The sequence below is a fragment of the Bidens hawaiensis genome, unplaced genomic scaffold, assembly GCF_021521415.1.
Source record: "Bidens hawaiensis isolate Kalapana, Puna unplaced genomic scaffold, B.hawaiensis_p1.1 tig00034593_1, whole genome shotgun sequence".
In the NCBI taxonomy this organism is placed as follows: domain Eukaryota; kingdom Viridiplantae; phylum Streptophyta; class Magnoliopsida; order Asterales; family Asteraceae; genus Bidens; species Bidens hawaiensis.
In genome coordinates, this window is record NW_027495973.1 from 129,281 (window position 1) to 201,369 (window position 72,089).

General features: G+C 37.1%; 4 protein-coding genes and 1 pseudogene across 4 annotated transcripts; 2 read left to right on the forward strand and 3 right to left on the reverse strand.

The window, feature by feature from the left end:
- Positions 1–14,982: 14,982 nt before the first annotated feature.
- On the forward strand, positions 14,983–20,238 carry LOC143586262 (beta-glucosidase 24-like). The gene is made up of 12 exons (XM_077067846.1): positions 14,983–15,432; positions 15,675–15,744; positions 15,806–15,868; positions 16,147–16,218; positions 17,092–17,257; positions 17,354–17,594; positions 17,826–17,947; positions 18,052–18,320; positions 18,428–18,462; positions 18,559–18,667; positions 18,837–18,945; positions 19,902–20,238. The coding sequence occupies exons 1-12, from the start codon at positions 15,334–15,336 to the stop codon at positions 20,221–20,223; spliced, it is 1,677 nt and encodes a 558-aa protein (XP_076923961.1). The 5' UTR covers positions 14,983–15,333; the 3' UTR covers positions 20,224–20,238.
- A 13,239-nt stretch (positions 20,239–33,477) lies between these two features.
- LOC143586260 (cell division protein FtsY homolog, chloroplastic-like) lies at positions 33,478–36,722 on the reverse strand. The gene is made up of 10 exons (XM_077067843.1): positions 36,255–36,722; positions 36,102–36,175; positions 35,961–36,019; positions 34,794–34,831; positions 34,517–34,637; positions 34,350–34,418; positions 34,188–34,270; positions 33,831–33,899; positions 33,704–33,766; positions 33,478–33,603 (listed from the first exon to the last, which is right to left on the reverse strand). Exons 1-10 carry the CDS (start codon positions 36,663–36,665, stop codon positions 33,490–33,492), a joined length of 1,101 nt encoding a protein of 366 aa, XP_076923958.1. The 5' UTR covers positions 36,666–36,722; the 3' UTR covers positions 33,478–33,489.
- Positions 36,723–46,544: 9,822 nt separating this feature from the next.
- LOC143586263 (BON1-associated protein 2-like) lies at positions 46,545–47,351 on the forward strand (annotated as a pseudogene).
- Positions 47,352–53,528: 6,177 nt separating this feature from the next.
- Positions 53,529–54,281, reverse strand: LOC143586258 (uncharacterized). Its single transcript, XM_077067841.1, has one exon. The coding sequence runs from the start codon at positions 54,279–54,281 to the stop codon at positions 53,529–53,531; it is 753 nt and encodes a 250-aa protein (XP_076923956.1).
- A 340-nt stretch (positions 54,282–54,621) lies between these two features.
- Positions 54,622–56,292, reverse strand: LOC143586259 (protein FAR1-RELATED SEQUENCE 5-like). Its single transcript, XM_077067842.1, has 3 exons — positions 56,137–56,292; positions 55,361–55,928; positions 54,622–55,274 (listed from the first exon to the last, which is right to left on the reverse strand). The coding sequence occupies exons 1-3, from the start codon at positions 56,290–56,292 to the stop codon at positions 54,622–54,624; spliced, it is 1,377 nt and encodes a 458-aa protein (XP_076923957.1).
- Between the last annotated feature and the right edge of the window lie 15,797 nt (positions 56,293–72,089).

Below are 72,089 nucleotides of genomic sequence, written 5' to 3' on the forward strand. Positions count from 1 at the left end.
AGAGAAAGAATGAGAAAGTTTAGATAACGAATGAGAGAATTCTTTCACAAAAGAACACCACGAATTAGATAACAAATGGTATTGTTCAAAAGTACAAGCAATAATGAATGAAAGAGTAACGAATGTGGTAATCAATTAACGAATAGGCTAACGAATGAGAAACAGTAAGTACTAATGTGTGAGATACGAATGTGAGAACGAATGTAGTTTATACGAATGAGTGAACAAAGGTAACGACTGAGTCTACAATACATGAATGGATTATTAGAAATAAATGGTTACAACAACCTGATAAACGTCTAACGAACTAGAGATCAAAAGAATGAATGAACTCGATAAAACAACGAATGAGCGTTCATCGTGTTCATCATTTTACAGATTCAAACCAATTCCAGACCAATTCAAACCTATCCAAACACGGCCAAATCACAACCAAGTCACACACTTCACCATTCAAACTACTTGTAATCCAATTTCGACCGCAACAAACCAATCCAAACACCACAAACACCTCAAATCTAGTCTAACTGACTTCAAACACAGTCAAATACTTGAATACTTTCCTGTGTAAATCAATTACACAAAATCAAGGTGGATTAATACAATTAAACGATGTCAGATGATCAAATCAACATCGTGAACAGTCCTAACGTCAATTCAGATCCAATTATCATGAATTAAGTCCTCAATTGATCAATTATATGTTACGAACAATCCATTTTTCAATTCCGTAGAAAACGATACAATTAGCCGTCAAAACTAAGATCAATTTAAACGAATATCGATCCTAAATGCATTCAATCAGACACTAGCTCTGATACCACTAGAGAAGCCATAATCTGATTGAATCAGGTTCATTACGTTAACGAGAACTAGTTGATTGATATGTACAATTAGGTTTACATTAGTGTGTGTAACGGTGTGTATTGAGAGGATATTTTGGCAGAGTAACAAGATGTAAATGGAATAATGAGAATTGTTAATTAGAATAACAGTTACAGGGGTATATATATACGATGAGCTTATTCGTTAGACATGCACCCGAATGAACCTCATTCGCTATCAATACATTACTATCATTCGTTAACTAAACGAATGAACACAGCGTTACTCATTCGTTAACATCCCCTAATGAATGAGCAAGTATAAACACGTAGAGCTCATTCGTTATTAGCTTAGCGAATGTAACTTTAATACAATTACCAAAAACCCGCTATACATTATTCTAATTACAAAATACATTAAACAAAGACCGATATGCAAAGTGATGTATCAACAGTAAAACCTGAGCTTTGTTGGTCCCTAGCATTAAATGTCACACCCCAACCTAAGGTGAAAATGCTGGGGCGTGAGTTGATTGCTCACAGCTCTAAAGGTACTATCATGGAATATTTAGAAGTGACAATATCTATTTAATTCGATTTAATGATTCAAATAATTCAAGTACAAAGTACAAAATCCATAATCATACAATAATACAACTTATATCACAAATGATCTTGATTAAAATTTTTTTAACTTAAATTCTTCACTAAGTTATCACCAAATCTTACAACTAGTTCAAACAATAACCTGCATATGCGTACAAAATAGAAAGGTTTGTCAACAACACATGTTGAGTGAGTAAAACACCAGTTCAAGACATAAAAGTAATAATATATAATAAATAAAGAAAGATGCAAACTGTGTCAAGTGAGATAAACAATTTAACCAATGAGCCAGTAAATAATGTTGTCTGTATGCTCGATGTCAAATGAAACTGAAAGATGGCTAACACGAATGGCGTATGATTATACTAGACTAAGAATATATTGAACCTCTCCGACATGTATTCAAGTAAAGCATATAAGCATATAAACACATTAGGTATAAATTGTTAAACACACAAGACAAGCAGTTGCAAGTTGAGTATTAAATAATAGGTAAATAGATAAAGTACGCATATGTCCCCAAAAGATTTTAAACAAGTAAAAAGGGGAGTGATTACTCACATTAGCAATTAAGCAAAGCGGGAAAGAATACAACAAGAAGCGATAAATCACGCTCTTCGGGAATTACCGACGATAAATCCTAAGTAGCAATAATTGCGAGAAATAAATACGAATTGAATAACACAGCTAAACTAGATAGAGATTTGGGAATTTTAAATACGAGTATGTTCTTTGTGAAATTTAAATATTACATATATTTATTATCAATTTTATTATCAAAGTTTTATCGTAAATAATATGATTTAATTATATAAGAATGCATAAAAATACTTAAATAAATATTTATAAGATTTTGGATATATTATATAAAGAGATTTGTTTGATAAAAAATACATACTTTTAAACTAATAATACGTTTGATAAATTAAAGTTAGGGTTATTGATGAGGATTGAACGGCTAATTTAACACATATAAATATTACCTCAAACAAAGATCATACGATGTTCAATTTGATCGCACTATACCGGCCAACAAACGATTAAGGACGAGCAACACTAGATGATTATAACTAAATTAACTATGGGGTAATATTGGCGCTGGTAAAAGGACACTATGTGTAAGTTTAATCGAATTTTTATGATTGTTTACATGTATATAGAAAACAGGTTAGTATCGGCTAATAAAACAGGAATTACGAATTTGTTTGATCAAGTTAACATAATTAAGAACGTCGGCGAGCCGCATTAGTGTAAGGCCCCAGTCTCGGTACCCTACTTTGACGTTGGATTTACTTATAAACACAGTTCTAAATATCACAGTTAATTAAAACTTTCGCAGAATAAATAAAAGTCAACCCTTCATTGCAAACATTTAAAACTTGCCTTTAAAACATAACATAAAGTAGCTTGTTAAAACATCATGACAAATCTTCATTGTATGCCAGTCCCTTCAAATCATGTCATGTGTCACTCTCTCAAGCCATCTACTTCAATCTATTTACATGCGTGCATACTAAAAGTTAGCTACGCTAAGTGAGTTCTAGTTAAAGCTGGTAACATATTATGCGTATCTGCATATACGTATCCGAAGATACATATTACTTAACCTGTTTATCCTCCTTTAATACATACATACACGCATTTTTTCATACCTTCTTTCTTTAACATACACATTACACTCATAGATATTCTTACCTTATAAAGAGCATTTCGCCCTACATACCTCGGATATTATTAGGGTCCAGTACCCTTCCTTCCTTGCAACCATACTTTCATTTAATACATCATTTATACATACTTTATACACAATTACATATTTTAACACTTACCTTCCTTGGCGATACCTGCAATATCCGAAGATTGTTCACGTACCGACAATCATTTATTCATAACCTTGATAACTATCACACACATCATATATGACATACACTTACCATTTAAGGTAAGGTATTAAATATTCACATCGAGTATGCACACAACCCCGAAAAAATAACAAGAAAATGGGGCTAGAAACTCACCTGTAGACGATTCTTCTTAGAGTTTACTGTTATGCCTTTCCTAAGTTGTGCACGACAAACTGTGTATTAATCGTAGTATCAATTAACAACTTCTAGTTATACCATACTTCTAGGTTATTGAAACCCCTAGTTACGGGGGTCCGGGGGCAGCGGGGTTATAGGGGAGGCATCCCCTAGCGGGGTCTAAGGGGCAGAGCCCCTGGCTGGGGTTAAGTTGCCAGGTCTGCTTGAAAAAATTTTATTTTCATTAATAATTCTTTACTAAAAACCTCATCAGAAAACTGAAATTTAATTATTTAATCAAATCAAATCTTCATTTTAAACGTCACCTTTCATTATTAAATAATTACTTATCTTTAGTTCATATATCATATAAGCCAATGATTGTCGTTCACGTACGTACACGCCGTTTATCTTTCGTTTATTTTACAAAATCATTAACAAGTCCATATAACCATTATGGGCGTATATGTCCTATAAGTGTGTAAGTTCCTCATAGGCGTATAAGTTCTTTTAGCGTATAAGTCTCCTTAGCGTATAAGGTGTTATGGACGTATAAGTCTAACTGGCGCATAAGTAAATCCTGCGTATAAGTTTCTTCAACGTATAAGTCATACATATACATCCACATGCATACATCTTACACGCATACATATACGCTGCATACTTATACGTGACTTATGCTTATACGGCTGAGCTCATACTTATCCGTTGCATACTTATGTGTTGCCCCAACATACACGCTACCTACTTATACGGTGCTATACTTATACGCCGTATACGTTCTGTTCAGCTCTTGTATACTTTCTTCGATTCCGGCGCCGTCAGCCGTCGTTAACCACCATGGCTGATCGGGGTTTGATCGTTTATAGTCTAGATAGCTTCGGGGTGTCCAGATCCGAGCTAAGGTGGTCCTTAAGCTCGTTTTTGGTTGATTAAACACCCGAATAAAGCTAGATCTAGATCCCAACAGCTCATACGGGATCACGAGGCTGTGGTGTCGTGTTCTACTATGTTGGTACAGCTGAGATAAATCATTTCTTACCTTTGGTTGGTCTCGGATCATTGAAAGGATTAGTGTAGAGAGTGTTTGGCTTAAGTGTGTGTTTTTGAAGGTGTAGGCTATGGTGTAGAGATGGATAGAAATGGAAAGAATTAAGGTTTAAAGGGTATTTATACTCCCTTAAGCCAATGGACTTAAGGCTCATATTTCCCCTTTAATACATATTTAATTCCATTTAATTAGCCTACTTAACCTTTCACTTTTATTATTTTATTATTTCTCTACTACTCAAATAAACTTTTCCATCATAAATAAATAATATATTAAATATTATTTTTAGAAATTTCGGGATGTTACAATTAGGTAAGAATAACATATACATGATTTGATTTCCATGTTTGTTACGAGAATTGAGGTTCAAGAAAGCTAAACGATTATACGGGTTGCGGGTATGGATCGCGAATATGGGTTGGGTAATTGGGTAAATGGGTTAAGAGTTTATATTATTCAGATTTTGCAGATTAGTCCCTGGTCTTTGGAGATGGATACAAAATGAGGTTCAATTATAGTTTAGGGTTAGATTTGAATAAGTTTGAAAGTTATTATATATATTAAATAAATAAAATAAACAAATGATAATAATAAAACAATAAGTTGATAAACGCGATATTTCATATAAAAGTTCATGAACATAAAAACGGGTCAGGTCATGATTAATAAATATTAATTTAGAAAAACCCGAGTTGTTACAGTCTCCCCTAATTTAGGGAATTTCGTCCTGAAATTAAAGGATATAATGACAAAAGCATTAAAGTTTGAGCAAAAGAAAATTTTAAAATAAAATATAAAAATTTATCATAGCACATAACTTTGAATAGTTAAAACAACGCTCCAAATGCAATTTGTTATGACAAATGGTCTCTTGTTAAGCATCATTCGCTATCTCATCGTTATGACTAATGGTTCCATTTGTTATAACGAATGGTTCGATATGAGATGAATGAATGGGTAACGTATGAATCAGGCCATTCGTAATTTCTTTGAGACAAATGAAAGGCTCATTCATTACCATAATATGCGAGCGTATCTTATAATGAATAACTTGATTCGCTGTCTCAACGTGAGGAATGGTGGATAACGAATGAGTAATATCATTCGTGATTTCAATAGGACGAATGGGAGGCTCATTCGTTGCTAAAAGCACGCGAATGTATCTTATTCATTATGACTATTTAACGAATGACCAACGATTTGCTTCACATAGCGAATGAACATTAGTAATTATCCATTCGTTGTCTCTAATGTCAAATTCAAAATTGATATGAACAAGAACAGTCAACAGACACCGGATCTGCAATAAACCTTCAAATCTCGATGAAACAACACAAAATTGGTATCAATAAGCTCAGAATCACATCGCCTACTAACCCTGATCCACCAAACATCAAAACATCACGCTTAAATGGTGCGTTTGATCTATATATATATATATATATACGGCTCTTTATACCATCGATTAACCTATCAAACGTTAACGAATTTCACTGTGAATCATTTCGTTTGTTTCATCTTTATCATTTGTATAGATATAGGAATACTAAACGGGCCAAACAAGTGTTTCGTTATGAAACGTACCTTTAAACGAATCGGTTTACAAACGCGATCTAGTCTTGATATAGGTTTTGGTCGTCACGATGCTCTAACGCCTACCAGCTCGGGTCTTTTCTCTCGGATCTTGGTTCGGGATATAGGAGGTGTTTGTGTGTGTTTTTTAGTGTGTTATGGAGGCTAGATGATAAGAATGAGAGTTTAGGCTTTTAGGATGGTTTAAGGGGTTTATATACCCTTAAGCCCATGGACCTAAGGCCCATCATCATCATCTCTTATTCCATCTTTTAAGGTCCAAGCCCACACTCTAATATTTTATTTAATCTTGACTATATATAAACATACCCGTAAGTAAACGGAATTTCTTTTATTTAATATTATCAAAAGAAAGATGTTACATCATGGGTATCACCAAATCCAAAAAGTATTTAAAACGGGTAATAACATCTCATTTATTTGTAAAACTCTTTCATCATCAAATCATAATTACATTATTAGTTAATAAAAATAAATAAAATTTAAATCTAAAAATTATATAAATATAGAAACGAATAATGTAAAACAACGACGTAATACGGGAGATAAAAGCTAGTGTGTATATATATATATAAGTAATATGTGATTAATTTATATAAAAATATAACAAATAAATATTAGAAAATCACCTATCTTACTATATTTACCTCAAATACTCTTAATCTATTTAGTACAATGACCAAATATATAATTCAGAAATGTTTCTAATATAAATCTATGGTCATTTACATATATTCCCCTTTGTTAAGATAATTTATTACATAATTACTCAATACTTAGAAACAATTACATATCTTTCCTTTCTAAGTCATATATATTTGTTATTTTATTGCATATTTACCCATTTCATTAAAATTACGTGTATTTAATTACTGCTTTATCAATCAATCAATCATGCCCAGTAAAATCCCACCGACAGCAAAGCTATAAGTAGGGTCTGGGGAGGGTGGGATGTAGGCACACCGTACCTCTATCCAAAGAAATAAAGAGGTGGCTTCCAGAGAGACCCTCGGCTCTAAGTACATGTGTATGAAGCAAAATAAAGGAAATCAAAGTTTAACAATTATATAAAAACTACTACTAATTATAATAATATTAATAATAAGATCACAGTTTAACAGCTATATAAAAGCTAATAATAATTATAATAATAATAATAATATATGTAAGGGAAATACCATTATGGTATGTGACCTAAATAAGTTAAGTCTAAGCCCTAAGGTATTCAATTATCTCTAAAAATCCTTAACTTTAATTCTACTTCTCCACGAATTCCTATCCTCAACCATGTCCTCGGAGAGGTTTAGGTCTATCAAATCATGCCTAATCCTCTCATCCCAAGTCAATTTCGGTCGTCCTCTACCCCTCCTCACCTCTATAGTAATGTTTTCTACGGATCTAACAGGATTCGTCGTCTGTCTTCTCTTTACATGTCCAAACCATCTCAATCTCCCCTCTATTATCTTGTCTGCTATGTTCGCCACCCCTAATCTCTCGCGAAACACAACGTTTCTTATTCGGTCTAGCCTTGTGTGCCCACACATCCAACGTAGCATTCTCATTTCTGCTACCTCCATCTTCCGCACTTGTGCCTTCTTGATGGCCCAACAATCTGTTCCATATAGCATTGCAGGTCTAACTGCCACCCTATAGAATTTTCCCTTTAGTTTAGTCGGGAAAGTCTTGTCGCACAATATACCTGTGGCTGCTTTCCATCTACACCATCCTACCTGAACTCGGTGGGTCACATCACTGTCTAATTCCCCATCGCTCTGTACAAATGATCCTAAATACTTGAACTTCGTTACCTGCGGGACCACCTGCTCTTCAATTGTGATCTGTGCGTCTTCATTGTCGTTTATCCCACCAAAATCACAGTGGAGGTACTCCGTCTTAGATCGGCTAATCTTTAAACCTTTTGTCTCTAAGGTTGTTCGCCACTCCTCAAGCCTCATGTTTAGATCTTGTTTTTTCTCAGCAAGTAACACAATATCGTCTGCGAACATCATGCACCACGGGAGAGTCCCCTGAATCGACTTTGACAACTCATCCAAGACTACTGCAAAAAGAAACGGGCTCAACGCTGACCCCTGGTGAAGACCTACCTCTACAGGAAAGAAATCAGTATCCCCCACTGGCGCACGGACACTTGTTTCACTCCTGGTATACATATCCATAATTATCTCTATGTATTTCCTGGGCACTCTTCTACCCTCCAAGCACTCCCAGAGCACTTGTCGTGGCACACTGTCGTAGGCCTTTTCTAGGTCAATAAACACCATATGTAGATCACGCTTCTTCTCCCTGTACTTTTCCATTAATCTTCTTATAAGGTGTATTGCCTCTGTGGTGGAACGCCCCAGCATGAAGCCAAATTGGTTGACCGTAACCTGAGTTTCTCGTCTAAGTCTACCCTCAATCACTCTTTCCCATAGCTTCATAGTATGACTTAGTAGTTTGATTCCTCGGTAGTTACCACAACATTGGGCGTCTCCTTTGTTCTTATAGATAGGAACTACAACGCTGCTCCTCCACTGGTCTGGCATCTTACCTGATTTGAGAATACTATTGAACAGAGTAGTTAACCACATGACTCCTTCCTCCCCCAGACACTTCCACACCTCGATGGGTATGTTGTCTGGGCCAACCGCCTTAGACCTTCCCATCCTCCTAAGTGCATCCTTCACCTCTTCTCGTGTGATCCGTCGGCAGTAACAGTTATTCGATTGTTGTCGTTGAAAGTTTGTGTTGTCATGTTCTTCTTGGTAAGCTCTCCCATTGTTAAAAAGATTGTGGAAGTAGGTTTGCCATCTTAGCTTGATGTCCTGCTCCTTGACTGCCCATCTGTATCCTTTATGAACTTCACCGGTCCTAGATCTTGCCTTCTACGCTCCCTGGCTTTGGCAATCTTAAACATAGCATGTTCCCCCTCTTTTGTTTCTAGACTTTCATACATCCGTTTAAAGGCCGCCTTCTTTGCTTCTGCCACTGCCTTCTTCGCCTCTATCTTGGCCGTTTTGTATTTGTCCCTCAATTCCACTCGCTCCTCCTCATTCGTGCACCTCATTAGCTCCCTAAAACATCCTTGTTTGTCCCTTATCTTGTCTTGCACTGCGTCATTCCACCACCAAGACTCCTTATGCCCACTTGTCTTTCCTGTTGTGACCCCGAGAGTCTCCTTTGCTACTTGGATGATCTTTGTCTCCATAGCTTCCCATATATGAGTTGAGTCCCCATTTAGTCGAGCCCGCGTATGCAGTATGAGTTTATCCTTAAACAGTAGGAGATTTTCGTCCTTCAAGTTTCCCCATTGAATTCTCGGTGTACCTTTCTTCTCTCGAACAGTCAGCTTATTTCTGAAGGCTATATCTGTCACTAGTAGTCGATGTTGAGTCACAACTGCCTCCCCAGGTATGACTTTGCAGTCCTTCCACCAACGTCGGTCTCCTTGCCTCATCAAAAGGTAGTCAATTTGCGTGTCGCGTCCGCCACTGCTAAAAGTGATTAAATGAGAATCTTGTTTCCTAAAATAAGAATTTATAATACCTAGGTCATGTGCCACCGCAAACTCTAGAAGATCTGTTCCGGTCTCATTCCTATCACCAAAACCGAAACCCCCATGTACGGCTTGAAAACCATCGTTAGCCTTACCAATGTGTCCATTAAAATCACCTCCTATGCAAATCCTCTCCCCCTTAGGTATGCCCCCTACCACTGCGTCTAGGCAATCCCAAAATTCTCTCTTTTCCTGATCCCCTAGGCCTACATGAGGCGCGTAGGCGGAGACTACTGCCACTACTTCCTCTCCTAGTACTAATTTCAACACCATAATCCTGTCATTATGTCTTATCACCTCCACCACACTAGTGTGTATTTCCTTAGCCACTAGAAACCCCACTCCAATCCTAGCTCCATCAGACCCCGAGTACCACAACTTATACCCATTACACTCAGCCCCTCTATGTCCTTTCCACTTAGTCTCCTGGAGGCATGCTATCTGAACCCTACGTCTTTTAAGCACATCTACCAATTCTAGCAACTTACCATTTAATGTTCCTACATTCCAGGAAGCCAAACGCAATATACGCTCCCTATCTTTACTCTTTCCTACACCCCTCGTTTCAGGACATGGTCTCAAGTAATAGTCATGGTTCCTACGCTCTATGGTTGCAACTAATCACACAAACACAAGCAATAGAACACCAAATCAATAGTAATAATAATAATAGTAACAAAAACTAATAATAATAATAATAATAGTGTGTAGCAATAACACAAGCAATTGAAGTTAGATCATGAAACCCAATACCCAGCTCTATTCAAACAAATCGGGCAGCTAAACCCAACTCAAATTGTGAAATTGACAAGTGCAAAAGTGCTCAGAAAGAAACAAGATTAGTGAGGATGGTGAAGATTAAAGGGGTAGAAATACCTGTGTACCGCAAAAACTATAAATAAGACGTAAAAAAAATTCGCCGGCCGACTTACGATCTCGTTGTCTCGCTCCTTCGGTTTCGAGCGGTGGCTTGCGGGTGGTTTGTGGTGGAGACGAGGGGCGAGTGGAGAAGAGAGACTTACCTGTTGTCGGAAGCTTTCCAGTTGATACCGCCGGAAAAACTGCCGGGGGACTTGTACGGAGATGTGAATGTTGGGGGTAATTGGTAATTGTACGGAGAGAACGTTATTATAATACTAATAATAATATAAAATGATAATAGTAATAATAATAATACGGGTAGATAATAATAATAATAATAATAATAATAATAATCACTTCATTTCCGATGATGATGGTGAATGCGAGGAGCGAATTAACCGGCCAATAGTTGTTGGAATTCAGGGTGGCGGCGGTGGCTGCCGGAGTAGAATTAACCGGCTGTGCGTCGGAGTACTTCCGATGATGATGGTGACGGTAAACGGGAAGAGCAGATCTTCTCAACACCAACAAGGTGGTGATGTGTGGTGGCGTGTAGATGGGTGGGTGGGAGGTATGTGGATTTCGTTTGTGTGGCTGCCGACGATGATGGTTGTGTATCGGAGTTACGGTGAGGCAGGTTAGAGAGGGGGGGAGATATTTGTAGTATATTTACTGTTATTCGGGTTGGTCGGTGAGGTACCGTTAATATTTTCCGGCCGTCTACGTTATGACCGTTGTAATTCCGACGAGGTGTAGCTAAGTGGACTGTACGGAGAGAAAAGTAGGTGTCGATCTCAAAAAAAGGTAATTATATACGCATATAACGGTTACTTTTTTGTTTTTTATTTTTGAAATCAAATACATACGCATATAACCATATACACAATCGCAAACTCAAAACCAATTTACAGGCACCCTCAAATTTTTTATCTCATACCTTTACTTTCAGCACACCCCAAACCGACCAAATCCATAAATCGGAAAAAAATAGCCAGAAAAAAGAAAGGGTAGGGGTGGCTATTGGTTCAGTTGGCTTCAGGTGGGTATCCACATGTGGCAAAAATGGGTGGTGGTTGGTGGTCGAAAGCAACAACAAGTTCGTCTAGATGTTCTTACCAACCTTTGAACATAATAGATTTGTGCATCCTTTTCTAGAGTGTTATGAAGCTATTTGGTCTGTATTGGGTTATTCAAGATAGTTGCATGTTATCCCGAAGGGTTCTAGGTTGTGCTAGATTCTTCTACAGTGCTCTAAGTCATAATGAATTCTTCTACATTGTTCTAAGTCGCTCTATAGTATTTTGGATGCTTCTACAACATTCCGGAAATATCCGGATCTTGAGAAAAATATCTTGGTTTTAGGCGGCTCGTGGCATTCTCTCCCACCTAAATTCATGAACGCCTTCATTGCATAACGCGAAGATATTCTGGCATGGTCATTTGCGTAGCGCAAAGGACAAAATAGTCGTGCTCACTTTCAGCTTCTTCAGGTAGCGTGAAGAAGCTCTTCTCCATTCCTTTGTGTACCGCGAATGGCTTCCTTGATAGGAAAATATGGCATTTTCTTGTTTATGAATTAGGACGCGTGCAGGTCAATTCTGCTCTTCTAAATCATCTTTCCAAGCCCGTATATAGCATCAATAAGAATCCATAATGTCCAAAGACCTGAAACACATAAACATGCTTGAAATACAAAGCTCAAACGAATTTGAAATTAAAACAGACTAAATAATCTAATATAATACATGAATATACTCAAACACAACCTAGGTGCTACTTGTGCACGAACCCCGCTTGATGTGCATGTAAAGACTTTTCTACCACAACGCATGTAAGAGTATCCTTCAAGAACATCATGGTTGTCTTTGTTTTGGTGGCATCATTCACAATGTATAATGTGTTATGGTAGTGGTCTATTTACCAAATAAATTCATCAACTGCCCTTGTTTTTCGTTTGCCAAAAGACGGTGATGATTTGGGAACGTTAAACATTATGAGTGTGATGATCATAGGGCCACTACCCACCGCCTTCTTCAACAGGCTCCCATCTACCTCTTAGTCTTTGAAGCATTTGTGATTAGAGAATACCTACAACTTTACTTCAAGGCGTATCTTAGCAATCTTGGTCATGACTAATTTTAGCGACTACCACCTACTACGTTAATAACACTTCTAAAATCGTCAGTTAATTCCATTACATGGAACTCTAAGTTTTCCACCATGGGCTTTGTCAACTTATGTTTTCAATTCAGTTACGTACTATGCATAACTCTTTCATTCAAAGAGACAGAATGTCTTTGGGCTCACCTCAACCTTTCTTTGCTCCTTTCGCACTACTTGCTAAAGCAATACCCTTGCAACTTTTAGATCCCACTTGCTATAGAGCTGTCTTTTAGACTTATGTGTTGCCTAGCCTTATTTATACGAGTTCTACATTTCTAGCATGTTCTAAATCTAGAAGATCTTTAAAATTAATCCATGGATAGTCTCTAGATTCTTCTATCCAACTATCAAACATTTAATGTTGTTTTGTAGCTTATAAATGATGATCTAGAACCATTTAAGTAGCCCATGAACCTTCTTGATTTGAGTAGCCTTTTCTTGTGTGTTCCAAAGTTGTTCCGAACTGTTCTAGGTTGTACCAGCAATTCAGCGGGTACCGAATTGTAATGGTTATACTAGAGTGTTTTGGTTTGTCTCATAGGATTCTAGGATGCTCTGGATTATTCCTGGGTGTTCTAGGTCGTTCCGAAGTGTTCCGGGGTAGCAATAGATTCTTTTATATTTTTTCTAAAACTTCTACATCTTAAGAAAAATGTCATTGTTTTTGGCGGGCCATGACACCATGCTACAGCAGAAGAACATAGATGATTGTTTGAATCTAAATTGTTGGTCAGGCGATTAACAAAATTGGATGCCAGAGATATATGGCTTTGGGACGGGCAAATTACCAAGATTGTTTATCGTCAAGTTGGTGAAGAGACTAATTCAACAAAACACATATATATGTTGGAATAAATGACTACCTTTGAAGGTAAACAATTTCTGTTTGCGAGCGAAGTTGAATTAGATTTCGACAAATTGGTATCAATAAACAAAAGAAAGATAACCACACTTTCAATTGTTTGTAGTTTGCGCAGAGTTACTAAGGGAACTATGGAACATATCTTCACTACGTGATATGTAATTGTGGTAGTTTGGCAACATGTAACTATATGGTGTCGTGTTCATTCAATCTTTGCTTTTACACCTATAGGTTTTATGGTGATTCACATTAACACAACTATAACATTCTAGGAAAATCCCACATCGGTCGTGGACAAGAGAGATCCTTGATTTATAAGTAAATGTCCCGCCTCTTAAATCACAACGCGTTTTGGGCATAACGATAGTGGACGAGAGGAGAGCTTCACAGTTAAGCGTACTCAGCTGGAAGTACGTAGTAGCAGGAAGGGTGATCTCCTGGGAAGTCTCCACCTAGGCAACCAAAAACAAATCTGTGAGCTCTTCGTGGGCAAAACGTACAATATTGGTGGTGTGAGGGGCCGGATATTACAACTTACAGTGAACCAAAAACAAAGTTTGTTCGGTTGATGGTTCTAATCTCGTGTTGTATTGGGAAAGCTGAAAGTGATTCAATTTTCTCCTTTAAGAAAACCACTATGGTGTGGCTATTTGAAGAAATTAAGAAAACGGATTAACTTTGGGTGGAAAATAGAGCAAAATTGAACTACTTGAATTGGATAGTTTGGTGCAATTTCAATTTTGATACCCACTATTTTAAAGATTGTATTTGATGTTATTCCTCTGTACCATCTTCCTAGATGTTGTGCACTTCTTTCTTTTTAATACAAGCAGCCGTTCAAAATAAAAGGATAATGCATGTATGCAATTTTTTACTCCTTGCGTCCCATTAAAGTGTCCATGTTTTCTCTGTGTCCCATTATAAATGTCCTTTTTAAAAAAATTTTAGCCAATTTTCATGTTTATCCTTAAATACACACAACTAAAATTAATAAACAATATTGATGGACCTAATTTTCAAGGGTATTATTGTCATTTGGTAAACCAAAAAGATAATCATTCAATCTATCTTGAACTTTGTGTTTTTCAAAACATGACGCTTTTAATGGGACGGAGGGAGTAATTGCTTGCAAAAGTCCCAACACTATAAAGTCAAAACATATTATTTGATATAAACTATATTTTGATGAACCATTAATATGATACTTATATATACGCTCTTTAAATCACTAAGTACAATAATTATCATTGATGTTTATATCCGCTTTTAATACGTCCATAATTGTGGTTATGTGTATTGATTATCGACAGAAAGCTTGTCAGATTTTTGTTACCAAGATGTTACAAGCGATGACCGACGACTCACTTTCATGACGGGTTACCGATAACATTTTGTAAAGTGTTCCCATGTGTTTCTTCCGACGGTTCTGTTGGTAGTAATCTATTGATAATTGCCTACGAAATTCCAACGGTAACATTTTATTTACACTTTTAGTTCCATTTTTTTGCAAGATTCTTTTGGTAACGCCCGAAATATCAACTGTATACGTACAATGCCCCGAAGAAAACTATAATCTCAAACACATGGGTTGCCATAAATATGGTTGAATGCCCTGAAGAAAAATTTACTCTCAAAGATGGGTGGCTATAAATATGGGACCATCTGATGCAAATAATTAAACATGGCCCGGCGGGTGGCTATAAATATGAGACCATATGATGCACATTATTCACACCACTCTTCACCATTGCGATTTGAAACTCAGTCTACACTGTTAGTTGTTCGCTTCATTGGTGATGACTGAAGTAAAGAATGATTACAGCCATGATCCTAATATCACACGTAACGATTTTCCACATGATTTTATGTTTGGAGTAGGAACATCAGCTTATCAAGTACGTATATATGTCTAAGTGACATTAATGCATGATGGTTCTGATTACATTAAATTATGTTCAACTAAATCTAACAATGTTATTCAAATTTAACATATATAAAATCTTTGTGAGAAAAAATAGAAAGTATATTGGTTCTGATTACATTAAATTATGTCCAACAAAAACTAACAATTTTGTTCAAAGTATGTTGGTCTTCTATTGTATATGCCCTAGAAATATAGTTAGTTTCTTTTTTCTAGGTTGAAGGTGCATGGAATGCAGACGGTAAAGGCTTACATATTTGGGATTGTTTTACCCTAAAACACCCTGGTACGTGTGTGTGTGTTTGTTTGTGTGTGTGTGTATATATCATTAAGGACGTTGATTGCAGAAAACATTGCCGACGGTTCAAATGCATGTGTCACGATTGATAGCTACCATAAAATGAAGGCAAGTACTATGCTTATATATTAAAGCTAGGTATAACGTAGAAACAGAACATCAAAAAGACTTTTAGATCATGCTAACTCTATAGGGAGTCCTTCCACATTTGTCTTATTCTTCATGCTTTATCTCGCATGCCATATTAGCGTTACATCAAGTTTTCCCTGTATTATTTTTTAGTTTTTCACATTTATCAAAACACAAAGGATAACTAGCAAGGAGCTAGTACCCTAAGAGGCTCATTAATTAATGACATCTATTTTGCTTTGTAAACTTGTCTACAGGAAGATGTTCAGTTGCTAAAGAAAATGGGTGTAAAGTATTTCAGATTCTCCCTTTCCTGGTCCAGGATATTACCAGGTGAAAAAAGAATACATAATTTAATATATAGCTAACACTGTAGTGTTCGGAAATAACAACTGATGTATTATGGGACATGACATATTGTTTACATACGTAGTGAAAGGGAGGGAGGTGGCTAGCGTAACCTCAAAATTAGCTGGCACACACATTGTATACACTCAAACCCCCTTAACTTCATGCCACCCGCTACACTCCATTTCGCTCAACCTGATCCTAAGAATTTGATTACCCCCCCCCCCCCCTCCCCAAAACACGCACACCCAAAAAAAATATAATTCTTAGTTATTGTGTGAGTGTAGAGGATTGTAAAGACCATTAACATTTTTTACCATGTTGCCTTTAACAGCCATTAACCCATGAATTGAGTAGTGTTTAACTTGTTAACCCCTTGCTAAATCAGCTTTAACACCCTAGTTGTTAGGTATACCCGAAGGCCTAACATCGTAGCAACTCAATACTATGACATGTTCTTATTGTACAAACTAGTAAAATTCTCCCACGCATCGCGACAAGAATTTGGTCTATATATCAGTATGGATAATTATGATATCGATATGATACTAACAATTAGTATAACAACCGATAAAGAAACTTAATAAACATCATGATATGATCAAAAGAATATCAACATATGTTTTATATTGATTAACAACTATAACAAACGACAATTATTATTAATGGTTTCAATGGTAATTAATAACTTAAAGTTGAAAAGAATATATATATTAAAATCATTAAAATAAATTAAAAAATTAAAACAAAGTGGCCACATGCTTCGTTTATAACTTGTATCTTGCTTGTGCTTCAAAAATTATATATATATACGCGTGTGTAAATTTTATAAATATAGTTTATGACACTTAAAAACAGGTGGCAAAGTAAGTATGGGAAAAAATTTGGAAGGAATCGACTACTACAACAGGTTGATAGATGAGTTAAAAGCAAATGACATTGAGCCATTTGTCACTATTTTTCATTGGGATCTTCCAAATGCTTTGGAAGAAGAATACATGGGCTTCCTAAGTTCCAAAATTATGTAAGTTTTTATATCTAGTCTATTCGTGTGTCTAACTAATCGATATAGACATAGTATTAATAACTTACATGCATGTTCGAAAATTTAATCTATCAGCGACGACTTCCTAAATTATGCGGAAATTTGCTTCTGGGAGTTTGGAGACCGGGTGAAGAATTGGGTGACATTAAACGAGCCTTACAGATTCACCTATGGTGGTTACGTAAAAGGGATATATGCACCAGGTAGGGGTGGAAAGAACCCAGATGGTGACCCCGCAACTGAGCCGTATATTGTGGCACACAATCTACTTAATTGTCATGCAGCTGCTTATAGAAAGTATCAAGAAGATTTCAAGGTATATGCACATATATAACATTTTAACAACACATGATCAGGTTATGCTAAAAATGATATTTTTCATGGAAAAATAGAATGTTGTTAGCATAGAGTACTATATATTTGACATGGTTCAGAAATAACTTTTTTTGTGATTATGGCATCATAAGTTTAAAATTAAAGGTATGAACACCATCAATAAAAAACTTATTGTAGGAGATTAATTACATGAAATATCTTTTTTTTTAAGGATGTTCAAAAAGGTAAAGTGGGAATCACTCTTGACGTCAACTTCTTTAAGCCATTTCGCGGTAAGGATAACAAGAAAGATCTTAAAGCTGTCGAGTATGCATATGATTTTATGTTTGGATTGTAAGCATTCTTTACTTTTCCCACCATGATTCTAAATTTTAATGATTTTTGTTCTAAAGTTAACTAACAATAAAGATTGCATGTTATTATACCTCGTATTTCAGGTTTATGGAGCCATTAACAAGCGGTAACTGGCCGAAAAACGTGCTAAATTTTGCTACAGCTCCATCTCGTAACTACCCAGAGGGTCGTAACTTGAAATTATTCGATGACGACCAGAAGAAAAGGTTAATAAAATCGTATGATTTTCTGGGAATAAACTACTACACTGCAAATTATGCTGCGTCAATAGAAGATGACAATGGTCAAATAATATATGATCAAGATTTTCCTGCGGACGGATTTGAACTTGACAGTCATTACAAACCATCAGGTGATTAAAAAAAACCCTAAATTAAAGATCCATAAAACATATTTTGTTTTCCCAAATATTCTTCTTCTCTAATCAAGAAGTTGTAATAACTCTTTCTCATGTTATAGAAAAGGATCCCCAAGGTGACAATATAGGAGTCCCGGTAAAATCCACAACCTTACTTGAAGTTAAATAAAGAAGCATTAATTCGAATTTGGATTACTTGATTAAGCGAATACTAATACGACTTAATTTGCAGGCTTTTGAAGGATCGTGGGTTTTTCTCTGTGCCTACGAGCTTGCTGATCTCTTAGATCACATTAAGAGAACCTACAAAGTAGAAAAGTACATCGTAATAACTGAGAATGGTAAAAAGTTCCCTTTAAAATAAAAATTGTCATCTTGACTATTATGTTTAAAATATAGGTTTATTTGTTTCCTTTGAGAAAAAAATATCATTTAGCTTCAATTTTTTTATTATTTTCCCTTTAACTAATACTCAACATTTCAAAATTCATAATTTTATTTTTGATACAGGATCTCCAGATAAGAACGATGATCAAAAGACTTATGAACAAGTTCGAAATGATGCATTTCGACTTAAATACATCAAATGGCATCTTGAAGCTATTAGAAGAGTGAATTCGTTAGTACTATCTATTATTACCGAATATGCCACGACATGAGATGGATACAACCCCCCCCCCCCCCCCCCCCTCGCAAAAAAAAAAATCAAATGTCATTATCACCCAACCTTTTTACTTTCTCACTTACTTTTAATTCTTTTATAAAAACATTCAAGAAGTAAATTGATGAGTTTCATAAAAAAATATGGAGAGTTTTATAATATTATATAACAACTTTAAAATATCAAAGTTTTTTTTTATGGAAGTTTCTACTTATATTCGTCGAGAGTATAAATGTGAAGGGATTTTTTATTTATAAAACAAAAATTGATGGCGATGAGACCTTCCACGTATACTCAACTTTTGAGCTAACTACATGTCATTTTTGGTCACTCCAAAGTTCTCATGACTCTTTTAACTCAAGAGTATGCAAGTCATTTGGTTCCCAATTTAATTATGATAAGTTGTGCTAATTTATTAAATGATAAACTTCATAGAACTATAAGTTACACCATTATTCTAATTATGTTACTTATTATTTCTCTATACTGATTAGGTCACTCAAATTTCACTTAGTAGTTTAATTCTATGTTATGTACTTGTCTAATAGGTCACTATAAGTACATAGCATTTCATATATAAAGATGAGGTCCTTGGTTTATCTTTATGTAAATAGTCTTATTAGTGAAACATAGTAAAATGGTAAAAGTCAATTAAAACTAAAAATAAATACCAATTACACATTAGCATATTTAAAAAAAAGAAAAAAAAATGTCAAGGACCTATTTAACATATGGGTACGATAACCTATTTAACATGTAAAAAACTTATGATTAGAACATAAGTTGAAACTTGAGTAGCATAACTTCGGGGGGGGGGGGGGGGTCGCAGATGAGTGACCTAATTATAATAGTGGCGAAACTTTGTTAGTTTTCTATAAAGTTTTATCTTAATTAAACTAGACATTTTTGTACAGTGTTAAGGGATTAACCTCTGAAGGAGGGAAGCCCTTGATCATGGGGTACTTCTTGTGGTCATTCACGGACAGCTTTGAGTGGAATTCGGGGTATACTCTTCGATTTGGTATGAACTATGTTGATTACAAGAACAATCTCCTCAGGTATCCAAAAAATTCAGCAATATGGTTTAAAAAGTTTCTTTCTGAGAAAAAATTATTGGAACCTCGTAAAAGAATTCTAACAGACGTCGAGCAAGAAGATGAAGTCGTGAATGGTACACCAATCAAAGTAGAACAAGCAATTGAAGTGGTTCAAAAATTGAAGAAGGCAAAAAAATGAAAAGAAATAAGCTAGCTCATCTTGGTCAATCTCTTTGGATTATTTTATCTACATTTATAATTTGTGTGTTATAAATATTGGGTTCATAGTTAGGGGGAATACAACTTTAAGTTTAAATAAATCCCCATGTTAATTATGCCCGTTAAGTTTGTATTTTCTTTCGTTTATTTTTATTTTGTTTTGTTTTGAATAAGTTCACTAATATACACGTGAATGTAATAATTGATAGTTTGATATCAGAAAAAGTTCCACCAATTCTATATTTTCCATATTATAGGATTACTATAGGATTATGTAATATGACGGATAAGGTTAAAATACAAATTAGGGCCATAAAATAAGTGTGAAAAGCAAAGTAATTTATTAATTAATGAAAAAAAAGCATAAAAGTAATAACTTATATTTGCTGACTTTCTTCCTACACATTCAAAACACATGTTAATTTACATATCATTTTTAGAGATTCATAACTTTTTTCATATGACAATTTTTAAAAGAAAAACTATTCACCATAATAACAAACGTTTTTTAATATTTAATATGAATATCATATTGTTATATAAAAAATAATAAAAAAAATTAGTGGATTTTTATACATTGTGTTATTGATTGGTCATTGTGTTTTTTAATTGGATTTTTTATGCATTGTGTTATAGGTTTCGATTATTGTTGTTAAGGGTTATATTATCCCTAGCATGATCCTGATAGCTTGGATTCCCAGCTAGAAGCAAGATCCTGAACTAATCGACTACGCTTGTTATGTTTATGTTATACTTGCAGGTTACGCGAAAGTATAATATCTACAATGGCTAGCTGACTTATTCTACTTTAAAAATAGATGACCAAGTTAAAATACACATGGGATTGGAGAACACGTCTTCAAATGGTTATGGCGGCAAAGGTTCCCGGATTTGTAGGACTTGTTATTATCATTTTCTATATCAATGAGGCTATTGAGAACGCTATAGGACACACTCTGCACTCGCAATATTCACACGTGTACTTAGCTTTCGTTCTCAACTAGTTCTCGAGATGTACCCACCATTTTTACAGTAATAAATTGAGGCAGTGTATAGTTTTCCCCTCCCGAGATTTTTTTCCAAAGATCCTCACCAGGATTTAAGGTGACTCGTTGGTTTTTTGAGGGTTAGTATAAAAAACCAGCCTCATAGTATAAACAAATAACTATAGAAGTAATAACCAACTCATCAGTTCGAATTATCTGGATCCAAAGAACCAGTCAAGATATGATATATTGGTCATATTGTTGTAGCAACTGAAATCTTTTTTATTAAAAAAATTTCTAAGTTGTCAATCGAAATCAAAAATAAAGGGTATGGATAAATGGAAGGATGAGAGAAAGAAAGAAAAAGAATAAAGAATATTGATGATATAGATATAGAATTCCAATATGTAAGGTCTATGAGTCATCTCAGAAAAAATCTGCGTAATAAAGCATCAATACGGATTCATCATTAAATGGATCTGCTCATCGAACAAAAAATAAAGATCTTCGAGCTAATAAAGACTAAGAATATTGACTCAAAAACTAATAGCTCCATTGTAGAATTCAGACTTTCCTCGCTACATCGTTGTGTTCGCATTTACTTTTACCGCATTTTTCTACTATATCACTCATCTCACTATTGAAAAGCACACTACCTCACTTAGCGAGTTTGCTCAATTATTTCTTCGGTATTTTTTGACCAAAACAGTTTGGCGCCCACCGTTGGGCAAGTGGTGTTTTTCATACTCAAGTTCATATTCGCTTTCATCCTAAACCGTTACCTTGTGAAACTATACTAAAAAATGGCCTCTCATCAAAAGCTACATCTTCATGTCGTCCGCAATTTCCGAAGTTGCTCAACCACTTCCTCCTCTATCCGTTATCCAGAGGAAGGCAACCATTGCCGGTGTTAACAACTTAGGAGCCGGAGGATCAAGCAGCATGCTTCCTCCCACAACAAAGCCTTCTATTAGCTTGCCTATCCAAAGATTATCTCCTAACACGAGGCCGGTCCTTATGTCTAATGATGATATTTTTGATGTGACATTCGTCGATTTCGGGTCGTATTTGTATTCGTTTGTGTATTCGTTTATCATGTAAACCGACCCGATCTATATCCCGAACATTTCAAATATATAAAATATTGGATTTTATGTTACTAAATCATTCCCATTTATTCAGTTTAAAAAACCCTTTTACGGATTCGAAAACGGCTTTAAAACGATTAAAATACATCAAAAACGAACTTCCAGACGCATAACGAACCACACAAGACGAGCTGGGCCAACCCCACCCCCCGGTGGGCGCCGCGCCGCGCAGCCATGAGGGCTAGGGTTGGTCGCGCGGCGCCTAGTGACCTCTGCAGCATATTTCGGATTTCTTTGTTGTTTTGTGCTTTGCTTGTTTGTTTAACCAATCTATTTTCATGCAAACATGAAAAAGAACCTTGCAAAGAAGCCTTGACCCTTACCCTATATATACACACCCATCTCCTTCATTTTTACACTTGCTCTCACTCCAAATTCTATCTCAATTCTTCATAGGTTCAAGGTTGTTATTTATGTGTTCTTGAAGGTTTGACTTCCAAAAGTCAAACTGAGTTTAGTCTTTCATTCTATTTAGTTCATATGATCTTATTAATACTTGAATATGGTGGAACAACATATATATAATATACACCCCTTGTTACCTTTGGTAGTTACTTCTCCGATCCCGGTCGGTGAGGTTTTGGACCTTGTAAGGCAAGGCTTCATGGAGGACTTCGTGTCCTTGATATATAAATATATATATATATATATATATATATATATATATATATGCACCTACATATATACACACACATATATGCACCTACATATATATATTTATATATATATACACACACACATACATATGCACCTACACAACACATCTACACATAAGAAAGGGAGTGAAATTAGGGATTAATGGAGTTACACATTCACTTCTCGCTATAAAAACTTCTGAAATAATCCAATCTATCTATATAACTTGTTTATACATATTAATCTTGCTTAAATTCTTCTTATTTTAGTTTGTTTGTTATATTTACAAGTTCTATGGTTATGGGTTTTAAGAGTCTATGCTTCAGTTTAACCGTAAATAGCTCAAGACCGTAATACAAACTTTTGTTTAAAAGACTTTGTTGTTAACTTTTTGTTTGTAAAACTTAAGTATTTTCATTTGTAAATTATTATACAAGTTCTTGATTATTTGGGCATGTGGAAACCATCTATGAACTTGTTGTGAGATGGAAACCGAACCAATCTGATTTTTACTCGCTTAAGGTACACAAGTGTGTTTTTTAGCTATCAAGACTTGAATATTTCTTTAAAAACTTTAAAAATAGTTTACAAACTGATTTTAATTATTTTTTTAAGTACTTGGAAATGTTGGATCCAACTTGATCTCATAACATAGTTTGGACCGACAAAACCGAACACTCGCTTAACGTGCGTTGTTAGTTCTAAAACAATAGAACTACATACTTGGTTAAGTCTTATTAAGTTTTATTGAGTTATCTCATAACATTCATTATATTGGGAAGTTGACTTTGGGTTTGACCAATTATAAAGACCCGAACCAACAACCCGAACACTCGTTAAAGACCCGTTTTAGTATCTTTATCCCAAAGGAACTTGCACTTTTGCATTTTTCCCACCTTATTACTTAACATAGGTTAAGTAAATATTAAGGTTAGATACTTTAACCCAGTATCGAGCAAACTTTCTTTTTTAAAGGGTTACTGTTATAAATTCTTAAATAGTTACATTTTAAACCTTGAACTTTAATTGTTTACTTTTTGCAACAATTATTTTATTTAAGGAGCTTCAAGACAACTTTTCTAAATCCAAAACTTTCTTTTATTTAGGCTTCATACGTTAAACTCGTCGTTCCGGAAAATCTTCAAATTACCAGCTTTTCAAGTTTATTACTTGAACGTGAGTACATTCATCCCTCGTTTTCTATCTTTTGTTTTGGGGGGTGACATTTCATCTTATCTAAACTAAATGTTTTGTACTTGGTTCTTAAACCACAAACGTTATTTGTATACCTTACTTAAATAAATACTCGATTTGGTGTTCTATGATTATATGCCTATGTGTTTATTGCTTTCGGTTGGTGGAACTATAAATCCTAGACTATTTGGAATCCCCTTATAGCAAGGTGTCATTAACGTAATGCAATTAACGATAACTATGAAATCCTAGACTATTTGGCATCCCCTTACAGCAAAGTGTCGCTAACGTAATTCTATTAGCGATTATATCTATCTATCCAAGTTATTGCTCTTATTTATTGTTTTGTATACAAGTTTTATGGCTTTTCTTATTATATACTTATATGTTCAAACTTATGAATTGCTCACCAACCTTTGTGTTGACAAACTTTATTTTATGAAATGTTGCAGGTTTGCATCTAGGTTGATTATGGAGTTTGGAGAAGAAAATGTCACAAATACCTCTAGGATATTAGCAAAAATGAACAATATTTGATTTGCTATATTTTGTTATATGTTGTTGTATTTGACTTATGAATATATGGTTATGTGACATTTTCGATGTTGTGAAATGAAATGAGCTTGTTAAATATTGTCGCTTTAAATAGTGTCATGCGCTTATGGGCAATCGTTGCACCCCGGCATGTTCCGCCGCCTTTGGTCGAGGTGTGATAGAAACGAATGCACTCTTTAGGTTGCTCGGTCGCGTAAAAACGAAGGTACATCTCGAGGCACTTATTGAGTGCCTCGGTTTGACCATCCGTTTGCGGGTAGTAGGACATACTAAACGACAGAGTGGTACCTTGTAAGTGGTGTAATTCATTCCAGAAATCTGATAGAAAACGAACATCACGGTCCGAGACGATATCCACCGGAACCCGTGAAGTCGAATGATTTCACTGACAAAAACTAAAGCAACAGTATCAGTGTTGAAATTAGTGGGCAGAGCGAAAAAATGATCGTATTTTGACAACCGATCAACTACCACCATAATGACCGTCTTGCCTTGTGAAGATGGTAACCCAGTAATGAAATCCATTTCAATACTTTCAAAAACCAGGTTTGGAATAGGGAGAGGTTGTAGGAGACAGCCTGGTGGCTGGAAGGAGGCCTTAGTCTGTTGACAAACATGACAGTGAGCCACAAAGGCTTTAACATCAGCCCGCATAGTCTTCCAATAAAAATTGGAAGAAAGACAATGAAAAAAACGTGTCACCCCGGAGTGACCGCCCGTGACAGAGGAGTGAAACTCGGTGAGTAATTGAGTACAGAAAGGAGAACCAGAAGGTAACATTAGGCGACCCCGATAAATTACTAACCCGTCTTTAGCTGAAAAACTTGGTAGTGACGCCGGATTAGAGGCTAGTTTGGTCAATAGTTGCTGAAGTTATGGGCTATTGGTTGTGGTGTGGCGAAGATTGTCGATAAATAATGGTTCCTAAGATTAGTAAACTATAATCTGAGCTTGTGGAAGCCTGGATTGGGCATCGGCAGCATCATTTAATTTACTCGGTCAGTACAAAATGTCAAAATCAAAACCCAATAACTTACCAAGCCACTTGTGTTGATCAGATGTCTGAATAACCTGATCCTTGAGATTTCTAAGCGATTCTTGATATGTGATTATTACAAACTTCTGACCGAGGAGATATTGGCGCCACTTGGCGACCGCTTGAGTAATGGCAAACATCTCTCGTTGGTAAGCCGAAGCCAATTGCATTCGACACAATTTTTGAATAAAAGAAGCAATGGGATGTTTCTATTGAGATAAAATAGCCCCAAAACCAATCCCTGAGGCGTCCGTCTCCACTGTAGAAGGAAGGGAAAAATCTGTAAGGTAGAGCACCGGAGTGGAACTCAAAAGATATTTAAGTTCAGTAAAGGCGGAAGTACATTTGGGCATCCACAAAAAAACATCTTTCTTTAAAAGATCCGTAAGAGGCCCCGCAATGGTGGCATAACCTTTAATAAACCCACGATAGTAGCAAGAAAGCCTGAGGAACCCTCTGATTTCTTTTACATTGGTGGGGCGAGGCCACTGCTGGATGGCGGTTATTTTCATGAGATTCACCGCTAACCCGTCCCCCGAAATTAAATGACCTAAGTACCCGATTACTGTCTGACCAAAGTGACATTTAGACAACTTAGCCACCAATTGGTGAGTCAACAACACTTGTAAAACAGTATGAACAAGATTTAAATGGCCGGTCCATGTGGCGCTATAAATGAGAATATCATCGAAAAAAATGAGGGCAAATTTTCGAAGATAAGGTCGAAAAACGTCATTCATAAGACGTTGAAACGTGGACGGGGCATTGGTAAGACCGAAAGGCATTACCAAAAACTCATAGTGCCCGTCATGAGTTCGAAAGGCCTTTTTTATTCATCTCCCTGTTTGATACGTATTTGGTGATATCCTACTAAAAGATCCAATTTTGAGAAATACTTAGCACCATGCAATTCTTCGAATAGTTCATCAATTGAAGGAATGGGAAAGCGGTCACGAATCGTTAGACCATTTAGGAGCCTGTAGTCAACACAGAATCGCCATGTGCCATCCTTCTTTCGGACCAATAAAATAGGGAATGAAAAGGGACTGTTGCTAGGTCGAATAATAGCCTGGTTCAACATTTTAGTAACCTGCCTCTCGATCTCCTGTTTCTGAAAATGAGGGTACTGAAACCCTCGAACCCTAACTTGTGGTCGATTGGGAAGGAGTTCAATGCCATGGTCGTGTGACCGTTTAGAAGGTAGACCCGTGGGGGGTTGAAAAACAGCCTCAAACTCGTGTAACAGTGGTTTGAAATCATCTGGATAAGGCATAAGTGGATCCGCATCAGGTGCCAATAATGTCAATTGAAAGCAAGAAACAATGGAATCATGAGAAACCAGTTTTCGTAACTCGTTAAATTGAATTGGTAAGGGAGGGGTAGGCGCGTTGCCATTCCATTTGACTTGTTAACCTTTTAAATTGAACTCAAATGTTGCCTAATCATAGTCGGTGATTACCGGTGTCACACCCCAACCTACGGCGGAAATTCCGGGGCGGACTGATTGTCACAGCTCTCAAGGTTACTATCATGCATTATTAAAAGTGTCGATATCTATTAATTAAATTTCCAAATAACAATTATCCATACAAAATTCAAATGCACAAGTACATATATCAATCAATTACAATATGTCTCATTAAGTTTTTCTCCTAGCATAAATCCTTAAGTGATCTTGTACTTCACATCAAACGAATACCTGCATATGCGTTGAAAATAATATAGTTTTGTCAACACAAGGTTGAGTGAGCAACACACCAGTTCAAAGTATAAATAAAAATATGTATTTGTAACAAGTCATATGCGAATAACAAAATAACCAAATGAACAAGTATAACTAAGATGTCGAGAAGCACAAAGCTATAACGACTGGCGTATGATCATACTAGACTGAGATTATGTTGGACCTCTCCGAATGCGAAAGCATACAAAGCAAATAAGCACATAAACAAGTAAGGTATAAGTTTTTAACACATAAGACAGAGTTGCAGTTTTAAGTATAAGTATATAATGAGAAATATATTTACGCATATGTCCCCAAAACGTGGAAAAACGAGTAAAAGGGGGAATGTGGTACTCACCTCGATAGACGAACAAAGTGAATGAGAATATTAAGAATGATGATATGCGGAAATCACACGTTGACAATAAATCCTAATAAGGAAAAGAGAAATATGGATACGCTAAGTAAAGTATAAGATTGATTACGACGACTAGATAAACAATATTAAGTTAATATTATAATAATATAATACCATATATAAGATCCATTATATAAAATAATTAGTTTGTTTAATATATCTTTGAAAATATTACTTTTGATTATATAAATATATATCATATATAAGATTTTATATATATATATGCTTGTATACGTATATACGCGAACGAAAACGTGAAAAAAACAAGTATTATAAAGTCGGTTTTTAATAAAAGTGTTTTATTTAATTGTTATTAGTAATATTATACTTAATAAATGATTTAAAAGGAAAACATATCAAAAAATTGCTAAAATATCGGGGTGGCAGGGGGTTGAACCCGCGACCTGCACCCCATAACAAGTGCATGTTAACCAGCTGGGCTAACCAGCAGATACGTTTAAGACCCGTTTCTATTAATTATAAACATAAACAGTTTAATCAGTTTTGCTTAAAAACCCTAACAATTGCAATTGATCAAATTCGTTGATGTTAAGAAAAATGGCCTTAGGGCTTTTGTTCAATACTGAATCGCGATCAAAACCATATACATATATTACCTTAACTCGATCTAATCTATGGTGAATGAGATCAAACAGTTGTCGGCCAGAAAACGATGACGAACGGCAAGTAAATGGCAAAGATAATACTATTGATGATAGGGTTTCTGTTGGCGACGGCTGAGGGAAAGTGCGTGTGAGTTTGATTAACTTATAACATCCGTTTATATAAGGATTGAAATTAGGGTTCGAATGGTTTAGTAAAAATGGAAATCGGATCATGATTGATACAATTAACTTGTATAAAACGTCGGTGAAGCCGCGTTTGATATATGTGAATGATTTCCTAGATCAAAACTTGATTACAAACGGATTTACTAGCCTAATTTGATGATTATTGGAGTCGGGTACAAGAAAACCCACATAAACAAGGACATGGGTAAACGGATAATCCAGCTTGAAAATGGGTTATATCATAAAGTTATAATTTGATCCTTGGAGTTTGAGGTTGGATATATAAGAGGTAAGAATATATATTTTGGGCTAAGAGTGTACAAACTTTAAAGATTTAATTATAGATAAAAATTTAATAAAAAAAATTAATCAATTTAAACTCCATAAACGAAATGAAAATAACCCGAACGTTGAACCGAGTCGGGTAAATGTGTAAGTTTGAAAACCCGAGTTGTTACAACCGGGCCCAAAGTATATAACCAAGAAACGCCCAATACAAGATCCCACCCTTGAAGTGGTAAAACATTCAAATCAACTGTGACCATGTGATTTTGTATTGTCAAGGATACTTGGCGGGCGATACCCGTACACTGAAGTCTTTCCCCACTTCTAACTAGCACCGAGAATGGTGTAATGTTTTCAATAGGTAAGCCGAGTGAGCTTGTACTTCTTCAACTTGGAGTTGCTCGGCTACTGTGGCATCAGAAGTCAGTTGACCATGGGTGGAATTAAGGGCATCAGAAAACTGTTTTCTGGTTTATCATCAAAAAAACAATAATTGAGGTGCCCCTTTGCATTTGTGATCCCATGAATATTTCTCATCACATCTAAAGCACAGGATCTGTGCTCATTTGTGAGTGGTTTCTGCCGTCGACAGACGACGAAACCCTAACGTCCCATCTTATGTTTGCGCATTTCCTATTTTGGGAACAATAGTATAGGGCGAGGTCGCACTCAGGGGGTATGTAAAATGGGTTTACCCGTCCCTAATTGAACCCGACCCTTGTTCTTTTCAAACAAGATCCGATCCTCATGAACTTGGGCTAAACGCATAGCTTCGTCTAACAAGTTAGGCTTATGAACCATGACTGAGGCTTTAATATCGCTTCGAAGGCCCGAGATGAAACAACTTACCAAAAACGCCGCCGCTAATAGAATCGTCAGATTAGAAGTTTCCTCAAATCGAGGACGGTCGTGGTCTGACCCTCTGTTGATATCATCCTAGAACGAGTATCTTTGCAGTTGGTCAGTGAAAGCATCAATGAAGTAAAGTAATCTTATAATATAAAGTAGGAAAAGTAATCAAATTGCCACCACAAGAATTGTTTATTAATCAAATGGAAGTAAGTAAGAGTATGAGGTGAGATAAGAATACAGAATAACAATATCCATAAACCCTCCCTCTACCTCACACAACATCAATTCCTTGTGATCTCATTATCAAGCTGACGTGGCATTTTGTACGAAATGCCCACGAGGTTTCTTGGGCCTGAAGCTTCTTCTAATACCTTGTTGGGCCGTGGTTTGCTGATCTGAGCTCCGTTGGTTAATTGGTTCCAAGGTAGTCACAACACAACACCAGTTGTCTAATTTTTAACTCTTTTTATGTATTTAATGTATTAGGGAATGGTTAGAAATATAATGGTATCCGAATAATAAGATAATTGAATAATTAGAGGGTATTTTTAGTGTTTGAGTTCTCTTCAAGTGGCTTTTATTGTGGTCATTTTGGGTTATGGTTTATCACCTTATCTCAACTGATCTAATGAGTCCTGTTAAAATATCTAGGTCGAAGGAGAACGAGTCAAAAGGGATTAAAAGACGTGGGTGGTGGGCGTAGTGCGGGGAGAAACGACTGGAGTTGAAGGTCAAATACGGTTGTTATATACCATATTATTTGTCTTGCAAGTAACTTGCCGGATTATTTATATATTGCTTCTGAATATAAAGAATTATGTTTTTTTTTTTCAATATATTTACCACATGCTTGGTTTCCCCTCATGGGCTTTTGAAGCATATGTAAAAGTAAGAGTAATCTGTTTCAAGCATTATCAAACTGAAGATATCATGTGATATTAATCATTTGCTACAAAAGGGATCTGGTGCCCATAATAAATTTTGTTAAACTAAGCTTTATAGTTGTCTAAGATTACGCATTGAGTTTGTGGTTCAGTTTATGTTTTGTTGGTTTTAGGTTTTCAGTTTTTGCAATGGCTTCATTTTGGTTGCGGTTGTTTTGGTTTTAGGTTTTCGGTTTTCACAACGGGTTCGGTTTGGTTTTTCTTTTTACAATGGGTTCAACTTGGTTTTAGGTTTTCACGATGGGTTCAGTACAATTTTGGTTCTAGGCTTGAAATCTTTTGGATAAAAAATGGCGCAAAATAATGGTGGGCTTGAAAGTTTTAGTTTAAAATATTCTTTAATTAATGATAAATTGATTATCACATATTTAGACCTAAATAATTTTGGCTACACTACTTATTACATACCTGGTTCAGTTTTTTTTTATAAAGATGGAGTACATGCAAACCGAAAATGAACTAGAAATTTGGTTTTTGAGAAAACAAAAACGAAACTCATGCTTTTGAGTTGGGGGCTTGGTTAGGTCAGTTCAATTATGTCGGTTATGTCAGTTTAGATGTTAGTTTTTTAAAAAAATATAAAACTTTGTCAGGCGAGTTGCATAAAATGTATGGTTTTATCGTATTTTTTACTTATACTTTTAGTTGATGATAGTCATGAAAGCAACACAAATTCCTAACCTAGCTGGCATCAAGCCTTCCTTTGAACATAAACAGGTGATGGTGTATCCCATTTAAGGCGAATATTCACTAGAGAACTTCAAGAATCAAGTCTTACATTGTATGAAAACAAAGCATTATCTCAACTAATTTCGTAAGAACACAGTGAGTTAGGATTGTTCAGGCCTGCTAGATCTTTGCTTTGTATTGTGCTTTGCATCTGCTCCGGGTAATCGGAACATGTAAGGTTGCTTTGCTTCTTTTGTTAATCATGATTAACTAACTTTTGACCCGTCTTAACGGTTTCCATTTTAGCTAATTTTTAGTTATACAAATGTAACACGTGAGCTTTGTTAGTCTTGAATAGTGGAATTGTGTTGTGATGGTTTTATGTGTTATTGCAATACCCTAGCTATTGGTAGCGTCTAGTGATGGTGGAACGGGAATAAACTTTCTCTAATCCAGAGCGCATATAAGTTTAAAAGCATGTACACCCATTTGCTAACGATCTAATTAGTATCCGTTTAGTTGAATCATAAAGGAGATCACAAGTATCTTCAGTCCGATCAAAATCCGACCAATTAACAGGTCTATAACACAACATATAAATGTCAAATATACCAACAATGATTAAAAGCTCTATATCAATAATCAAAGAAGAAAAGTCTCAAGATGATGAGAATACTGCAAGTAAATGGCAAAACTTTTGTGCATCTCAAGCGAATAATGTTCCTAAATTATCTTTACATAAACAACTTTATTGTAGACAAACTCGAGCATCGTGTCCCATAACTCCTAAGCCAATTCTAATCACAGCCACCTTATCTTGCACAATCATCGTCGTGTTTCTAGCGCCTTATCTCAAGCCCAAGTTTGACTTCTTGTGTCATCTTGTTGATTTCCAAGTCAAAATGGACTAGAAACTATCCTAATATTGTTTTGAGTTAATAGCCATTTTCGTCCCTGTGGTTTGCTACTTTCGCCACTTCAGTCCAAAATTTGTATTTTTGTCAATTTAGTCCTCATAGTTTTAAATATTAGCCAATTACGTCCTATCCGTCTAACGGCATCCAGCTATGCCGTTAGTTCAAGGGTATTTTTGTCTTTCTCCTTTTTATTTTGAGTTATTGGTCATTTTCGTCCCTGTGGTTATTCAGTCCAAAGTTTGAAATTTTGTCAATTTAAGTCAGTTTTTTTTCTATAACCCTAGAGAGCATTATCCAAGCCCAAAACAAGTCTGCATTTACTCTGTCGACAACAGTAATCATACCCCCTCCTCTCGTATTTAGTTTCTAGACGGTTCCTAAACTCTCCCCCATGGTGGAATTCAATGGTAAAGTGGTCAAAGCAATTCTGTGAAACCGAATTGTACGGAAAAAACTAAAAATCGTTTCTTTGATGAATGCATAATATTTAGGGTTTAGAGATTAACATATCATAACGAAAATCTGGGTCGTAATCAACTATTATACATTAATCAACAAAACAATTTTTAGTTTTTTCTGTATAATTCGGTTTCAGGGAATTACCTTGACCACTTTACCATTGAATTCCACCATGGAGAAGATTTTAGGAAATGTCTAGAAACTAAATATAAGAGGGGGGGGGGGGTATGATTACTGTTGTCAACAGAGTAAATGCATACCATTATTTGAGGTTGCTCGATGGTTTTGGGCTTGAATTATGCTCTTCAGGGTTATAAACAAAAAACATAAAAAATAAAATAAAAAACTGAATTAAACTGAACATTAAATTAACAAATTTTTAAACTTTGGACTGAATTGGCAAAGATATCAAACCACAGGGACTAAAATGACCATTAACTCAAAATTAAAAGGAGAAAGACAAAAATACCCTTAAACTAACGGCATAGCTGGATGCCGTTAGACGGATGGGACGTAATTGGCTAATATTTAAAACTATGAGGACTAAATTGACAAAATTAAAAATTTTGGACTGAAGTGGCGAAAGTAGTAAACCACATGGACGAAAATGGCCATTAACTCTATTGTTTTTGCTCATGAGAAAATAGCATTAACAAAAGCTTCCGCCTCAAACGGTTGGAGATCCTCCACCCCTTCCCCGACACCTATAAACTTCACTGGAATCCCAAGCTCATCAACTACACTAACCTGCAAACAGTACTCGTATCAAAACAGGATTAAAGCTAATAAAATTTATATATATGAAATAATAGATGAATCCTAAATAGGAAAGAAAGCATTCACATACCACACAACCGCCTCTCGCAGAGCCATCGAGCTTTGTCAAAATAAAACCAGTTATTCCCACGACCTGCCATATATTAATAAATTTTCTTATTAAATGTACCGTAGGAACATAAATTTAAAAGCCTTACCTCATTGAATTCCCTAGCTTGTGGGAGCATATTCAAACCCGTTGTTCCATCCAGAACGAGTAAAATTTCCTGTAAGATTGTGTGAAGTAACTGTTAAATATAAAACCTTGTGTAATATTATAGCATAAAATAGAGTCTTTATTGTAAATATTTTGTATCCCTATACTGTTTATCTAGATTGGTGAATACTACAGAGAAAACCGAATTTGGGATTCAAAAACTTTTAACAAGTATGTTCAAATCATATCATATTCTTTCCGTGTGTGCTAATTAAATGAAGGGCATTTTAGACATTTACTAGTCAGGTTATGTGATCAAATGTTGCGATTTCTATATAAAAGAACCATAGTACCATACATTAGGGGCGCCATTAACAATTTTCGCAATGGCCTTTTTGCATGCAATCAATTCTTCCATCAAGCTATAATTAGTATGTAAACCTATAAGACATAAAATAACCAAATAAATGGTCAATGAAGTGACAATTTAAGTAATTTTGTTGATTCGTTCGTATCTTACGTCCAGAGGTGTCACATAACACGATATCAAAACCCTGTTCTTTCCCTTTCTTAACCGCTTGTGATAGAACTAATCAAAAAGAACTTCAAGGTCACATGTTAGTAATAGTAACTGCCATAAAGTTAACCATATTTGTTGAAGCTATTACTTTTTGTTTAATTGTCTACCTGCTGATGCTTTTGCCTTCTCTTTTTCAGCTGAAACGATCTCACAGCCTGTTCTTTCAGCCCAAATTTCCAGTTGGTCACTTGCAGCTGCCCTAAACGTATCACCAGCCGCCAATAATATCTACACATAACTCATTCATTTGAAAAAATAGTTTCATTAGTAGAGCAACCAAAAAGTACTTCACTTTATAGTACATTGATCACACAAATAATGTTTTCAAGATTTAACGATTCAAGTATTAAAAGACATAAAAGTATTAACAAATCATGAACTCACTTTAGCACCTTCACTCTTCAACCGATAAGCTAATTTCCCTGCGAATAAAACACAAGCTACTCAGGGGTGTGCATGGGTCGGTTTTGTGCTCAAACCGAAAATAAAGTTTTTGAAAACATTTCAGTTTTGTTTTTTCAGCTTTCAAATAACTGGCCCAAATTCATGGGACGTTAAAAAAATAACGATTAATTGACTATTATAAATTTGGACTAAAATATTTGGGTTACACTAATTACCAAATTCTTATAAATTACTTAACATTCAAAGTTAAAAATGATGATCCATATAATTTGATTTGGTTTGGTTTTAGTTACATCTAAAAGAAAAGGCAAACCAAAACCCAAACCAAACTGAAAATTCGGTTTTTACGAACACGTAAAACTAAACTATCCATTTTTGTTCGAGTTCGGTTTTTTGGTTGCGGGTCGGTTTTTTCGATTTCCTGTTAAATAACCAAAAATCAGTGGGTTTCAAACCGAACTGACATCATAACTTTTAATTATAAAAATAAAAATATATTCGAAAATGCCATTCACTCTCGTAAAGGAACTCACATTATGTGGAAATATATTTCTTTCGATTGAATTTCTAAACAGGCATCAGGTTCAGGTGTTGGGTTTGAATTTAGGTATTCGAACCATCATCATCATATCATCATCATCGTACTCAGTATATCCCACAAATAGCAAAGCTATGGTAGGGTCTGAGAAGGGTAAGATGTATACAGCCTTACCTCTACCCCATAGGGATAGAGAGGCTGCTTCCTGTGAGACCTCCAGCTCGATAGTAGTTTTGCATCAAGCCTTGGACATAAGACACATAACACTCAACCATCGGGACACCGACCGATTGGTGCATGTACCCTTGTCTTTCGGCTATCAACGCCACCACATGATGCCTGATTAACCTTCCGCCACTTTTAATGTTATTTTCACGATATTAGTAAAATAACGTCAAAATTAGTGCAATTTCGCTTTTGCCCACCCGAAGGTTCACACGTATATACATTATATGCGTGCACCGCAAAACTAACAAAATTCAAAATCTAGTTTATTCGAAATGAAACTTAATCACAAATATGATTTGGTTTCCAGCTGCAGGAAAAATATACAAAATCTATCTATTAACATAAAATATAAATGCAGAATTCATTATCATCTAGCATACCAAGAGATGTAGTTTTTCCGCCTCCATTAACACCAACTATCATGATCACCGCCGGCTTCCTATAAAAACAGCATCATTAATAATAGTATTCATTAGCAAACTAAAAACATATAAACAGAAAGACAAGTAAGATTTTTAAACCTGAATCCAAGTTTAAGCTCGGTTTTAGCACCTTTGTTTGTCAAAATATCCAATACACTCTTCTTCAAAGCATCCTACAAAATATACATACCAATATGACAATTAATTCATGTATGTAAACTGCATATGTATATATACAATCACAACACTTGCCTTTATTTCAGTTCCTGATTTGAGCTTTCCAGCATATATATCATCCCGCAAGCTCTCCACAATCTTTATTGTGATCTTTGGGCCAAAATCCGACACTAATAACGCCTCTTCGATATCATCAAGAACCCGATCGGTGTCAGACAGATTCCAGTAAAGCAGGAGCTCATCAATAACGGCCAGGTTATCTCTGGTTTTGGAAAACCCACCTGAGAATATCTTCTCCACGTCTTTCTTTGCCTTTTCTTTGATTAATCTTCCAAGTTTCGTGAAGAACCCCGTTTCGGAACCCGCAGCAGAGCATCTGAATCTGAAGGTTAAGGTTGGTGGTGGTGGTGGATACAGGCTGTTGAAGACGGTGGTTGAATTGAAGTTAGAACGTGATGCGGTTGTTAACAGTTTATGACCTGCCATTTGGTTGGGTGAAAGGAAATGGAGTGATAGCTAGACAAGATGATGAAGTTTAAAACATTATCTTTTAATTTAAATTATATATCTATCTTGATATTGTTTAGAGGCAGGAGGTAACGACCCAAGTTCAAATCCTTACTAGTGTCACTTTTCGTGAATTACGGCAATGAATGATTAATTTGGGCATTGTGAGGTTGTTAATTCGAATCCCAGACCCACCCGAGGTTCTTCTCATTGTGTGTTACGTCAGAGAGTTCTGCTCTTGTGGTGGCATAACGAATGCAGACGGGGGTATGGTGTGAAATTCGTGTCTTGATTTGTTTTCGTCTTGTAAACTTTTATTATGTAAACCCGACTCAACATTTTTTTATAACCTTATTTAATTATTATATAATATTATTATTATAGACCTCGATCGTAAATAAATCGATATTTGTCATATTATAGTGTCGTTAAGAAAAACATAAGGGGTTCAAAATGATTTTCGTAAAGTCGTTATAAGTTTTAAAAACCTTTAGACTCGTATTTAAACTTGATTGAAACTTAAGGGATGGTTTTTGAGAATATATAATACATATATATCCAACCCAAAACTCTAACCCTACCCACATGAACATCCCAGCCCCCATTTGATTTATGATTTATGAAATAAAATGAGTTGAATAAATATTGTCACTTTAAATAGTGTCTTGTGTTTTTTGGGCAATCGGTTGCACCCCGACATGTTCCACCGCCTTTGGTCGGGGTGTGACATATGGTTTCCACGGGGAACGTCTAAGCCAAACTCTAGAACATCTCCAAATTTAAAGGGTGCGATGACCTGACACGTAAGAAAGTCATCGTTTAAAAAAAGTGACTTATGTTTAAAAAAAATATTTTCTTCTTTAAATTATTGGATACATCACTATCACATATGTTAATATCGGTAAAATTATATTAGTTGTATAGAGCTACACGTTTTGACAACTTTGCGATTTGTAAAGTTGTAAAGCGGCTTGTATAAGAACTTTTTTTTCTTTTTTCTTTTTTTACTTTTATACGGGCTAGTTTAGTTTTTTATAAAATGATGTGTCGTTCATTACAAAATACCTGTTATATAATCAAAATGATAAAACAAAAATATGGATAAAAAAAATCTGTTAACGCAATAATCAAGGAGTGAAACATGGAAGCCAATATGTGAGGAAAGATATGTGGCAAGAATCATGTCTGATCTCGCCAATCACGTCCATCACTCCCTCTCAAGTTGGTGCGTGGAGTTCTACAACGCCCAACTTGTTATGTAAACCATGAAGGTTTTGTGTGTCCAACAGTTTAGTGAGGACGTCTGCAATTTGTTCTTACGTGTTGATCTGCATAGGCTGTATATCTTTTGATTCCACCCGTTCTCGGGCAAAACAACAATCTATTTCGGCATGTTTGGTTCTCTCATGAAAGACGGGGTTGTTAGCAATATGTCTAGCGGCTTGATTATCACGGAATAGTTGAGTAGGATTATCACAAGGCATATCGAGTTATTTTAATTACCATCTCATTCACAAGATTTCGCTTACAATAGACGTCATAGCCTAGTATTTAGCTTCAGCGGACGAGCGGGAAACGACCAATTGTTTCTTTGACTTCCATGAGACTGAAGACCCCATAGTAATAATAAATACCCGATTGGTGAGCGTTGTGTCATGGGGTAACCAAGCCATTCTAAATCACAGTGGGCTGTGAGGTTAGTCCCTCCGTCTTTTGTGAGAAGAATCTCTTGTCCAGGGTGTAACCTTAAGGTGGCTTTCTCTTAGGTGATTAACGAATTGGCTCAAAACATTTACAGAATATGTGATGTCAAGCCTTGTTGCTTGTAAGTAAGAAGTGTAAGGCCCGGTCCCAGCGCCCTACATTGTACGTTAGATTTACTCATAAACATTGTTCTAAATATCAGAATGAATTAAAACTTTTCGCGGAATAATTAAAAACCAACCATTCACATAACTTAAATGTAATCCAATATTAAAACATGTCTTTAAGTTCAAACATAACTAAATATCATAACTTCAAATCTTCCGCTGCCAGCTTCTTTATTCATCTGTCATGTGTCCCTCTCAAACCAGCTGTCTCATCATATTTGTCTGTGTGCATACTAAAAGTCAGCTACGCTGAGTGAGTTCTAATTAAAAAAAAACAACATACATTTCATTCACATGAATACTTATATGCATCCAGCAACACATCTTAGTTACTTAACCTGCATATTCTTCATTCATACATACATACATACATTCATACATGCATTTATACTTTATACTCCATACTTACCTTCTTTCGTGCTTTCATATTTCTATTCTTTCATATTTCATACATATTATCTCTACGTTTTAAAGAACATTTCGCACTTCTTCCTCGAATACTATTAGGGTCCGGTTCTTTCTTCCTCGGATATTATTAGGGTTTGGTCCCTTTTTGCTCGGATATTATTAGGGTATTAGTCAAATTAATTAGGAACAGATAGCAAAGATCTATTTTTCTGAAAAATGGGATCCATTTCTTGATCACCATCCTCCATATCATATATTCATATTTAATTGTTAGGATTGGTGAATGTCTTTGGGCCGGGTTCGTTGGTTGACAATTAGAAGGCAAAAGGGGGCGGCCCGTTTAATTATGGAGGATGGCCCATTTGACGTTTTCTTGGTCCCTAAGTCATTTAACCTAATTGTTCGCTATATATATCATGGTCATGTATTGTAATCTTTTGTACTGTGCTTAATAAAATAACCCTAGTTGCAGCCCGTGGACGTAGGTCGCGTTGACCGAACCACGTAAAATCCCGTGTCTCTTATTTATTGCTTTCGTTTGTGCGTGTGTGTTTGTGTTTCCGCTGCGTACCGACTCTGTTTAATACCTAGCAAGTGGTATCAGAGCTGAAGGTTTGTTAAACACACGGGGCGCACTGAGACGATTAGCAAGGTCTTTTTTGGTTCTTCGGCTCTGGTTCAAATTATGGTTTCGAGTTGTTTGTTTCCGATCGTGATGTTTTAAGAAAGGATTTTATTTCCTTTCTTGGGAGCTTGATAAAGTCAAAACAAATAATAAATGGTAGGAATTGCTTTTTTGGAAGTTCGTGTGTAAAGAAAGAAATCACACTTTGATTTTGTTTCTAAGTTTCACCGACTTCATCATAACATAATAGAAAAGGTTAATTCCTTTTGATTGCCATTAATTGCTTTCTTGTAGCCACGGTTTAGAGAAGTCCACCAATAGATTGGGTTTATTTAATATTTTTGTTTCTTGGGAGCTACACAAACAAACTAGAGGGAAATAAAGGTGTTTTGCCTTTTATTAGTTTGTTGCGTGAAGTCAAGGAATACTTATTATCAAGTATTACTGTGTTGGTGTCTTGGCGGAGGATTACAAGGTTTAGGTACGGTAATTTCTTTTATTGGGTTTTGATTTACGGGGCACGGGACAAGGTGATCGAGGTGGTACCGGGTTAAAACTCTTTGAAGCCGTTGATTAGAGTTTGGTTAAAACTCTTGGATTCGCCGAGTTAAGGTTAGAGTTTTTGTTTATTGGTTTTTTTTCTCTGTTTTCTCGTTTGCAATGTCTGAAAACGGGAAGGTTCGAATCGACAAGTTTGACGAGACTGATTTTGCATGGTGGAAAATGCAAATAGAGGCGTTATTTGGTGAACATGATTTGGATATGGTATTGGAGGAAAAGCCGGATAAAATGGATAAAGCCGTAGAAGCAATTTGGAACTCAAAGGAAAAGAAGGCTAGAGGTAAAATTACATTGGCTTTGACGAGGAGCGTTACATTTAATATTATGAAAGAAACCACAGCTCGTGGTATGATGACGGCTCTGTCAAATATGTATGAAAAACCGTCTGCAGCCAATAAGATGTTCTTGATGAGGGAATTGTTTATGACAAAGATGCACGAGGGAAGTTCAGTTGCTGGTCACATTAATGATTTCATCTCAATTATGTCCAGGTTAGCTTCTGTGGGCATGAAGTTGGATAATGAGACTCAAGCTATTATATTGTTATCTTCTTTGCCTGAGAGTTGGTCTGGAACTGTAACGGCCATTACTAGTTCTGCGGGGGCCGATGGTTTGACATTTGAGGGGGTCCGAGACATTGTGTTGGGTGAAGACGTTCGCCGGAAAAGCACGAGTGGAGGATCATCTTCTGGTATGTTTTATGCTGGCAGGGGAAGGGAAAATAACAGGAGCAGTGGGAGTCGGGGGAGGAGTTCGTCTAGAACTCGGAAGAATGTGAAGTGTTGGAGGTGTAATGAAGTTGGACATGTTAAGAGTGATTGTCCAAACAAATTATAGGGAAAGGCTGCTGAGGTGAACACTGCTGAACAGGTTAATGAAGGAGCCAGTGATGACGAGGCATTATTTTGCAGTGTGGATAGCATGGTGGACTCTTGGGTCATGGATTCCGGTTCTTCGTTTCACGCTACGCACAGCGGGGAGACGATGGTGAATCTAAAGGTCGGTAACTTTGGGAAGGTACGTATTGCTAATGGTGATGTTCTTAATGTTACGGGCATAGGGGATGTTAATTTGGTAACTCCATTGGGAACCGTTTGGAACTTGAAGAATGTTAGGGTTATTCCATCGTTGAAGAGAATGCTTATCTCTGTTAGTCAACTGGATGAACTAGGCATGGAAGTAAAGTTTGGTGGAGGTAAATGGAAGGTAACTAAAGGTAGTCTGGTTCTTGCTCGTGAAAACAGGTATGGTTCATTATACATGGTACAAGTGCCTACTGAGGGAAGTATGACCGTCCCTCAAAACAAAGTCAGGTTCGCTGAGTCGAAGGGGCAAAATAAGGTTCAATTTGCAAGATTGAAGCCTGGTGCCAAGGTGATTCAAGCTGAGCGGGGTCGGAGGTCTAAAACAAGTCAGGGGTTTGGTGACAGTGGGAGCGCAGGTTGTGTTCCGGGAACAGTTACAAAACAACGTTGGGTTTTGAAGACCGTTATTCCGATTGATAAAATCTCTCCTGGGGAACTCTTGCTAAAAGAGGAGAGTAGTAGTGGTTCTCGGGTTATCTCTGGAACTGGTGGATCGTGCGTATCAGTTGAGATAGAGGACGGGTCAGTTTTTACTGACGAGTTGGAGCTCGGCGGAGCTACAACTGGCCCTTCTGGTACTTGATGTTGAAGGAGGTTGCTGCAACTAGGTGGTAAGTCTTAGCTTGTTTATGGGAACTGGAAGCTTTGAAGACTTGTTAATAAAGATTACTGATATTACTGATGACTGGGTTCCTTTGTACTTGAATGGCGGGCTATAGTTTATCGCAAGGCCTTCAAGTGGGAGATTGTTAGGATTGGTGAATGCCTTTGGGCCGGGTTCATTGGTTGACAATTAGAAGACAAAAGGGGGCGGCCCGTTTAATTATGGAGGATGGCCCATTTGACATTTTCTTGGTCGTTAAGTCATTTAACCTAATTGTTCGCTATATATATCATGGTCATGTATTGTAATCTTTTGTACTGTGCTTAATAAAATACCCTAGTTGCAGCCCGTGGACGTAGGTCTCGTTGACCGAACCACGTAAAATCTCGTGTCTCTTATTTATTGCTTTCGTTTGTGCGTGTGTGTTTGTGTTTTCGCTGCGTACCGACTCTGTTTAATACCTAACATTAATAACATGTCAAATATGACTAAAAAGTCAAACTTGACAAAAGGCTCATCATTTACTAAAAAGTCCAAGATGGCCAATTCCGTTATCAAATAACAGATGTAAACCTTGCCCAATTCCAAGTTGAATTAAATTCTTTTGCAATGACATTATTTGTTGCTTAGGTGATTTTTGTAATCAAACAGATTGTCGAACACCGCATATAAACAAACAGGTTTCTTCCCAAAGTTTGGTCAACAAATGAATTTATTTGACCTGAACTGAACAAATTTTTTTGAAATGACTAAAATGGCCCTGCTAGGATTAGTGTTTTTTTTTTCAATTAGCATATAATCACTTTATACATTGTAGATTATGTAGAAAAATTAATTTTGATTATAAGATATCAAATAACCTAACTCATTTATAGAATATGAAGCTTAACTTACTTCTCTAAACTTGAGTTACGCATTTACACACAGTTCAGACGTAAACTTGAGTTACGCATTTATGCTTCGTTAAACTTCATTGACCAAGATGCTTCGTTAAAAAGGTATATTATTTATTAATTAATTTATATACCTTTTTAAATACTATATAAATAAATAAATTATAATTATTATTTATAACTTAACACATTATTTAGTTACTTTTATCATAATTATATATACAATAATGATTATTATTACTATTAAAACATAAAAAACTTATTTATGCTCGCGAGCTAGCTCGGGCTCGTTTATTAAACAAGCTTACTTTTAGAGTCGAGCTCCGACTTGATTCGGCTTGCTAGAATCTCGAATCAAGAAAAGTGTAAACGAGTGGCTTGAGCCAGAGTGTAAGCCGAAAAAAAAGATTGTTTACTAAAGAGGCCCGAGCCTGAGCTTAATTTATCAAATGGGAGCTGGCTCACAAGCAATCCTATTTCATAGATATCAACCCATCCTGTTTCGTTTAACACTAAACTTTTGCATGTTTTAGCCCATATTTGGCCCCGTAAAAAGTATCATGAAATCCTTAATAAACCCTTATAATGATTGTATTATTTACGTCTACATATAATAACCATTGCAAAGTCAAAACCACTAAAGTTTTTAACTAACAAACCATTATAAAGTCTATAAAGAGCAATATATTAAAGTTACTACCTTTGTTAGAGGCCATTATGAACTACTAAATGTTTCTTGGCCTCTCATAATCTGCGACAAACAAACGAATAAATGAATAACCACAAAGCACGTAAAGATAAAATTGATAAAAACATTAACAAAAAAAATTAAAACAGAAACAAAAAGCAAAAAAAAAAAAAAAGAAACAGACCTTGATGTAGCACTTGTTTCACTCAAACCAATTAAAGCATAGCAAATCAGAACCTAACAATAGTAAAAGCTGCAGTTGCTTTAACTAACCTCCCTGCAAAATACCCCACCGGTCAAAGTCAAAAAATAAATATATATTAATTTATGAATTACCCAATATACTTGCTATGTAGAACTGCCATGAAATCCCGATCCGATGAGATTTAGGTTTCCATTTTAACCTGCATATATTGATAGGAGTTAACAGGTATATTATGAGGAACTAAAAGACGAAGAGGAAAAACACAAATTAAAACCCTAGAAACCAAATTCCCTGAACAGTCTTCATCATCGGCGTCCCCAACCCACCCAAAGGTGAGGATAGAGGTTGGGGACGAAGAAGACATGAAGAAAGCCACCAAGCATTTGACTGGGGCTCATGTGTTGAAGATGGTGATGGTGGGTGGGTTGGAGGGATACGAGAAGAGTGCGATAGAAGGTGTGTTTGAAAGTTGAAAATTAGGGTTTAGTCAGATATATCAAATCTGAATTCAAAATTTGCAGAAAGTTTTATTGGTTAAGATTTTATGTAATATATACTTGTACATTGAGCTTGAAATTATTGTACCGAGTTTTGTGTGAAATTACATTCTTATCTTTCCTATATCTATTTTAATATAGTATAGATATATATATAAATACACACATTTTCTACATTCATACATCATTTATTTATCAATCCCAAGGTATTCATCTAACACACACTTACCACTTAAGGAACTAATCACATTCAGTATGTACACATTACCGAAAACACAAGTAAATTGAGCTAGAAACTCACCTGAATCTGGTTCTTTAATGAGTTTATGGTCACACCTCTTCTTAGCTGGGCACGACTAACTGTGTACAATTTACAAACATCACATACTCCTAACCAAAATCATATTTCTAAGTTAGCAAAACCCCTAACGAACGGGGGTTCGGAAGACAGCGCCCCTAACAGAGTTTACGAGGCAGAGCCCATGGCTGAAGTTAAACTGCCATATCAATTTGAAAAAATTTTATTTCCATTAATAAGGCTTCATTAAAAAATCATCAGAAATATTTTTCGTTACATACATTTTTTGGTTACATACATTATTTAAAATAATTCATAAAAGTGTGAAGTTTTGATGGTGTGATAATTTTAACTTGTAGTCATATTATAATGTCTCTTACTTTTTATATAATTCGTTGGAGCTCACAGAATAACTAAAACCATGTCTAACTAACTATACTAATGTTTTTTACACGAATATTTACACATGTTAAACAACTCAACACAGTAGCGAATCCAAAAAAATTTTCTCATAGGAGTTGGAAATTTTTTGGGTCGGTACTCAGTTGATTATTTTCGAGTTCGGTTCGGTCATTTGGGTTGAGTTAGATCAGTATATAAATTTTTTATCCAATTCGATCTTTTTGATCAGGCCAAATCGGGTGAGTTCACATAAAAAAAATTTATAATCAAACAAAATATCATATAACAAAAAAAAAAACATACGTGAAAAGTCATTAAAAATCCATAAATTTTTATGGCCCAAATTCTTTTTTCATTAAAGTAAAAAATTTACAGTTACATTGATGTTCAAAACTTTTCGGTTCATAGCGAGTCGTATGATCATCAATTCTTTTAGCCTTTTGTTCTATAAAAAAATTATATATATAAACACTAAACGTTAAAAGTAATTATTAAAAATAATAAATCACCCACTAATATTTAATAATAAAGAAAAAAAATTTAACTCATCAAAGAAAACGAAATTTTTTATCAATTTATATTATATAATAAAAAAAGATAAATTACTAATAATTTTTAGAGATGTCTTTTATTCTGACGCACTAGCCTTACTTTTTGCATATATTAATATTGTTAATTTCCACCGGAAAAAATTCAAGAAGTCCAAGTTCAATCTTTTACTTTCATCTTACATTCTCATTAGGTTTACAAGGGTTGGTGTCAAAATTTTGCAGGAGTCGGTCGAGATTTTAACACATATATATGTCATTAAAAACAAAATTATCACAGGATCGACCGACCCCGTACAATCATAGTAGATCCGCCCGACTCAACATGCCATGATTTTGATATTCCTACAGAGAATGCTTAGAGTTACCATTATTTTGAGCCTCGTAGCTTGCAAAAAGAAAATATAGAAATTATGACGTTAACTTGTTAGCCCTATGATAAAGTATATAACGTAAAATTGAATAATGGTGGTTTGTAATTGTATAATCCATCATCTTGCTAGTCGGAATTGTCCATGGTTTAAAAGACTAAAAGCACACAATTTTTCGTTAAAAGCAATTAATTAAAAGATCATTTAGGGTTTTGGCCTTTTGAGGTTAAGCATTTTTAGTTAAATAATTTCCCACAAGAGCATCCAGATTGTAAGGTTTCGAATTCTCTTTGTACAAGTTTGGTAGTGTTAGGGGTAGTTATAGGAGTAGATTAGGTGCCGGTAAAAGATAACATTTTATCTATAAGCAACATGAATAGGATTGGGGTGGAAGTGTGTGTGATAAAGAGGCGTGGGTGAGACTGATGAAGCCCAATCTAATGCGGGTGAAGGATGAGGTCGATTAAGCCGAACTCAGAGTCTTAGACCCTTGGTAGAAGTATATTCAGTACACTAGTTTAGTAAAAATTCAATTTAAATCAACCTCAATTTAAATTCGATTTGTTTTTTCATATTCAGTTTCAAGTTGTTAAGTAAATAAGTAATTTCCTTTTTGAAAAAGAGAAAAAGTCTAAAGTATACCATTAACTATTTTTATCTTTTATTCTTTTTATTCATATATTTCTTCTATTGGATTTAAATCAATCTCAATTTAAATTCGATTTGTTTTTTCATATTCAGTTTCAAAGTTATTAAGTAAACAAGTAATTTCTTTTTTGAAAAAACAAAGAGAAAACGTGTAAAATAAACCATTATCTACTTTAGCTTCTACTTTAATTTATATAAAAAATTAAGTTTCCGTGTGAACGAAACATCCTTGTTCTTTCTTTCTCCTTTCCAACAAACTTCCGAACAACTCATAATATAAGCATTACTTGTAACCCAATATTCTCACAAATTAACACAAAACATGAAGAACACAACTTCTACTAGGGTTTTAGAACTCACAATCATCTCCGCTGAATCCCTTTCACTACCCGGAAACCGTCCCCAACACCTACATCGTCATCAAATCCAGTACCAACCAATTCGCCACGACAAAGGCCATCAATAACGGTTCGTACCAATTATGGAGTCAGAAGTTTACCATTGACATGCCCATGCATGCAACATTTTTCACGTTAGAAGCGCGGTCAGGCGATCATGTTGTTGGGTCGGCTAAGGTTACAGTGTCCGATTTTACTAGGTGGTACTTTCCTAGTGATTATTTGCATTTTTTGAGTTATAGGTTGAGAGATGGGTGTGGTGCACGGAATGGGATTATTAATCTTTCGGTTAAGGTGAAGTCGCAGGGTGGTTTGATTGATATCGCGGGTGCTGGTGGGTCTAAGGCGTATTCGTCGGCGGCGACAGGGTGGAAGGACGACGGAGGAGTCTCTCAAGGGGTGGCGATTGGTGTTCCATTTAAGTGTTAATATTATTATCATTGAGAAAGTGATGCATGGTTCAATTTGGTTATATATTTTTTTAATTGATTTATTAAAAGTGTGAATTATTTGTATTTGATGTGTGTTAAATTTAACTTTTTATTTAATTTATTGGAGCTGACAAACTAACTAAAACTTTGTCTAACAAGTATACGCATGTTAAACCATTCATGAATATGCCACGACTAATTAACATGTTAGCACTATAATAAAATTAAAAGTATGTATATAACGTAAAATTGTATTATGGTGGTTTGTATATGTATAACCCATCATCTTGCTAGTCGGTATTCATAACATTGTCCACGATTTGAAAAATGAAAATCACCTAATTTTTCGTTAAAAGCATTGAGTCAAAGGAGTATGGTTTTGGTCTTTTGAGGTTAAGCATTTCCGTTAATTAATAATGTCACACGGGAACATCCGAGTGGTAAATGATGAATACCCTTCACCACCAGAGATTGTAAGGATTTGAATCTTGTTTGTACAAGTTTGGTAGTGTTAGGGATATAGGAGTAGATTAGGTGCCGGTAAAAGATATTATATATATTTCATGTATAAGAAAATATGAACTGGATTGACTTCTCTTATCTATTTTGTGTCTTTAAACATGATGTATGTATTAGAATGGGGAGTGGTTGTGACGTGTGAGAAAGAGGTGAGGAGGGTGAGGTGACATAGTGAAGGAGTGACGGACGGAGAATGTGGTGAACGAAAGGTGGATAAGTGGGTCTGATGAAGCCCAATGTAAGACTATCTACAGTGCTAGACCCTTTGTTTTAAGCTCTTCTCACATGCTCTCTATGACACCCCATCTCCTCAACACTTTTCTCATTTCTCTTGCAACAAACATCTAGCATATGGGTTCCATATCTCCCATCACAAACACTTTTCTTCCTCTTTTTTAAGGGCTTTTTCCACTCTCTCTCTCTCATCCATGCCGGGGGAGGGCCCGCTGACCCTCCAGCAACTCTCCGACGATCGAAAATGTCACCGATGAGGTCTAATACTTGATGTTTCTCTTATGCTTTTGACCCGTCAAATTATTATCAACTGTGTGGTTGAAATGGAAAAAGGAACGAAAACAACATGATCTGAAAAAAGTTTCAATAATACGGAGAGCGGCAGTATTTGTGATTGTGACTTTATATTTTTTATAAACTTATTTTCAATAAAAAGGAAGAAGAATATAAATGTGGAAGTAAGAGTATTTAAGATATTTATCCTGGTTAAAATAAAAGGATTTTAAATTTTTAAAACTTATTCTGATCGTTGTATGCGTAGCCCGCCTGCTCGTCATTCCCGTCACCAAACAAAATATCATATAAATCCATTATAGTTTAACAAACACAAAACACAAATACTTTATATATCTAATCAACGAAAAATATTGTCTACAATGAAAAATGAGAAATGAGCATGATATATGTAGAGAAAGGGAGACGAATGTGCCAAAATTAAATTATTGACTTGATCAGCGGCGGATCGATCAATCCTCGCCGTATTACGTACGGGTTATGACGGATTTGATCTGCTGATGTTGATGTTTACTCGATAAGCGGCGGATGATCACTAAGCCGCGTATTTGGTACAAACATAATAAGACAAAAGCAGTTGATATAATAAGACAAAAGGGGGTGATCCGCGGCGGATCGGTTGATAAGCCGCGTAGTGGGTGGGTGTTTTCATTTTTGGGTGATGTCTCTAACATCACCATTTTACATACACCATGGGGTGTTTTGGAAACACCCACCCATTAAGCCACGGATCGGCCGATCCGCCGCTTATGGCTTGGGTGTTTTTGAAAGTTGTGTTTTTTTTGTCCTTTAGTTGTCTCTTTTTTTATTTTATTATGATTTTGTCATTTTGTTGTCTTTTGTTTTATTTACCCATTACTTTTGTTTTGTTTTGTTTGTTTTTTTGTGGCTCGGGTGTAACCGTTTCTTGATCGGTTTTGGAAGGTGACAACAAAACAACAATTTTGTATGTCGGGTGAAAAGGAACGAGATTTATATAATAATAACGACTTATGTTTGTTTTCTTTTTTTGTATGTCGGGTGTGGTAACAAAATTTTTGTCGGTTTTAAACTAATAACGAAACAACAATTTTAAGCATAACGCATGACCAGATTTATTATTAATAATAATTAATACATTACGAGTTCGAAAAAAAAAAGACCAAACGAGTTCGGGAAAAAGTAACAGCATACAAAAAACAAATCTAAAATGCGGCACCACCCGCGTCGTCATCGCTCCCCTCCTCATCGAAATGTGGCGCCGGTACCATGTACTGGGCTCCATGCTGCTGCGCAGACAAATAACCAACCATCCAGCTCACCTGGGTCTCTAGTCTCCGTAGCCGGGAATCAGTGACCGGATCCAAACGCACCGTGCGATGTGTACGCGGAACGCGCTGCGGGTGCTGATGTGGTGGCTGTTATGAACACGATAAGTTAACGTTAATAAGACGAAGATACCAAAAAGAAAATTAAATGATAAAATATAACGTGCGTGAACACCGTCCTCATCACTGTCAACCGCGGGGCCCTGAATTTCCACCTTCTGCTCCTCGATTGGTGGAGGCTCAACAAGTGGGACCTCTTCGTATGGGGGAGAATTGAAATTAGTGACTAGGTGATCCTGGTGGTTAATCTTCTTGACGATTTGCATGCATTGTGCCCGTCCACGGTCCAGCTCTTGCGGCGGAAGCGGTGGCTGAATGGGTAGGTGCTGCAGTCGGTCCCCGTAGCCCAAAAAAACCGCAATCCGCGTAACGAACGTGTCACCAACCAATTTCCCGCGGCCCTGCCTGTGCGAGTAAATGGCGAAGTAGTCGCCGAAACCCCGAGCTAGGTTGCAATGTCTCTCCGTAAGCAGGCATCGCAAAAAAAAACAGGTCACGGAGGTTGTAGTGTTCTGAACCCCCGTGACGACACTGTACGGTGCGTGCGATAAGCCTGTGTAGGTACCTATAAAAAACAATAAAATATTATTATAATATAATATAATATAATATAATATAATATAATATAATATAATATAATATAATATAATATAATATAATATAATATAATATAATATAATATAATATAATATACAAACTTGTGCAACGGGTCCCTGATGGCTGAGGCTTTGGCGTCTGGCTCGAATTGTCCGTTTTTTATAGGACAAGGTGTATCGCTAATCGCCGTCCAAAAACGTCTCAACACGTCATCTGGTGTTTCGTGTATGCTCTGCGTGTAAACAGAGGCGGTTATATCCTCAAATTTGTACAAGCCCAGCGCCATGGCAAACTCCTCCATCGACATATGATGCCAATTCCCGAACATACGGAACCGAACCTCCGCCTTACTGGTATCCGCATCCTCAACCAGCATCGGGACCTGCAAATCTCCCTCCGGGCGTGGCCTGAAACAATATTTACATGTTGGTTAAATAATAAAATGTTACTTTATTTATAAGTTAATTGAAAACGAAAAAAATACCTGAAAACGAATGTTGAGTAAAACTCTAGCGTGAGGACCCGGTAAGATGCCTCCTCTGCGGTAAACAATCTCTCCCACGGTGTATCATTTCCTACAATTCTTTCCAGCCTGTTTTCCGCCCGAACCATTCTTATAAACTCCCTAGACAAGAACGAGTTAGGTTTTGGCTCCATTCTCCGAAGCTGCGTAAACTTGATTTGATAATCGGAGTCCGGGTCAAACCTCAAATGCGGGTAAATATCAAGTAGTTCGTCCTCTTCAATGTATCTATCCGCCATCTATGTTTAACACATAAATATAAACCGGTTATTGTCAAAACCGTAAGCCAAACCCGTTTCCTTGTCAAACCCGTAACCCAAACCCGTTTCCGGGTCAAACCCGTAACCCAAACCTGTTTCCGGGTCAATCCGTAACCCAAACCCGATTATTATCGAACCGAAACCAAAAATTATAAAAATAAACAATAACAGAGTCTCTAATTACGGATCTACTAATTAAATCAAGAGCAATCGAACAAGGTAACCCAAACCCGTTTATCACAAACCCAAACCCGTTTATCACCATACCCGTAACCAAAACCGATTTCTATCCATCCCTTAAACCAAACCCTTAATAAACCAGTTTGATTAACAAACCCGTAAACCCTTAATCTAAATGAACACCTATGTCAAAATAGAGTAAAACCGAAGTATCATAGTTACCTTATTGTTGTCGGGTCGGAGTTGGTGTTGTTAAAGACAGAAGAGAAGAAGTTCGGGACTATTGGGGGCGGGTTAAGGTTGTGTGGTGTTGTTTGAGATTGAATGTGTAAAGTGATGGTGGGCGGCTGGTTATGTCTTAGGGTTCTTAACTTTGATCCGCGGCTTATCGCCCAATACGCCGCTTACTAGTATTTTTTTTAATTTAACTATCTAAGGTATAAATAAATTTTATATAAAATAATTTTATATATTCATAATATATAAACGGAATTATACTAATAAAAGAACAAATTTGATATGGAACCAATAGTAAAATACAAATTTGAATATATAAACGAATTGAAAATAATAACAATTAACAACACAAATTTTATATTATATCAATAATAAATTACAAATTTGAATAAATACAACAAAAGGCACTGGATATTACATCAAATTGTATACAGAGACTAATTTCTAAGATCATCTTCTAATAAACACTCCAAAAATAGCATCAACACAGCGGTTTTTTGCCGTGGCTCTCCACTCACCTGCAAGCAAGTCACCGAAATCCGTCTCGGCCCACAGCTACGGGTTTGCCCCACTAGAAATGGGGAATATTCAATCATTACTCCCGGTTATCTTGGCCGACAGCAGCTCCCCAGCCACCCGGAAATCCGGAACTAGTACCTAGATACACCAGAACTCGTACCGTATACAGGTACCGTTATGCCCGCATATTTCCTCCATCAGCTGGCCCTTGCGATCTATCATGCAAGGCGACTGTTTGTGGGGACACCGAATTCATCAAAGATCGGTGCCATCTTCCTTATTACATTGGAAACCCACCCCATGGAGGTTGATACGGGACTTTATTATTACAGAGCTACCAATGTTTCCCGACGCAGTCACCAAAATCCCAAGTAAAGGACACTGTCGTGATATATGAAGGGGGACTACGGCAGTTGCACTGGTAGCTCAAAAGTTCAAAATAGCATCTACACAGTCACCACTATTATTTTTAAAATATATGTAAACAACCGAATGCAAAAAAACAAGGTTGAAAAATATATATTTTTAATGTATATATTTATATATATATATATATATATTTTTAAAATATATTATTAATAAATATATATTTATATATATTTTTTTAAAATCTATTTTATATATATTACTAATAAATATATATTTATATATATATATATTTTTAAAATCTATTTTATATATATTATTGTTATTTTGTAATAATAACGGACTCCAAAATAACATTTATGCAGCCACCACTATTTCAGAACGAAATTATTATGGTTGCATAGAAGCTATTTTCGGACTCCGTCGTCATTATTTTCCGTCAACATATGGTTGTATCTGGGCCTTTATTTTGTAATAATAACGGACTCAAAAATAACATTCACACAGCCACCACTATTTCTGAACAAAATTATTATGGCTGTGTAGATGCTATTTTCGGATCCTGTCGTCATTATTTTCTGGTGGTGGTGGTGGTGGTTTACTGGTTTTGGTGGTATAATATGGGGGATGTTTTGAGTGAAAGGTTGAGATTTTATTTTGATTTTGGCGATTTGAACGGTTAGAACCCGTGGGTATTTAACGTCTTCAAAAAATAAATTCGATAAGCCGCGGATCGACCATTAAGCCGTTGATCTGATTTACAGCAGAATCCGCCGCGTATCGACCCATAAGCGGCGGATCCGATCTACTTTTTGAAGATATTTATTATTATTTTAATATATATGGTTCTGTTTTATTTTTTTTAATTTACGTTTTTTTTAATGAAAATTTTTAATTTTTCATAAAAGTAATATTTTATAAGTTAGATTTTTTTAAAATATATTAATATATTTATAAGTTAGATATTTTATCATGTTTTTTATTTTTAAATATCAAGTTTTATATTTTTAAATAATTTTTTTTAAATTTATAAAAACACAAATATTATTTTAAAAATTAAATTATTTTAAAGTTATCTATTTTATCAAGTTATTTTTATTTAATAACACAAACATTTTAACCCTAATTATTGATAATAATACAAAACATCTCAAACATTTTACAAATCATCTTAAATAAACTGTCTCTTCAGTTTGCACTCGCCAAGCTTCCCTTATTTGCATATATTCTTTTTTATACGATCTTCGTACAAAGACCTCCATTCGTGCGCCGCTTCGTTGGCGTATCCTTCCCATTGACGTGCTGGTAGCGGCACGGGAAAATTCCCTTCTAATTGTATGCTGAGCCAATGATTATCCTTAACATTTAACACTACTATTACCGGAATCTGAGATAGTGGTTCCGGACTCATTCTCATTGGGAAGTAACTCTCACTGTAGGTCAGATGGAGGTTGATTAAAACACAGTCATACGTCTGAGCAACTACGTGTCCATGCCCAGGTAACTCAAACCACCTACTCTTTTGCTGGAATAAAGCAGACGTTGAGTAGTCCAGCGAATCACTAACCGTGTCATAATTACCGGTTACCTCGTGGTTCAACCTTTCGCTCCACCAGGATTTGTTAGTGACCATCTCATTCCTCATGCTTGCTCTGACCTCCTTCCAGTTATGTTGACGCATGCCTAAGCCGACAGCGATTGCTCTGAAACCGCAATTACCATCTGGCTTTACATCTTTTATTCCTGAAATGAACGGGTATGCCCAGGTGGGAATGAGGTGCCTATAACATTCTATGATTGGGACACCCTTAGGGTCACGCAGTAATGGAAAACGAAGGTCGGTTGGAGTCTCATGCTTTTTAGATGAGCGTTTCAGTGGTTTAGGGATCTTAAACCGGGCATGTGACTGAGACTGGGAACGCGACAACGATTGGGTGGGGGCTTCGGGTGTTGGTTGTCGTGACATAGAGGGGGCGTAGGAGCTGTTTCTGTGGGGATCAAAAGACATGGAGGAGGCGTAGGAGCTGTGTCTGTGGGGATCAAATGACGGGGAGGTAGCGTAGGAGTTGTGCCTGTGGGGATCAAATGACGGGGAGGTAGCGTAGGAGTTGTGCCTGTGGGGATCAAATGACGGGGAGGGGGCGTAGGAGCTGTGTCTGTGGAGATCAATTGACGGGGACGGGGAGTACGACCTGTGTCTGTGGGTATCAGTTGATGGGGACGGGGAGTACGAGCTCTGTCTTGGGGTATCTCTTTTCTTGGCTTGTTGGTTTAGATTTGGACGCCCCCTAGGGTCGTCTCGTTTCTCAGGCTCCTCCTTGTTTGATTTCCCAGGAAGAACAGACATTATCTTTGAGAATAGACTTTTTTTTTTGCATTCGGTTTTTTAGTCCTAGAACTTGTTTTTTCACATTTTCTTGTTCCGCTTCATAGTCTGGTTCTTCGTGTCCAACAGACGCCGAACTGAAATCGAGCTTCCTCCAAAAGGGGTCTATGTCTTTTAATGGAATGCGTATATTGTTAATAGTGTGCCAGTTAAGCTTACAAGCACACGACAAGCCCCATGATGTTTGTAACCGGTGGTCGCACTCCGCCCCCGTATCTAGCAATGTGTCAAGCAAGGTCAGCTCTTTGTCAAGTTTAGCGATAGCAAAAAGTGACACCCTATTATGTAGCTTTTCAAACAAAGTCAACTTATGGTACTTCTTGATCCTAACACGGGAGTCTTCAAGGGTCGCACTGATTTCTTCCATTTGGGAATTCACGACCTCAAGGGCAAACGCCGCAATAGAGTCTAGCGAATTGTTCGGCCCCGAAAGGTGTCTCTTCAAGTTTGCGTGCTGGCCCTCTACTCTGTTTGTTGTATGCTCGCCGAAGTTTAGTCGGTCGTCAATCCAGCACGACACGAACTTCTCTTTGTAGGGTACTAACCAGTTGTCGCGAATATAATACCAAGCCTCTACAAACAAATAATAATAAAAAAACAATTTAGGCAATGTATAACTAGAATCTAAAATCATGTTTACATAAAGGACAAAGACTTACCACGTCTGCCGTGTCTAACTAACGCGACTTCCATTTGACCGCAGTTGTAGTCATACATAGATTTTGTTGGCGACTCATACAGTACTTTCCACCAGTAATTGAATGATTTAGAGATATCATCCTGGAAAAGACTCTTATGTTTTCTCTGTATGTTCTGCATGATGTGCCACCTACAAAGGTTTTTGGTAGCATTGGGAAAGACTGTTTCACAGGCATTCATCAAGGCTTGGTCCCTGTCAGTCAGGATGACACGCGGCTCCCTGCAGTCGACGAGCATGTCTTTAAGGAATTCAAGGCCCCATGTGAAGTTACACTCTTGCTCCCTAAAGATAACTGCGTGCGCAATACAGAAAGACTTTGATGTCGACGTCACACCAACAAACTGAACGAACGGCCACTTGTACATGTTGGTGTTGTACGTCGTGTCAATCAGCAACAAATCTGGGAACGCACGCCACATGGTATGCGACTTCTCGTGAGAAAAGAAAACATTCTCCGTCCTATTGGTGGAAGGATTCTCCCATGTGTAAAAGGTAAACCCATGGGTTTGAAGAAAGTTTTCAAGTACCTACGTTGGGTTTAACAAAAAATTAATAAATATTACAAATATTCTTATTAAACATGATTATAATAATAAAATGATATTATTAACAATATTCTTATTAAATCTTACAGAATATATATCTTTTATATATGATAAAACAAAACAATATATATTCAAAATAATATATATTAAAAAGACACTTACAAAATAATAATATTCTGACAACAAGTACCTGCATGGGGGTGTCACCAATTTTATCTTGGTCACGAAGAACCTTCACGACGTTGTTCATATCCCTAGTAATACATTTGTTACCGGGAAAGCTTTTCTTTAAGGCTGACTTAATTTTAGCAGGACTCAGACCCTGCCTATGCAACGTCGCAACCATATCAATTTTCTCGTTGGTCAGTTTCCTTAGTGTCGGGTGCCCCTCCTCAAACAAAACGGGATCGTGGTTGTGCGTCTCGTTGACAACCTATACCTTCCAACAACCACCTGGCACGTTGTACCTCCCGACAAGTTTAAATGGACAACCCCTTTTAATACTCCCGGTATGCCTCACCGTTCCCTTAAGTTTTGGTTCCCCACCTCGATTGCATACAAGTTCAACACTTCTTGTCACACTCTCAAAATCCACTAACGAAGTTTTACCGTCAGAGGGTGTGAACTAACAGGATCGGAATCATTAGTTATAATCAAACCATAAAAACGTTTAAATGAAAATAAGTGCGGAAGCGTAAAAACCAAAAGATAAAAGTTGTGTCACGCAGGACGACTCAAAACCCCATAATAACAGTTTAAAATCAGGTTGCATAAACAAAAGCGTTTCAAACAATGCATGATCCTATACCGTGCGCCCGCCTCGGCTACCTGAGAATAACATACTAAAAGTGTCAACACGAGGTTGGTGAGTTCACAAGTTTATATAAAATAAAGCGTTTAGCGTTTGCGTTCAGCGTTTTGTGTTTAGCGTTTTGCGTTCAGCGTTTTGCGTTACCAGATAGTGTTATGTCAATTATATATCTATAGGTAGCTAGCCTATAAAACAAGTATTACTAAGTGATCGACACCGAAGCTGACTGTTTATCATTTGCCTTGCCACCAGGTCTATCCCGACCATGGTATGTGTTTAGCCAAGATTACACTCACTCGACCTCCAGCTGAGTTTAGCGTTGGGTGGGGTTTGTCAAACCCAGTAGTACTACTCAACAATGACTCGCTATTATCCAATATTAAACGGTTCGATGTGAATGAAGGACTTTAGTTATTGCGTTTGCCACTTAGTCTTTACAAGTGATATATAATCTATATTAACAAAATCTTAAAAGCGTTTTCGGAGTATGTTATCTCCCCAAGTGAAAAGCGTTTGAAAACAGTTTAAAAGGGGTAAGTGAACTCACTGTTTGCGAAGAATTCCCAAAATAAATCACCAAAGGATGCGCGTCACAGAAAAACTCTCTCTAGCGTTCTAAAACAACAAAGAGATTTTTCTAAGTGTCGGAACTATTATCGAGTCTCTAGACTCGGCACATAATACCTATGCACACAATGTGTTTCGTGTTTCGTTTGTGAATCGTGTGTGACTTTAACAAGTACATTCGTGATACAATACATGTGTGAACAATTATTTACGTGTCATGTATTAATAATATACATAACTAGCAATTATTCCCCGCAAGGGCAATTTGGTCAAAACACGAAAACTATTTAGCAAGTATTCCCCACAGGGGCAATTTGGTCAAAACATAACAATTATATAGCAAGTATCATGTTTCATGCATTTTCACAAAATTCAGCAGCTAGTTTCACCGAGACAGAAATTCTACTTGAAAGATTGTACTATTCCACCGATCATAGCATCTCAATTAATTTACCAAAAATCATCACAAAAGCATATATGTGTTAGGTTTCCAGAACATGTTTTATTTTATTTTTATTCCACATAGATTTCTCATAATGATCAAAACATTACAGCAAGCTCATAACAGGTAAATTCATGCGCAACAGAATGTTATTTGAAATTCCCGTTAAATGAAAAATCCAACAAATGCAAGACCACTTGGGTTAGGTTCCTAACTCAACAAGTCAACTTCCAGAAGTGAAACCAACCCAACTGGTCTCGTAGTTCATGAGATATAACATTTACAAAACAACCTAACAGCAGGTCTAACAACTCAGCTTTGCACAACGTTTTTGTAAAATCATAAAGGTTAACTTTTACACGTCTAAAAATTGCAAATTTATATTCTTTAGAAACTAGACTCAACCTAGTTTACTGTAGTATCAATAATCTCAGCCAATTTTCACATTTACACCCAGATACAGTCAATTGAACATCAACATCACAATCTGTCCAGAAACTGTTTGCAACAAAACTCAACATATTAACTATCTATGGACCATAATCCGTTCATATAACACTCTAGACACCATAACCACTATCCATACATATCAATTACACCATACATACATGGTTAGGGTTTTATTTGATCTCAAAATCAAAGACACAACAATTAACATGTAATAATATCCATTCTAGTTATCAAATCATCATCAATACATCATCAAATCAAACAAGACATATGAACACAACTTATATACAAAATTCGGCCCTAGGGTTTTTAATTAATCCATTAAAAATCGAAATTAAGTATAAAGGATGCAAGGGATAGTCGTTTATACCTTCCTAGCACCTTAATCTTCAATCAAAAGCTTGAAAAATTGCTTGTATGTGTGTGTGTGATGGCCGATCGGTGTGGGAGGAGAGAAAGAGTGTTAGGGTTTTAGGTTTATGTTATTATTTATAATAACATGTTACACTTTAGTCCCTCAACTTCCAAGTATTACTTTTCTAGCTTAAATAACTAGTTCTAGCACATTGAGTTAACGTTTATACAATGTTATCACATAACACATAAGTCTAACACATAATTATCACATAATTATTGTTTTGACGTTTTTCGTTTATTCACCAATTGTTTGCGTCAACTCGTTTGCGTTTCGGTGCAAATTCCCGAAAGACTACACATGTAGTAATTGTCAAGCGTCATTTAAACCCTAGTTTAAATGTAATGAGGTGTGCGTTATAGATTCAATGATCTTTAAGTTTGAATTGACGGAGTTGAGTTAACGGAGTTAACCTGAAATTGACGAATGTCACATCATTCCCATGTTAAAGAATTTTCGTCCCGAAAATTTGAGTCAAGTCGTGATGAGTGTCTGAAAAGTAAGAAAAATTTTCAGTTTGTCATATCATCCCCTAGTAGAAAGAAATTTCGTCCCGAAATTTAATTCATACCTCCGGTGATTTCTGACGGTTTGTCGGGTTTCGCGGTTTTCTGTGTTTGGTCAGCCCTTCAAAAAGGTGAGGATACTTTTTCATCATTTGATCCTCGCGTTCCCACGTGGACTCCGGTCCACGTCTTGAGTTCCAACGAACCTTAACGATTGGAATTTTGCTGTGCTTGAGTGTTTTGGTTTCCCAATCCAAAACTTCAACTAGTTCTTCAATGAAGCGTAGCTGTTCATCAACTTGCAGTTCGTCCAAAGGGACTACATGGGTTTCATCAGATAGGCATTTCTTCAAATTGGATACGTGAAAAACATTGTGTACACTGCTGAGTTCCGTTGGTAAGTCCAGTCGGTACGCCACCGGACCAACGCGTTCCGTTATCCGGTAAGGACCAACATATCGTGGGTTGAGTTTGTTTCGCTTTCCAAAGCGAACCACACCTTTCCAAGGTGAGACTTTGAGTAACACTTGATCGTTCACTTGAAATTCGAGAGGTTTTCGGCGCTTGTCGGCGTAACTCTTTTGACGATCTCGTGCTGCTGCCATGCGGTTTCGGATTTGAACAATCTTTTCCGAAGTTTCAAGTACCAGTTCTGGACCAGTGATTTGGCTGTCACCCACCTCTGCCCAGCAGAGAGGTGATCGACACTTCCGTCCGTACAGCGCTTCAAACGGCGCTGCTTTAATACTTGCGTGGTAGCTGTTATTATACGAGAATTCTACCAAAGGTAAGTGAGGTTCCCAACTTTTTCCGAAATCCAACACACATGCACGCAACATGTCCTCTAAGGTCTGAATAGTTCGTTCACTTTGCCCATCCGTCTGAGGATGGTATGCTGTGCTCATATCAAGGCGTGTGCCTAGGGCACTCTGTAGCGACTTCCAAAAGTGCGAAGTGAAACGGGAATCTCGATCAGAAATAATTGAGACAGGCACTCCGTGTCTAGACACTACTTCCTTCATGTAGACGCGAGTCAGTCTTTCCATTTTGTCCGATTCCTTAATTGCTAAGAAGTGTGCCGACTTAGTCAACCGGTCAATGATCACCCAGATGGTATCGCATCCCGTCGGTGTCTTAGGTAATCCCGTGATAAAATCCATTGAGATGTGTTCCCATTTCCACATTGGAAGTTCCGATTGTTGTAGTAGGCCAGATGGTTTCTGGTATTCTATTTTGACTCTAGCACAAGTCAAGCATTTGCTCACGTAGGTGGGAATGTCGGCTTTCATATTTGGCCACCAGTAAAGTGCCTTTAAGTCATGATACATTTTATCTGAGCCAGGGTGGATAGAATATCGGGACTTGTGTGCTTCGTCCATCACCAGAGTTCTCAACTCTCCGTACCATGGAACCCAAATCCGGTTCTCAAAATATCGAACCCCGTCCGATCTGGTTTCAAGTTGCTTGTTCATGCCCCGCATGAGTTCCGATGGAAGATTATCATCCTTCAAAGCTTCAAGTTGTGCATCGCGAATCTGATCGGGTAAGCTGGCATGAATCGTGAGTTGCAATGCTCGCACTCGCCTGGGTTTATCGATTTCTTTTCTACTGAGGGCGTCGGCCACTACATTGGCCTTGCCAGGGTGGTAGTTGATGGCACAATCATAATCTTTAAGCAGCTCGACCCAACGACGCTGTCGCATGTTCAGCTCCTTCTGATCGTAGATATGTTGGAGACTCTTGTGGTCGGTGTAAATGGTAAACTTGGTACCGTACAAGTAATGCCTCCATATCTTAAGGGCAAACACCACAGCTCCGAGTTCCAAATCATGGGTCGTGTAGTTCTTCTCGTGAACCCGTAGTTGTCGAGAGACATAGGCTATAACCTTCTCGAGTTGCATCAGCACACAACCGAGACCTTGTATCGATGCGTCACAATGTACCTCAAAATTATCTGTTCCCTCGGGGAGGGCTAAAATAGGGGCGCTACAGAGTTTGGTTTTCAACAGTTGGAAAGCGGATTCTTGCGCGTCTCCCCAATTGTACTTAGTACCCTTGTGAGTAAAAGCGGTGAGGGGTTGAGCAATCTTTGAAATTCCCTCGATGAAACGCCGGTAGTAGCCGGCCAGTCCTAGGAATTGCCGCACCTCAGTCGGAGTCTTAGGTGCTTCCCAGTTTTTGATGGCCTCTACCTTACCGGGATCGACATGGATACCGTTCTCGTTGATCACATGTCCTAAAAAGTGAACCTGGCGAAGCCAAAATTCGCATGTCGAGAGTTTAGCGTACAGTTGTTCCTTCTTCAATAATTCCAGAATTATCCTCAAGTGTTCTTCATGGTCAGCTTCGTCCTTGGAGTAGACGAGAATATCATCAATGAAAACAATCACAAACTTTTCGAGGTACGCCTTGCATACTCGATTCATGAGATCCATAAATACGGCTGGTGCGTTGGTTAGGCCAAAAGGCATAACCGAAAACTCGTAGTGACCATACCGTGTTCTAAAAGCCGTCTTTGGAATATCTTCCTCGCGCACTCTTAATTGATGGTAACCAGACCGCAGATCGATCTTCGAGTAAAAACTCGATCCTTGAAGCTGGTCAAACAGATCATCAATTCGGGGTAAAGGATAACGGTTCTTGACCGTCACCTTGTTCAACTCCCGGTAGTCGATGCACATGCGGAAAGTCCCGTCCTTCTTTCTGACAAATAAGACAGGGGCTCCCCATGGCGATGAGCTAGGTCGGATAAAACCCTTATCCAACAAATCTTGCAACTGAGTGGACAGTTCCTGAAGCTCCGCCGGTGCGAGCCGATACGGGGCTCGTGCTATGGGTGCTGCACCGGGTGTCAACTCGATTTGGAATTCGACTTGACGAATAGGAGGGAGTCCAGGCAAATCCTCCGGGAAAACTTCCGGAAAATCTCGCACAATCGGTATATCTTCAATTCGCTTCTCCTCCGCGAGTTTCTCAACAATATGCGCCAAAATTGCCGGATGACCCTTTCGTAGATACTTCTGCGCCTTCATGAGGGTAATTACGCTGGTGGTCATGCCGCTTCTCTCACCTCGGATCGAAATGATCTCGCCGGAAGGGGTAGTAATGTGGACTATCTTGTCGTGACATATAATCTCCGCTCGATTCTCGGATAACCAGTCCATGCCGACCACGACATCGAAACTACCAAGCGTAAAAGGTATGAGGTCGATATCAAAAATATGACCTGACAGTTTTAACTTAAATCCCGCAAGTACATGAGTCGTTACTATAGTCTTACCGTCAGCTAATTCAACCGGAAACTTAGCATCTAACGGGGTTGGAGTTAGGTCTAAGAGTTGACTAAAGGCTTTCGACACAAAACTCCTATCAGCTCCAGTGTCAAACAATACAGAAGCAAAACAGTCGTTCACAGGAAACTTACCAGTCACCACGTACGGATCATTGCGGGCTTGACCCGACCCAATAACAAAAGCTCTTCCTTTACCATTGTTTCCACCACCACTGCCACTTCCATTACCTCCATTGTTGTCGTTCTGTTTCAGCTTAGGGCAGTCTTTCTTAAAATGGCCCTCTTGACCACACTCAAAACATCCCTTAGTCGTCATAGGTGGTTTAGGAGCACCTTTTGCCGCAAGGTCTCCTCTACATTCCTTTGCCTGGTGAACCATCTTTCCGCATCTCTGACACTTGACACGGTCACACGGCCCAGCATGATGATAGTTGCACCTGTTGCACTTCGGATATTTCCCAGCATAGCCGCTCGAACCCTGCCCGCTACCGTTGTTATTGTTGTTGTGACCCTGATTGTTGAAGCTCCGGGTGAATTCGGGCTTTCGGTAGTGTTGCTGCTGTGGGGGGTTCGAGGATGAGGATCTGGTATTGTCAAACTTTCTCTTTCCGCTGCTCGGGTTGTTGTTGCTGTTGTTGTCAGTGTTCGGGTTGTCACAGGCTTTAGTGGTTGAACCCCTAGGTGGTAGCGCACCTTGGGTCACTGCTTGATCCGTTAGTTTGTGAGCTAACCGAATCGCTTGTTGAATCGTGGCTGGTCTGGAAGACGTCACCATGCCCTGAATTTGCGGTGCCAACCCATCAATATACATTTCAATCCTCTTACTCGGTGGGTCTACCATCCGTGGACACATCACGGCCAACTCGTGAGAACGGGTAGTGTAGGCCTCGATTTCTGAACCCACCATCTTCAATGACCAAAACTCTGACTCCAACTTTGCAATCTCCTCTCTCGGACAGTACTCTTCTCGCATCATGTTCTTGAACTCCTCCCAGTTCATCGCGTTAGCCAGTTCCAATCCAAGAATCTGTACGTTCGAATTCCACCAAGTGAGAGCAGAATCTTCAAGTGTTCCAGCAGCAAATTTGACTCTACTGGCAGGGGGAAAATTACACATTTCAAACGCCGATTCGGCCTTCTCAGCCCAACGCAGGAAGCCTATAGCTCCCTCAGTGCCCTTAAACGTACTGGGCTTGCAGTCAAGGTAGTTATTGAAGGTACACGTTCCAATTGGACCTCCAGCTTGTTTTGGACATGTGCGGCTAGAGCGGCCGCCGCGTGGTCATTCAACAGAGTTTGGAGTTCTGCTGCAGTCAAGTTGATGTTACCACGTCCGTGTCCAGCGTTTCTTCCTGCCATTTCCTAGAATCACATCATAAGATGTTGAACATGAGTTTTTCTTTCATATGCAACACGCCATACATGTAATAAAAAGATAGGTAAGAAAGAAATAAGAAACAAACATCACATCACAACCATATATTAATCCAAATAATAGTTCATGATTAAAACCATTGTATTCGCTACAAAGTATTTAAAATCAATCCTTAAAATTATAGAAAATAATAGTTTAGATGGAGACAACCCCTCCATCTAGGTGTTATCATCACTGGATGTCATCATCTGAGGACACCTCTGAGTGTGCCTCCTCCTCAGCCTGTTCTTCCTCCGGTTCTTCTTCAGGTTCCTCCTCGGGATCTTCCTCGGGATCCTCCTCAGGCTCCTCTTCGGGATCTTCTTCGGGTTCCTCTTCAGGCTCTGCCTCAGGTTCTGCCTCAGGCTCTGCCTCAGGTTCGGCTGCGTTCTGAGCAATTTGCATTTGTAAGACATCGCAACGCTCTAAAGCTATCTCGGTTCGAGTCCTTGCTACTTGGAGTTGCTCTTGCAAGTCTATCATCTCGGCTTGCATCTTTCTCATAATCTTCATCTGTTGATCACTAGCCTCTTGCATTTCCTTCATTGTCGCTGTCATGCGGGAAATTTCCTCTTTAGTTTCGGTTCCATCTTTTAACAGTCCGGATACGTTCGCTCTCGTATAGCGCATGTAACCAACATCACGCTCCAAACAAGAAACAACAGCTGCGAGCACACGCTCTACAGGTTCGGTTATAGGTGGTAGGGTGTTGGGGTAAGCAGGATGGTTCGGGTGAGGTAATGGGGGAACTTGTTCGCGATAGACCATACGTCTGATCATATTAGGGTACCAATCCCAGCTAACTTCGTTTTCGTACATGCCTCCGGATAAGCGGTACCTCTTCGGTGCGGGAGCTTCGAGTTCCGGGACTACACGGGGGTGGCGATGAGGTAGGTAGCTGCGGTTCCTTCCCATGAGCATGAGCCATCTGATCGGATGATGATGATGATGATGATGGTGGCGTCGACATCCCTACAGGTAAGCCGTGTATGCGCGCGTATGAGTGAAAAGGGGTAAAGAGATAAGATAACAAAGACTACACAAATCTATGCAGTGCGTATCATTATAACTAATGGGTTGTCGCTGTTATAGTCTAGTATGCATGCAATTTCTAGTTCGCTATAACCAATTGCTCTGATACCAATCTGTCACACCCTCAAAATCCACTAACGGAGTTTTACCGTCAGAGGGTGTGAACTAACAGGATCGGAATCATTAATTATAATCAAACCATAAAAACGTTTAAATGAAAATAAGTGCGGAAGCGTAAAAACCAAAAGATAAAAGTTGTGTCACGCAGGACGACTCAAAACCCCATAATAACAGTTTAAAATCAGGTTGCATAAACAAAAGCGTTTCAAACAATGCATGATCCTATACCGTGCGCCCGCCTCGGCTACCTGAGAATAACATACTAAAAGTGTCAACACGAGGTTGGTGAGTTCACAAGTTTATATAAAATAAAGCGTTTAGCGTTTGCGTTCAGCGTTTTGTGTTTAGCGTTTTGCGTTCAGCGTTTTGCGTTACCAGATAGTGTTATGTCAATTATATATCTATAGGTAGCTAGCCTATAAAACAAGTATTACTAAGTGATCGACACCGAAGCTGACTGTTTATCATTTGCCTTGCCACCAGGTCTATCCCGACCATGGTATGTGTTTAGCCAAGATTACACCCACTCGACCTCCAGCCGAGTTTAGCGTTGGGTGGGGTTTGTCAAACCCAGTAGTACTACTCAACAATGACTCGCTATTATCCAATATTAAACGGTTCGATGTGAATGAAGGACTTTAGTTATTGCGTTTGCCACTTAGTCTTTACAAGTGATATATAATCTATATTAACAAAATCTTAAAAGCGTTTTCGGAGTATGTTATCTCCCCAAGTGAAAAGCGTTTGAAAACAGTTTAAAAGGGGTAAGTGAACTCACTGTTTGCGAAGAATTCCCAAAATAAATCACCAAAGGATGCGCGTCACAGAAAAACTCTCTCTAGCGTTCTAAAACAACAAAGAGATTTTTCTAAGTGTCGGAACTATTATCGAGTCTCTAGACTCGGCACATAATACCTATGCACACAATGTGTTTCGTGTTTCGTTTGTGAATCGTGTGTGACTTTAACAAGTACATTCGTGATACAATACATGTGTGAACAATTATTTACGTGTCATGTATTAATAATGTACATAACTAGCAATTATTCCCCGCAAGGGCAATTTGGTCAAAACACGACAACTATTTAGCAAGTATTCCCCACAGGGGCAATTTGGTCAAAACATAACAATTATATAGCAAGTATCATGTTTCATGCATTTTCACAAAATTCAGCAGCTAGTTTCACCGAGACAGAAATTCTACTTGAAAGATTGTACTATTCCACCGATCATAGCATCTCAATTAATTTACCAAAAATCATCACAAAAGCATATATATGTTAGGTTTCCAGAACATGTTTTATTTTATTTTTATTCCATATAGATTTCTCATAATGATCAAAACATTACAGCAAGCTAATAACAGTCAAATTCATGCGCAACAGAATGTTATTTGAAATTCCCGTTAAATGAAAAATCCAACAAATGCAAGACCACTTGGGTTAGGTTCCTAACTCAACAAGTCAACTTCCAGAAGTGAAACCAACCCAACTGGTCTCGTAGTTCATGAGATATAACATTTACAAAACAACCTAACAGCAGGTCTAACAACTCAGCTTTGCACAACGTTTTTGTAAAATCATAAAGATTAACTTTTACACGTCTAAAAATTGCAAATTTATATTCTTGAGAGACTAGACTCAACCTAGTTTACTGTAGTATCAATAATCTCAGCCAATTTTCACATTTACACCCAGATACAGTCAATTGAACATCAACAACACAATCTGTCCAGAAACTGTTTGCAACAAAACTCAACATATTAACTATCTATGGACCATAATCCGTTCATATAACACTCTAGACACCATAACCACTATCCATACATATCAATTACACCATACATACATGGTTAGGGTTTTATTTGATCTCAAAATCAAAGACACAACAATTAACATGTAATAATATCCATTCTAGTTATCAAATCATCATCAATACATCATCAAATCAAACAAGACATATGAACACAACTTATATACAAAATTCGGCCCTAGGGTTTTTAATTAATCCATTAAAAATCGAAATTAAGTATAAAGGATGCAAGGGATAGTCGTTTATACCTTCCTAACACCTTAATCTTCAATCAAAAGCTTGAAAAATTGCTTGTATGTGTGTGTGTGATGGCCGACGGCTGCCAAGGGGGTGAGAGGGAGGGGCCGATCGGTGTGGGAGGAGAGAAAGAGTGTTAGGGTTTTAGGTTTATGTTATTATTTATAATAACATGTTATACTTTAGTCCCTCAACTTTCAAATGTTACTTTTCTAGCTTAAATAACTAGTTCTAGCACATTGAGTTAACGTTTATACAATGTTATCACATAACACATAAGTTTAACACATAATTATCACATAATTATTGTTTTGACGTTTTTCGTTTATTCACCAATTGTTTGCGTCAACTCGTTTGCGTTTCGGTGCAAATTCCCGAAAGACTACACATGTAGTAATTGTCAAGCGTCATTTAAACCCTAGTTTAAATGTAATGAGGTGTGCGTTATAGATTCAATGATCTTTAAGTTTGAATTGACGGAGTTGAGTTAACGGAGTTAACCTGAAATTGACGAATGTCACACTTCTCTCCCTTGAACGTTGGACTGAGATAACACAACCATGCTCACATCCTGTCTTCTTAACCCAATCCACCAACTCAGCAACAGAATCAAAATACTGATATCAAGCAATGTAAATAAAGTAATATTTAGTAACGTGTTGAAAAAGAATAATAATATTTAAAAAAAAATAGGTCATACATTATTAGTTACATAAGAAAATGACGTCTCCCGTATGAAACGATCACCATCATCATCATCATCATCATCATCATCATCAACATCATCATCGCCTCCTTCGCGGTGACCCTCTTGAATGCCATCAACGACGTTGCTCGTGACTGGTCTTGACATGTATGGTTGCTCTCATAAAGGTAACTGGTACGAATTCTGAGTTCCGTAATACGGACCGTCTACATGTAACTGCTACGAAGACTGACCATAAGACTCCTCGAATCTGCCCTCATATGTATTAGACGGTGTCCTATTATCCTCCGGCCACAAAGGGTGACTTCCGCCGTATATGATATACCCCTGATAAAAAAATATTTTGACAAGACAACATATAATATTTAAAAAATAACTAACGCGTTGTTGTACTATATAAACACACTAAATAACCTGGTCAGGATTTGGTAAGTCGTACTGCTCGATATTTCCATACCCCGGCTCATGGTTCAAGTCGGGAAGTTCATTCAAATCTGGCAAGCCCGACTGCTCTGGCTGATCGTTGTATGCGTAGCCCGCCTGCTCGTCGTTCCCGTCACCAAACAAAATATCATATAAATCCATTATAGTTTAACAAACACAAAACACAAATACTTTCTATATCTAATCAACGAAAAATATTGTCTACAATGAAAAATGAGAAATGAGCATGATATATGTAGAGAAAGGGAGACAGATGTGCCAAAATTAAATTATTGACTTGATCAGCGGCGGATCGATCGATCCTCGGCGTATTACGTACGGGTTATGACGGATTTGATCTGCTGATGTTGATGTTTACTCGATAAGCGGCGGATCGATCACTAAGCCGCGTATTTGGTACAAACATAATAAGACAAAAGCAGTTGACATAATAAGACAAAAGGGGGTAATCCGCGGCGGATCGGGCGATAAGCCGCGTAGTGGGTGGGTGTTTTCATTTTTGGATGGTGTCTCTAACATTACCCATGTAAAAAACCCCTTATTTTATTGTTTTCTTTTTACTGGGTTCTTGAATAGGACAAGACCCAACAATATGATTCTAGTATTTACGTTTTCTTTATATTATTTATTACGGAGTGCTTTGCAAGAGGTTTTTCTTAAAGTGGTGTTGATAGAAAAAGTATTTATTAAAATGGTATTGGTTTTAAAATATTTACAAAATTAGTGTTTTACTTATTTATTAGTTTCTCACTATAAATCTTATTAGAATACATTAATTAACTAAACAATTATTAACTTAATTATCTTATTAACTATGTTTATAATTTTCTAACCACTGTAGTTATTTTAAAATATATATATATTTATAACACAACTTTTATCGATCTTAACACTAATAACCTGAACATGGAACGAAAAATATCATTCATTTATTTAATAATATTATTTATTCCACGATCTTTTCATGAATACAAATCAAAAGAAATAAAATAAAATGTGTCTAAATTACTAAAACTCACAGATATGATTTTTTTTATATAGAAAAAGGGATCTATAACGATTTAATTCATATTTTTACTTATAATGGTTTGTGACACATTTATGAATTCGAAGTATCTTGAGTTAACGTGTGAAAAATCTTATCACTTTATTGTGAAAGACCTGAGTGGGCCGTTCTGCCATCAGTACCTCCATATTGAGTTGTGCTGAGTAGAATTTGACAATGGGTTTGAGTCAGTGATTGGAAAATTTCCTTTTCTAGATCTTGATTCACGTAGAAATTCCGCAATTCTAGTCCTAGTTAACCCGGCGAGATTCGAATTCCCCCTGGCAGCATAGAATTACAACAGCCCTGCCAAAACCCCTGTATGGCTTCTTCTATTTCTCGATAAAGAGAAATATGACCAAGAGTGGTTCGAATATATATATAAAGAATTTCTTTTTTTATACTTCTTACTATTAGATAGTGTCCATAAATCTCATAATAGGTCCCCAAAGATTCATAGTGAATTTCGATAGGAACTTCTCTTGCAGCAATAACACGTTGATCTAGTCGCCATCGCAACCACAAAGGACTACCTAAATTGATTCGTTTTTGCCGATAAGCTCCAATTGCATCATAGGCATTACAAAAAAAGGGTTCTTTTTTTTTTGTATACTTATAGTTATTATCTTCATTTTGATAGTTTCTACTATTACATGGATTATACCTATTTACACAAATACCCCGACGATTTCCACTCGTTAAGACATAGAGTCCACTAAGCATATCTTGAGTTGGTGCAGAAATGGGATCTCCAATAGTTGGAGACAAAAGATTCATATGAGAAAACATAAGTAAACGTGCCTCTGCTTGAGCCTCTAAAGATAAAGGCACATGAACAGCCATTTGATCCCCGTCAAAGTCCGCATTGAAGCCCTTACAAACTAATGGATGTAAACAAATAGCACGCCCTTCCACTAAAATGGGGAGGAATGCCTGTATGCCTAATCTATGCAGAGTAGGCGCTCTATTCAGTAATACAGGATGGTCATCCAGAATTTCCTGAAGTATTTCCCATACAATAGGTTTTTTTTTCCGAATTTGACTCTTAGCAACTCCTATGTTCGAAGCAAGATGTTTTCTAAAACAAATAATATTGATTTTGAAAATTAATGGTGTTTTGTTTCATGTATTATGATACTGTGATATAAAAATAATATGATTTACCTTTTAATTGTAAATAACTAAATTGGTTAGAAAGTGGTAGGTAATGATATGATTTATTTTTTTAAAATAACTACAGTGGTTAGAAAATTATAAACATGGTTAATAAGATAATTAAGTTAGTAATTGTTTAGTTTATTAATGTTATCCAATAAGATTTAGAGTGAGAAAGTAACAAATAAGTAAAACACTACTTTGATAGATATTTTAAAACCAACACTATTTTGGTAAATATTTTTTCCATCAACGCCACTCTAGAAAAAAAAAACTCTACTTTGCAATTGATATTTATGACATTATTTGGACTTAATCCATTATGTTGACTTAATCTTATTTTAATTTCTTTTAAACATGTAAGAGTAAACAATTTTAAACTTTTTGTTAGGTTCGGTTATTTCAAACATTTAATGATTTAAACTAGATCGAGTTAGTTAGATCTTATAGTTTGGATCGTTGCGTTTTGGAGCGAGGCATAATTAACATCAAATTATTTCAGTTTCTAAGGAAAACATAACCGAGCCATCGTTTATTAGTTTGGATAGGTTACTTCAGTTCGATTTTGACAGGTTATGTGCTTTCGCTTTAGATAATATGTTAAACTCGACCCTTAATGTATATATCAATTAGCAAAAATCATAACTAGTCGTATGCTAATGAATGTAATATCTTTTTTTATTATGACATTTATATCATTAAGTTCTGGTTCTGTCACTGCATCCATGTCATAAGTCACATCATCAAAGGCAACTAAGGGCCTCTCTTTTTCCCTTGCTGAAGAAACACTAACCGGACCCCGGGCAGGTTACTGGTAACCTGGGGGTTGGAGAGATGTTTCCCACGAGGGGTTAGACCCTTGGAAGATGGTTCTTCTGATAACCTGCAAAACAGACACCGTGAGCTCGTCACTGAGAAGGGGGGGGTTCCTCCTTGTGACCACCCTCCGGCGTGAGAATCAGACTAGATTGCTCTTTAAATATAAATGTATATTAAGAGATTGCTAGAGCAGATATCAGGTATAATATGATGATAATGTAATAAGATATGATCATACAAGGTAAGATGAGATGGTCATACCATTTGTGGTATTTATAGCCGAAGGTAGGTTTCCAAGGGGTTTAGCCGGCCCAACACGCTACCAACTGTAACCTATGCACGTGCCCTGCCTGTGAGTGGTGGATAGGTAGCGGCTGACACAGAGCAGGCGTGTCGTGCACTCTTCCTCTTCTGCCAACTACAGGCTAGGCACGTGGTATGGCAGGAGTTGGTGGGTAGGCGGCGGCTATTGGTCACAGTGCTGTGGCGTGCTGTCTGCCATGCTGCTGTCAGTGAGCTGTCGCATCTCTGATCAGATCTTTTGTCCATACCTCGTCAGGTACAGTAAAAGATCCTTCAGTATACGGACTGGCTTATTTGGGCGGGAGTATTCCCCCTCCCGCCTCTGTGCGGGATTGCTCCCGGCTTGGCTCATTCCTTCAGGTGACACTGAACGATTGAGAGCTAAGTGCCTTGTGCGTGTAGCCATGCTGCGCGGGTGGCCTTCCCTCATGGCTTGTATCCGAGGCTGCGGGAACAGGCGGAGTCCTTCACCATGGGAGGCATTTCCTGCGGGACCAGCTTGCATACTGCGCGTAAGGACGTCACTTCTCTGAGCATGGTTGGTCCTGCGGATCCAGTTGGTCTCTGCGCAGA

What these genes read in the sequence shown, in the direction of transcription:
- LOC143586259 (XM_077067842.1), bottom strand. Translation starts at nt 56,292, where the DNA reads ATGGTTGCGACGTTGCATAGGCAGGGTCTGAGTCCTGCTAAAATTAAG. An exon ending in TTGGTGACACCCCCATGCAG is followed by an intron (nt 55,929 to 56,136) that starts GTACTTGTTGTC and finishes AACCCAACGTAG; the next exon opens with GTACTTGAAAACTTTCTTCA. An exon ending in AGTTAGACACGGCAGACGTG is followed by an intron (nt 55,275 to 55,360) that starts GTAAGTCTTTGT and finishes ATTTGTTTGTAG; the next exon opens with AGGCTTGGTATTATATTCGC.
- LOC143586260 (XM_077067843.1), bottom strand. Translation starts at nt 36,665, where the DNA reads ATGGCAGGTCATAAACTGTTAACAACCGCATCACGTTCTAACTTCAAT. An exon ending in AAGCTAGGGAATTCAATGAG is followed by an intron (nt 33,767 to 33,830) that starts GTAAGGCTTTTA and finishes AATATATGGCAG; the next exon opens with GTCGTGGGAATAACTGGTTT. An exon ending in CTGCGAGAGGCGGTTGTGTG is followed by an intron (nt 33,604 to 33,703) that starts GTATGTGAATGC and finishes TACTGTTTGCAG; the next exon opens with GTTAGTGTAGTTGATGAGCT.
- LOC143586262 (XM_077067846.1), top strand. Translation starts at nt 15,334, where the DNA reads ATGACTGAAGTAAAGAATGATTACAGCCATGATCCTAATATCACACGT. An exon ending in AGTATCAAGAAGATTTCAAG is followed by an intron (nt 17,595 to 17,825) that starts GTATATGCACAT and finishes TTTTTTTTTAAG; the next exon opens with GATGTTCAAAAAGGTAAAGT. An exon ending in CAGTCATTACAAACCATCAG is followed by an intron (nt 18,321 to 18,427) that starts GTGATTAAAAAA and finishes CTCATGTTATAG; the next exon opens with AAAAGGATCCCCAAGGTGAC.
- LOC143586258 (XM_077067841.1), bottom strand. Translation starts at nt 54,281, where the DNA reads ATGTCACGACAACCAACACCCGAAGCCCCCACCCAATCGTTGTCGCGT.